The following is a 62,224-nucleotide window of genomic DNA, read 5'->3' as shown; positions in this document are numbered from 1 at the left end:
ACTGGCAATGCCATACACCCACATCCAATCCACCACCAAATCCTACCAACCCTATCTTCAAAATTTACCCTGAATCTGACCACATCTATTGCTACCATTCTAGTTCAAACTACCATCATCTCACCTAAGCTACTACAATGGCTTTCTGAATCACATCCCTGTTCTACTTTTGTTTTCCTACAATCTATTCTCTGCACAGCAGCCAGAGTGTTGTTTCTAGAAAAGTATATACCGAAGTTCTAGAACAGGTAAAAATTAATCAGTGGTATTTTTTAAATCAGAGCAGTGGCTGCCTATGTGGGAGAGGGATTAAACTGAGTATCTACTGGTTCGGGGCATGAGGGAAATTTTCTAAAGTTACATTTATGTTCTATGTCTTGATAGGAATTTGAGTGACAGGCATGCATATGTCAAAACTATGAATATCACATTAAGATTCATGATTTTAATGTACATAAATTTTAAATTAAAAGAGAACTGTAAACACAGATAGGTTTAAACTCTACCTAATGATACACGTGCTGAAGTATTTAGGAAAAAGGGTAATGATGTCTACAGTTTATTCTGAAATGCATCCAAAAATGACATTGATTTAATGGGGGAATAGAAAGATGAACAGACACTTAGATATAAATAAATTTAATATAATGTTGGTGATAAAATCTACTTAATAAATGTATGATGTTCAAAGTAAAATTGTTTCAGTTTTGCTTTATGTTTGAAATTTTTCATAATTCAATGGTGGGAAAAAATTATACAAATCCTGTTAGAATACAGCTCTTGAATACATGTATCAATGAATGAGGCAAGGGTAGAAACTGGATAAAAAACAGTACCATTATAAATTCTCTTAAAATTAACTTAGGAAAAAGTTCCACTATTTTAAAAAGGCAAAACTTTTTAATAAGTTATTTACAACTATTACAAGAGAGAAATTAAAAATAAATTTTAATGGTCCCTATGAAATTTAATTTCCTATACTGAACTCTTGTCAGGGTTTCAGTTGCTATTCCTTGGGGATGGATACAAGGAGAGGAAAAAGAAGAGGAAGAAAAGAAATATATCAGAAGAATTACCAGAATCAGGCCCTAAGGCAATAAGGAAAAAGGAAACAGCAAACATTTCTGGTATGATGTGTTATTGTCACATTCCTTCATGTGTTTTGGCTATTTCTGAGAGAACTACTAGTTCCTCAAGAAAGTCAGATTGCACAGACCTTAGCAAAAGAAATTTAGTTCTTTCTACCATTTATTCTGCAATTACACCTTTTCAATATGATTAGGGCCATAAAGTTTTAAATGCCATTCCTGTATATTCACATAATAATCACCTATATATCTTGTAACATTACTATTCTTAAAATGACCAAGGTACATAATCACTCACATTTTCCAGGACATTTTTTTTAAATGGAACTTTACTAAAAATTAAGTTGAAGTTCATTCAAACAATGACGAGCTATTTCTCTTCTATGCTGCTCATATTCATACCAGATGTGAGACAAACATTGATTATAAATGTGAGGCACTGTATGTTAAAGACAACATACATTAATAGTGGTTGCATTATAATAATGATTCTGGTGATTACTGAATATGTTAATGTGCATGCGGTAATGTATAAGATTATTTAAAAATGGAAAATGAGACATTACTTGATGTAATACACACTACTGGTATTAGTGACAAAAGGACTATTGAAAATAAATGTTACACTTCTCAACAAAAGGTTTAAATTTCATAGCATTTTGAAAGATAGTGTAAGTGCACAAGTCAGTGACTGAACAAATGAAAGAAACTATTGAAACAAACCAGTCAAAACAATTATAAGAACTATTTATCATACTGATCTTGATTCAGAACGAAATTGTGTTTTCATAAAGAAATAAATGCCTGTAAATTTAGATATCTCTGTGTTTAATGTCCTTAATTTTTCATACAGTAGATTAAAATTCAGGAACATAAGCCAAAAAAATTTGACATCTTAGAAAATGAATTTAAGGCAAATACTAATGTCATACCTACTGAAACATAATGCGGTTTTGCACACAACGTATACATCTGCACATTCTAATGATCTAACCATTATAGTAAGACAAGTAGTTTTAAAATGTAAAATTTCCTAGGCTAGTATAAACCTAAGAAATACAGAGCACGAGTACTCCCTTAAAATCTATTTTGCCTTGTCCTTTATATAATTATTTTGGTATTTGTCTCTTTTTCACTGGGTTTTTAATTTTCTAAGATGTCAAATTAGGAAATCCAAAATGTACGTTTTTTACAGTACAAAAAGGAAAACGATAATCCCAGAATAAGGTTCTCTGTATAGATGATGCAAAAGATATCTTCTTCTCTGTTCTTTTGTGTGTATAATACAGTTTAGATTTTTATAGTATGACTCACCAGGTGCACTTAAATTTCAAAATCTAACTTATGAAAAGTCATTTTGAATTAGTATTTTTAAAATGTGTGATATTTACAAGGAAAACACTTTTTAAAATTAATATACAATAAATATATAAGCATGTTTATAATTAAGCATAAAATGAGTAAAATGAGTGTCAGAAAGGAACTATGGAAATTTGTCTAAGAATGTCATGATGCTTTCCACATAGAATATTTATTGAAGTTTTTCAAGATGAAACAGACTCTGTTTTTAATGATGATCTTACTATATCTTAATGTCATAAGACATTTATTTTTCTCAAATGCTTCAAAATTAAGAGTAGACTAAAACTGACATCAGTGAGAATAGAGGCCCAAAGTCAATGAAATATATCTTCAAATTGTTCAAGCAAAATAACTGAAAACCCAGAATTCTGTATTAAATTAAACTACCTTTTGAGAATAAAGACAGTTTTGGAAAAAATGAAGAGATTTTTCCACAGAAAAGAAAGGAATTGTCCCTAGATAAAAGGAATGGAATTAAAAAAAAAAATAGGAAATAAAGAAAGTGGCAAATCCACTTTGTGAGTGAATCCAAACTGTCACTGTAAAAGAGAGTGAAAGCGAAAGAGCAAGAGATAGCAATTGCAATTGGGGGACTTAAAAACAAGGTAAAAATGAAACAAATAATACGGAAGATAATAGGAGGGGTTAGAAATAAAAGATCAACATTTTAAGGCCCTTGGTATTATCAGGAGGATTGTAGAGATATTAAGTAGAGATTATGTTAAGTTAAACAAACACCTTAAAAATTATAGTAATCATACAAATGTGTCTGTGTCACTCCACCCTCAAACAGTAGAGAATATTTTTAAATACAATATGTTTATAAAACTTATGATGCATTAGAAAAAGAAGCAGTCTCAACAAATACCAGACAATTAATATCATTCAAACAACAACCCATGGCCATAATGCAACATTAGAAATCAGTATCGAAAAAAGAAAAACTAGCTGGAGGTATCACAATTCCAGACTTGAAGTTCTACTACAAAGCTGTAGTAATCAAAATAGTATGGTACTGGCACAAAAACAGACATACAGATCAATGGGACAGAACAGAAGAGCCAGAAATAAACCCACAATTATATGGTCAATTAATTTTCAACAAAGGAGGAAAGAATATACAGTAGGAAGACAGTCTCTTCAACAAATGATGTGGGGAAAACTGGACAGCTACATGTAAAAGAATGAAACTGATCCACTTTCTTACACCATACACAAAAATAAACTCAAAATGGATTAAAAACCTAAATGTGAGACTTGAAACCATAAAAATTCTAGAAGAGAGCACAGGCAAGCATTTCTCTGATGTTGGCTATAACAACATTTTTCTAGATAGGTCTCCTGAGGTAAAGGAAATAAAAGCAAAAATAAACTATTGGAACTACATCAAAATAAAAATCACAGGCACAGCAAGGTAAACAATCAGCAAAACTAAATGACAACCTACCAAATGGGAGAAGATATTTGCAAATGACGTATCCAATAAAGGGTTAGTATCCAAATATATAAAGAACCTACACAACACCCAAAAAAATCCAAATAATCCAATTTAAAAATGAGCAGAAGAAATGAACAAACATTTCTCCAAAGAAGACATACAGATGGTCAACAGACACATGAAAAGGTGCTCATCATCAGGGCATGCAAATCAAAACCATAATGAGGTACTACCTCACACTAGTTAGAATGGCTAAAATAAAAAACACAAGAAACAAGTATTGGCAAGAATGTGGAGGAAAAGGAATCACTGTCCACTCTTGGTGGGAATGCAAACTGGTGCGGCCAATGTAGAAAATACTATGGAGGTTCCTCAGAAAGTTAAAAATAGAACTACCCTACCATCTCTTATTCGCACTACTGGGTATTTACCCCCCAAAAATACAAAAACATGAATTCAAAGGGATACATGCACCGTGTTTATGGCAGCATCGTTTACAATAGCCAAACAATGGAAGCAGCCCAAGTGTCTACTGATAGATGAATGGATAAAGAAGATGTGGTATGTGTGTATACACACACACAAACAAACACAAACACACACACACACACACACACACACCAGAATATTATTCATCCATAAAAAAGAATGAAATCTTGCCATTTGCAATGACATGGATGGAATATATAAGAGTATAATACTAAGTGAAATAAGTCAGTCAATGAAAGACAAATACCATATGATTTCACTCATATGTAAATTTAAGAAGAAAAAAAAACAAGCAAAGGGGAAAAAAAGAGACAGACAAATCAAGAACCAGATTCAAATACAGAGAACAAACTGATGGTTACCAGAGGAGAGGAGAGGAGAGGAGAGGAGAGGAGAGGAGAGAGGAGAGAGGAGAGGGGAGGAGAGGAGAGAGGAGACGGGAGAGGGGAGAGAGGAGACGGGAGGGGAGGGGATGGGTGAAATAGTTGATGGGGATTAAGGAGTGCACTTGTGATGAGCACCAGCTGATGTACGGAATTGTCGAATCACTATATTGTACACATGAAACTCTCTGTATGTTTACTAAGCATAAATGAGAGAAGAGGAGATGAAATAAAAATTAAATAAAATAAAATAATAAAAAAATAAAATATTGAAAAGAGAAAGTCCAAAAAATGTCTTTTAAATGTGGAAACATTGAAACTTTTAATAACTGATAGGTCAAACTTTTAATACTTTTAATAACTGATAGGTCAAAAAGAATCATGACAGAAACTTCAACATATTTATAACTTATGATAATAATATGATTATCAAAATTGGTGGAATGAATGGATTTACCATCTTGAATACATGTACTGGAAAATAAGAAAGATTGAAAATTAATACACTAAGAATCCAATTCAAAGAGTTATATAAAGGGAAAATGGAACAATCTAAAGATAGGTGAAGACTGAATCAGTAGTTTAAAATTTTACCAGGCCCAAACAATTTCCCTGCTTAGTTCTAATACATTTTTCAAGAACAGGTAACCCCTACCATAAAGAAATTGTTTCATAAAATATAAAAAGGTGGTTGGAAGGTCTTCTCTTTTTATAAGCTTGATAAAACACTGAAACAAAAACCGAACAAGGACAGTATAAGAAAGAAAAAAATTATGAGCCAATCTTACTTATAAACATAAACAGAAAAATTACAAATAAAATAGTAGCAAACAGAATCTAACAATGTACAAAATAATGATGCTGAACATCCAAGTAGGGTTTATCTCAGGAATGCAAGAATGTCTTAACATTAGAAAATATTTTAATGTAATTCATCACAATAGCAATTAAAGGATAAAAACAAACGATTATTTTAGTAAATGTAGGAAAAGCTTTTCATCAAATTCAAAAGGCATTCATACATTTTTTAGAAAACTTGACAAACTAAAACAGAAGAAAACTTCTTTAACTTGATAAAGGGTATTTCTCAAAAACTTATAACTAGCAAATTCCCTTTTCCCTTTGAAGTTCCAAATTCAACATCATACAAAAATCCTATGCAGCACAAGACAGAGAGAGGGAAAGAGAAGAGGAATTGGGTAAGGGAGAAGGAGGGAGGAAGGGGGGGAAGAAAGGAGAGGAGAGAGAAAGGAAAGAAGGAGAGAAAAATAAGAAGGAAGGAAAGAAGAAAGGAAAATAGGAAAGAAAGAAATAAGAAAGGGAAAGAGGAAGAGGAATGCGGGAGGAAAAATTTTCCTCAACCCTTCAAAGATTCTTCCAGCTGGTCTGAGAATTAAACTGACATGAAACAGGTTAATAAAAGAAAATAAAATTTAATTTCATACATACAGGAACTCCACATATATGAGAGGTTCAAAGGCGGAAAAATAAAATTACGTATATATGCCATTCTGAGCCAAGGAATGGGATAGGGGCCTAGGACTTCAAAGGGGAAGTGGGCAATAAAAAGGGCAGATGTTTGGTAATTAGATGTTTGCCCTGCCACACAGATAAGTCACTCAGATAAAATTCATCTCTGATAATAATTCTTGTTCTGGGAAAGACTCATAATTTAGATTCTTCTACATAGTTAAGAGAGGGGCAAAAATTTCTCTTGAGCCCTCAGGATCTCAAATGCCTTCAATTAAAAATTGTCCACATGACAAAGTGGCACATTTTGGGGAGACTTGTTCTGAACCCCTTCAGGAGGAAGAAAAGGAGAAGAGGTTAGATTAGAAAAGGAGAAACGAAATTGTCATTATTGTCCAAAAATAAGGTTGTTTACATAGGAAGTGAGGGAAAAAATTATTTTAAAAAAACCTTAAAATTTAAACTAAGGCTATAGCAAGGCTGCTAAATACATGATCAACATATAAAATTCAAAAGCATTTTTTAGAGCAGTTACAACTGTTTAGAAAATGCACTTTAAAAAGCATCTCACAGTAACCAACAAAAGTATAAAGTGTCCATGAATAAATCTATAAAAGCTGTATAAGGCATTTGTAAAGAAAAGTATAAATCTTCACTAAAGCACCTAGAACACTTCCCACAAACTGGGGAGCTATATTTTGTTCATGTTATGAAATTCAAAAATAAATATATTAATTCATCCCAAATTTTTCCATAAATTTAGTGTAAATTTCTCCAAAATGAAATGGGAATTTTTTAAAAATTTCTGGTTTACCCCCAAATTCAAATTGAACAGTGAAAGCTAAGAGTAGCCAAAATGATGTTAAAATAAGAATGACATATTTACTTACCAAATGTCAAATGGATGATAAAGCTACAGTAATTCAGATAGCATAGTACTGGTTCAGAAAAAGATAAATATATCAATGAAGTAGGGTAGAGAATTCAGAAATAGCCCAGGCATGTGTGAAAGTTTATATACTAAATAAATGATACTTGATATAAGTTGGTATTACAAATCGGTAGGGAACAAAGGAAGCATTTAATAAATTATACTTTGGTAATGGACTACTAATATTGAAAAAATAATTAAACCTTCACCTCACAGTGTTACCAAAATAATTTGAGACTGATCAAATATCAAAAGTAAAACTGTACATCGAGAGGAAAATATAAGATACAGGATATCTTTAGGATGTCTTTATGTACTGTGATAGGACAAGTAGATCCTAAATGATCAAAAAAAAAGAGGCAGAAAACAAAGGACTAATAATTCAAGATTATAATCTATATGGCAAAAATGCATCATTAAAAGGTTTAAATAAAAGCACTAATGGAAGACTGTATCAGTAACAAATGCACCAAAAAAGGATTAGCATCCAGAGTATTAAAAAAAAAAAGCTATCACATTAATAAGAAAAAAATGAGCAATGTAACAGATAATTGGGCAAAGGGTATAAACAAGGACCTCAAAGAAAAGGAAAGCAGTATAACCTATAAAATTACGAAAAAGATGCTCAATTCAGAGATGGCTGGGTGGCTCAGTCTGTTAAGTGGTTGACTCTTGATTTCGGCTCAGGTCATGATCTCAGGGTTGTGAGATTGAGCCCCACGTGGGCTCTGAGCTCAGCACAGAGTCCAGTTGAGATTCTCTCTCCCTCTACCTCTACTTCTCCCTGACTCACACTCACTCACTCTGTCTCTAAAATAAATAAAATCTTTAAAAAAAAAAGAAGAAGAAGAAAAGAAAAGATGCTCAATTCACATGAAATCAGAAAAATATAAATTAAATCAATGAGACATTTCTCTGCCAAAAGATAAGCGAACATTAAACTTCTACAAAAATTATCAAGAATACAAAGAGGAAATCCCAATCACTGACATGGGAGTATAAATCCATACTATAAGAAGTGTGAAGTTGACTCATTAATTCCACTTACAGGTATATTCCCAAGGAGATATTTACAGTTACTCACTGAAGCATAACTTATAAAATAAACATACTGAAACATCTAAATATCAACATGGGAAAGAATAACTACATTATGGTATCGATACTTCTAACGCAGGATTATAGGAGAGCAAGTAAAATGAACCAGCTCTAAACTAATCATTTTGTTGACCTTCAGCAGCTTCTTTGAGCTTCTTTTTGCTGCTTTTGTTTTACTCTGTACAATGGAAATATCAATGTCACAAAATAAAATGAAAGAGAGTAATAAAGAATTCAGTAGAAAGCATAACATACATGACAGCTCCTATGTGATATCAGACTCATCAGAACCTGATGTTCTTATCTGGGAAACAGGTATCACTCACATTCTCTGAAAGAGAGGTAGGAATGGGATATATGACTAGAAAATTTTAAGTAAATATTTACTAAAACCTCTTAAAAAATGAGAAAAGCAGCTAAATAGGAATGAGGATTAAACAATCAAATGAGGCCCTAGTTCCCATTAGGGGCTCATAAAGAAGACTCTAGTAACATGAATCTACCATGTCTCACTCCAAAACAGTTATAGGCTCAAGACCATTATTTAATTTAAAAAAAAAAAAACTATGAATAAAACTTATACTGAGGCAGCATGTAAAGTTCTAACTTTTCACTATTTTCAGTTTTTATTTTGTGCTGAGGGGGAGTTTCAGATGACTCCAAGGGAGTAGGAAAACTGGGAACTGTATTTTTTTTTTTAATATTCAGTGTCTTTATATAAAAAGAAAATCATCTTGAATAATAAGCCTGTTTCTAGGAGTACTATTAAGCTACCTTGAGAAGTCAACTTAGGATGTTTTTCAGAGGGAATTTCAATCTGAATAGAGCTGATTTCCCATAAACTACGTGTCTGCCAACCTTCTTAAGAGATAGAGGGACATTTGAACTTAGATCATGAACTGACTTTGGGAAAATCCTAAACCATATCCTGAAGGACTTAACAAGGGACAGAAGAGAAAACATGCCCCCAGTGTTTGGACACAGCCTGCAAGACCCTTGCATTAATGCTCTGGCCCTTAACACAATATTGAGGATAAATGAAACATAAAAAAATTATAAAGATTCTACAAAAACAATCAATGATAGTCAAGCAAAGCCAAAACAGATCAAAAAGTAAATTAATATTCAGCTAGTAAGAAACTATGACAACTTGTGGAGGTGAAGAGAAATACATCGGAGAGCACTAGATAATGGGTGTTCACTTGGAAGAGGAACTTCATGAAAAAAAGACGTGTCACAAACTAAGTGCCACAAATGCCTAAAGCTAAAAGGGGGTTCAACTTACACCAAGGAAAGAAACCAGCCATATTCAGTAATAAAAATCTAAAACATACAGCAAAAGATCCATAAATACTTCCTTCATAACATTTCTCCCCAACTACATTTGGCACAAGGATTATTCAAAGCAATAGACTTGCAAAGCCTATTTTAGAAAATAATTGCATTTATTAATAAGAGGTTTTAAAATATCATTGGTACTAGAATTCACTTTCAAATGCAAAACACTAAGTCCATTAATATATTTAAAAAGGAATATATAATGGGTATATAGTAAACTCACATTTTTATGTTTCAGTAATAAAAACAATTCACTTTATCAATAGAAACATTAAATAAATTCATACTATATTTAATATTGAGCTGCTTGCAAATCTTTCCTCCTTCTTATTCTAAGAAGACTAGCAGCAAAGAGGCTGATACAGAAATATCAAGACATGTTCATAAACTTAAGAAGAGGCATCCAGTCTTTCTTCTTCCCCACAGCATCTAATCCAATGCTCAACACACAAGAGGTGCTTAATAATATTCACTGATATGAGTAGAATACTTCTTAAGGAACATTTTGAAAATTTAATTGACACATTATTACCACTTATTTATATTAATAATAAAGCAATTAACAAAAGTTATGATGGTAATTCATCTGCACTAAAGTTTTTCTCTCCAATACATAATCCCATATGGAAAAAAAGAAGAATTGTAAATTAACTCCACTCTATATTTTGTTACGGAACTCAAAAATTACAACAAAAATTGCACAATTTGAGCTTTTAATGAAGTAAAAAGTAGTCTATACCACCATCTAGTGGCCTCAGAATATAATAGTACAAAGAAAAGTACTTACCAGGAATGTCACCAAATACAAGCATCTGGAGTTTACATGTAGAGCTCCTGCCTTCCTCCCTACTCAGTTGGGACAGCATTGGTTCCACCTCTGTTGCTTCCTTCTGCAGATCTGCATGAGCTGGACCTTTGGACAAAACCATGCAGGAATACGATCAAGTGGACTGTTGCCTTTGCCACCTCATATAATTTCTTCCACCCTTAAACTGATACCTATTTATTACGTGAGATGCAAAACTGCATCTTAATACCCATTAAACCAAATGAGCAATAATTAAAAACTGGTCAGAAAGGGGCTCCTGGGTGGCACAGCGGTTAAGCGTCTGCCTTCGGCTCAGGGCGTGATCCCGGCAATCTGGGATCGAGCCCCACATCAGGCTCTTCTGCTATGAGCCTGCTTCTTCCTCTCCCACTCCCCCTGCTTGTGTTCCCTCTCTCGCTGGCTGTCTCTATCTCTGTCGAATAAATAAATAAAAAAATCTTAAAAAAAAAAAAAAACTGGTCAGAAAAACCTCATACACTGTGGTTAAGGGTATAAATTTATAAGACAGTTTGGCACTGTTTGGTAAAGCTAAATATGTGCATATCTTATGATCCAGCAATTTTATTCCTAGATCATATAAACTAGAGCAATGGTTCATAACCTCCAGTACACAGATCCCCAAAGGGTCTAGGTATAGAATTCAGAGGGCCTGATAACTTGGATGAAAAAAAAGTTACATCTTTAATGTCACCAACTTCTAACTGAAAATAAGCATTTCCTTTGAATATGAATGTAAGCAACAAATCACAGTATTTTTTGTACAAGTCACGTTAGCAAGATAGACTTTGTAACCAATAAAAATCAGATATTGTCAAATTCCATTAACAGATCAAAATTTCTTATATGCTTATCACTAATTCAAAATTATATTTCATATCTACTGATAGATCTTACTATTTAGTACCCTAATAAAGAACTATGTCTACTTCTTTTTGAAGATTTGCTTTTTGTTTTCCAGTTTTTTTGAGATATAATTGACATATAACACTGTGTAAGTTTGTTTTCTTTGTATCTTTTTTTTGTAATTTATACTTTATTTTCTTTGTAACCCTATTCATTTGTTATACATTTAAAAACATTTGGAGGGTGCTCCTGGGTGGTTCAGTCAATTAAGTGTTTGCCTTTGGCTCAGGTCATGGTCCTGGGGTCCTGGGATCAAGCCCAGCATCTGAGCGACCTGCTCTGTAGGGGGCCTGCTTCTCCATCTCCCTCTGCCTGTCGCTCTTCCTGCTTGTTCTCTCTCTCTCTCTCTCCTTCTCTCTCTCTCTGTGTCAAATAAACAAATAAAATCTTTAAAAAATAAAAAAATTAATAAAAACATCTGGAGACTATAGACACAAGATTTCCAAAGGGTTTTAAGACACAAAAAAGGTTTAGAATGCCTGCCCTGAAAAAATACTTCCATTGGAACCAGGAAACATCTACAAAGAAAAAACAGCTTTGTTCATATAGTCAGATGGACACATAAATTAAGGAATGGAAGAGCACAGAAATTAATTACTACAACTATATTAACATGGGTGATTTTCAAAAGCCTAAAGTTAAAGCTAAGAATTATGTAACAAAATTTTTTAAAAATCTGATTCCATTTAAAGAAATGTTTAAAATAGACAAAGCAAAACAATATCTTCTATAGTATTATTTACAAATGTAAATTTTAAAGACATCAATATAATGATTAACACACAATTTGAGATCATGGTTAATTCAAGGAGATCTGGGAGGGTGTTATAGAGAAAATGGTACCAGGAAAGAACATGTATTGAGCTTCTAAGTTGCTGGAAATATTTTATTCCCTAAGCTTGGTGGCAGGGGCACAGATGCTCATTTTATTATTTTCTTTAAAATGTAGATACATTAAAGATATATTAAATATACTTTTGTACTGGGGTGCCTGGGTGGCTCAGTAGGTTCAGTGGCCAACTCGTGATTTCAGCTCAGGTCATGATCTCAGGGCTGTGAGATCAAGCCCCCTATCAGGCTCTGTGCTTAGTGGGGTGTCTGCTTGAGATTCTCTCTCCCTCTCTCTCTGCCCTTCCCCCAGATCACACACTCTCTCTCAAATGAATAAATACCTCTTTAAAAAAATAAAAATTTAAAAAATGGTAATCTCAACAAATTAAAAAAAATCAAAGTCACACCTTTAATTTTATCTGACCACAATGCTATGGAAGTTCAATAACATACTACTAAACAATGAATGGGTTAACCAAGAAATCAAAGAAGAAATAAAAAATTACATAGAAACAAATGAAAATGAAATCACAACAGTCCAAAACCTTTGGGATGCAGCAAAAGTCGTGCTAAGATAGAAGTTATAGCAATACAGGCCTGACTCAAGAAACAAGAAAAATCAAATAAACAACCTAACCTGACACCTAACGAAGCTAGGAAAAGAAAAACAAACCAGAAACCCAGCAAAAGGAAGCAAATAATAAAGATTAGAGCAGAAATAAATGATATAGAAGCAAAAAAAACCCAAAAACAAAAACCAAAAAACTATAGAACAGACTGAAGAAATCAAGAGCCGGTTCTTAAAAAGGTCAAAATTTACAAATCTCTAGCCAGACTCATAAAAAGAGAGAGAGAGAGAAAGAGAGAGAAAAAGGACCCAAATACATAAAATCACTAATGAAAGAGGAGAAATGACAACACCACAGAAATATGAACAATCCTAAGAGAATAGTATGAAAATCTATATGCCAACAAATTGGACAATGAAGATAAAATGAACAAATTCCTAGAAATATATAACCTACCAAAAATAAAGTAGAAAGAAACAGAAAATTTGAACAGACCAATTACCAGCAATGAAATTGAATCAGCAATCAAAAAACTCCCAAAAAACAAAAGTCCAGGACCAGACAGCTTCACAGGCGAATTCTACCAAATATTCAAAGAAGAGTTAATGCCTCTTCTTCTCAAACTACTCCAAAATATAGAAGAGGAAGGAAAACTTATGAATTCAATCTATGAGGCTAGTATCACCCTGACCAAATCTAGATAAAGACACCACAAAAAAAAAGGGTACTACAGGACAAAATTTGTCATGAATATAGGTGATAAAATCCTCAACAAATTATGAGCAAACTGAATCCAACAATACATTAAAACAATCATAAACCATCATCAAGTAGGATTTATCCCCAGGATGCAAAGGTGGTTCAATATTTGCAAAACAATCAATGTGATATGTCACATTAATAATAGAAAGAATAAAAATCACATGATCATTTCAACAGACACAAAAAAGCATTTGACAAATACAACAACCATTCATGATAAAAACCCTCAACAAATTAAGTTTAGAGGGAATATATCTCAACATAATAAAGGGCACTTACGAAAAACCCACAGCTAACATCATCCTTAATGAGGAAAAACTGAGAACTTTTCCTCTATGGTCAGGAACAAGATAAGAATGTCCACTCTCACCACTTGATTCAACATAAAACTAGAAGTCCTAGCCACAGCAATTGGACAACTAAAACAAATAAAAGTCATCCAAATTGGTAAGGAAGAATAAAACTCTCATAATTTCCAGATGACATGATACTATATATAGAAAACCCTAAAGACTCCGCCGAAACAAACAAAAACCTACTAGAACTGATAAATGAATACAGTAAAGTGGCAGGACACAAAACCAATGTACAGAAATCTGTTGCACTCCTATACATTAATAATGAAGCAGCAGAAAGTGGAATTAAGAAAATATTCCCATTTATATTTGTACCAAGAATAATAAAATATCTAGGAATAAACATAATTAAAGAGGTGAAAGACTTGTACTCTGAAAACTATAAAACACTGATGAAAGAAATTCAAGACAATAAAAAGAAATGGAAAGACATTCCATGCTCAAGGGTTGGAAGAACAAATATTGTTAAAATGTATATGTTACCCAAAACAATCTACAGATTTAAGGCAATCCCTATCAAAATACCAACAGCATTTTTTATAGAACTAGAACAAACAATCCTAAAATTTGTATGGAATTACAAAGGACCTGGATAGCCAAAGAAATCTTGAAAACCAAAAATAAAACTGGAGTTATCACAATTGAATATTTCAAGTTATATTACAAAACAGCAGTAATTAAAACAGAATGATATTGGCATAAAAATAGACACATAGATCAATGAAATAGAATACAAAATACAGAAATAAACCCACAATTATATGGTCAATTAATCTTCGACAAAGGAGGAAAGAATATACAATGGGAGAAAGAGTCTCTTCAACAAATGGTGTTGGGAAAATTGGACAGACACGTGAGAAGAATGAAGCTGAACCACTTTCTTTCACTATACGCAAAAATAAACTCAACGGATTAAAGATCTAAATATGAGAACCGAAACCATAAAAATCCTTGAAGAGAGCACAGGCAGTAATTCTCTGACATTGGCCATAGCAACATTTCTCTATATAGGTCCCGTAAGGCAAGGGACATAGAACCAAAAATAAACTGTTGGGACTATATCAAAACAAAAAGCTCTCAGTGAAAGAAACTATCAACAAAACCAAAAGACAACCTACTGAATGGGAGAAGATATTTGGAAATGGCATATCCAATAAAGGGTTAGTATCCAAAATATATAAAGAACTTCTACAACTCAACACCCAGAAGATAAATTCTCCAATTAAAAAATGGGCAGAAGACTTGAACAGACATTTCTCCAAAGAAGACATCCAGATAGCCAACAGACACATGAAAAGATGATCAACATCACTCATCAGGAGGAAAATGCAAATCTAAACCCCAATGATATATCACCCCACACCTGTTAGAATGGCTAAAATAAAAAACAGAAGGAACAACAAGTGTTGGCAAGAGTGTGGGGAAAAAGGAACCCTTTGCACTGCTGGTAGGATTGCAAACTGGTGCAGCCAACATAGAAAACAGTATGGAGGTTCCTCAAAAAATTAAAAATAGGACTATCCTACAATCCAGTAAGCACACTACTGGGTATTTACCCCCCCAAAATACAAAAACACTAATTCAAGGGGATATATACACCATATGTTTATGGCACCATTATTTACAATAGCCAAATTGTGGAAGCAGTGAAGTGTCCATTGATAGATGAATGGATAAAGATGTGGTATATATACATAATGGAATATAATTTAGCCATAGAAAGAATGAAACCTTGCTATTTGCAATGACATGGATGGAGCTAGAGAGGATAATGCTAAGTGAAATAAGTTAGTCAGAGAAAGACAAATACCATATGATCTCACTCATATGAGGAATTTAAGCAAAACAAATAAGCAAAGGAAAAGAGAGAAAGAGACAAAACAAGAAACAGAGTCTTAACTATAAAGAAAAAACTGATGCTTACCAGAAGAGAGGTGGATGGGGGGATGAGTGAAATAAGTGGTGGGGATTAAAGAGTACACTTATCATGAGGCAATAACATAAAATAAATATATATAAAAAAAATAAAAAATAAATAAAAATGAATGGTAGACTGGATTTGTTTTACAATCTGCCTTTAAACCCTGGCTGAGCCACTTAGCAGCAGTGAATCTCGGGAAATTATTTAATCTGAGTCTTACCTTTCTCACTTATAAAGGTAGATAACGTTTAACTTACAGCACTTTGAGGATAATTAAAGCCTGTGAGAAACTGAATAGGAGATTATCTTAGGCACGTGATACCACTTAACAATGTTCATCTATCTCTAAGTTATAGCTGTGAATTTTACTCCTGTGTTGTAAGCATTTCCTTTTAGATCTTCTTGGGGGTTCTATCTTTTTGCTGACTAGAAGCAATTAATGATGAGGTTCTAGTGAATGGCAAAACCACAAATTGAAGGAAATCTGTGTCCTTAATTCAACATGTATAGAAGAACTGCCCATATACTAGGAAAACTCACTTTGGATTCTTACAAAAAATAAGTTTGAGTCATAATACACTTTTGATATTAATTTGTAAAAGCAAATTTGCCTATGCTAATTAATATATTCCTGAAAGATACTACCAATATTGAGATCTCTGGCCGCCTTCTCTCCTCAACTTCAGGAACCTGGCAATAAAGATTATATCGCACAGATGGGACGCTGAAAGTTTCTTTTCAGGGGAAATCTTACTAGACAAGAGAAATAACTCACAGAAAATAACAGTTGAGGTGAGGGAAGTCCACTGAAGGTCCAGGCAGGTCACATTACAGTAAAGCCCATTACTTAACAAGACCTACCCATACTCATATAGCTTTCAAAATTTTTTTGTCTCACTCCAAATATAAGCTGATAGACAAAGGTCATGAAACAAAAAATTTTTCATAACTTAAGAGTATCCAGATTGGAGAGGGTCTACTGAAATAATAAATTAAAAAAACAAAAACAAAAAAACCATCTATTGCAAGGCACATTACTGTGAAATTTCAGAAAATCAGGAAGAACGAGAAAAACATAAAAACTTCCAGAGAGAATCAAGTCACATACCAAAAAATCAGAAATCAGAGTAGCATAAATTTTTCACTAGAAGCTATAATGCAATGATGCATTACTTTAAAAATATGAGGAAAAAATTATTGCCAATGTAGAATTTCATACCCAACCAAACTATAAATTAAGAGGGTTGATAAAATAAAAACAGTTTTAGAGATGAAGTTCTCAAAAGTTTAACTCCCATGTACCCTCTCCTAAAATTAGGAGGGGAAAAAAAAAGACAATATCCTGAAAACAGGAGATCCAAAACGAGGCAAATGATATTTCCCAGGATGTAAGTGAAAGGGGATCTCAGAAGTACTACCATGCCACCTTAGAGAACAACTAGTCCACAGTGGAGCAAGAGAACAAAGAATTTCCAAAAGATAACTCCATTAGATGAAACTGACAAGCTGATTAATAGCTTTAATCACATTGAAGGAAAAAAATGTATACTTTAGGCAAAGACTTTGGTGATTAGTAAGTGATAGGTATAAAGAAAATAATAGAAACAAATGAGAGAAAAATAAAAGTCACCCTCCTATTGATGACAGTTATAGGTTTAAGCCATATAACAGTAGCTTAAACTAGAAGATGATTTCTCTTGTAAAATAAGTCCAGAGATAGGCAGTCCACAGATCCTAGCATGGTGTTCCCTGGTGACAGAACCTAGGCTTCTTCTCTCTTGTTCTACCATCTCCAGCATGTGGCTTCTACCACACAATCCAAGAGCTTTTCCCATTATATCCACATTTCAGCATGCAGAAATAAGAAAGGGCCAAAAAGGAGAACCACCCCTCCTACACTGCTTAAGATCACTTACAGTAAAGTCATAAATGCACTAAATAAAGGCACTGGCCAGGACTCAGTCACATGCCTGCACCAAGCTGCACAGTTTCTACTGCAAATTTTTTAAAAAGGGGGACAGAAGGAGAATGGATAATGATAAACAGCTAACAGTCTCTGCTACCTCCCTCCAACACTTTCTATTCTTCAGAACTTACTTTGTTCTTCCTCATAGTATTGATTAATCTCTGACATATTTTCTCTTCATTTCTTTGTTTCCCCTAACCTTCAAGTTCTAAGAGGACAAGAACTCTCGCTTTTGTTCAACTCTGTACCCCAGTTACTGCAAATGTGCTTGAAACATAAAAGAAATTTAACAAATATGGGTCGAACAAGTGAAAGAGTTGTTAATTCCAGAGGGGATAAAGGCTAAGAAAATAAATTTAAACATTAAAGATCCAGTCTGGGTACAGATGATGCTTTGTTTTGTCTACATGAGTTAGAAATTGATGCCCATCATCCAGAAAAACTGACTCATCCCCTCTGGAATTATAATTTTTAAAAATCTACTTTCTGCTGAATAGATCATTGAAAAGTCTTTGCACAAGGTACAACTAATTCCTTAGTCCTAATAATGTAATATGACATTGTTTGCAATAATGTAATTATTAACAAGAATGTTAACATAATGTAGATAATGTAAATTAATGAAATCAATTAACTATTTTTAATGTAAGCATTAGACGCTGGAAGGAAAATTATTTTGATGGACTGGTACATAGAGACTTAAATCCTCTTGCATAAAAGTCAATAGATACTATCTATAACTGAAAAAAAAAATCAAGAAATAGCAGAAAATGCCTACAAACAGGCATTAGAAGAAACAGCATGAAATGCTGAAGGTGTTACTTTGGTGACCAATAACCAGAGACAGGGACTACTGACTGACTAGATCATAACGTCAGATGTTCTGCTTTTCAGGTTTACAGAATTATCTAGTTTTAAACAGTGTATGTTGAACTTTCACTTTTTCACGTCTGGTTCAGCACCCTCATTCTTCTGAGCTCCTGGGAAGTACAACGTAAATTATTAGAAGCCTTATGAGGTTATGCTGGGGTGGCGATTAGGGAAAGAGGACGTACTTCATGAGGAAAAGTGAAGGCTCCCTGGTCTTTACGTAAATCACCCCGACTAAAGATTAACCACGGCAAAAACCTCCACGATTTTAAATGCACAGCATTACGCGTGTTCGCATCTTACTCCCTTAAAAGGACAAACACACGCATTCTGCACACGAACTCTTCAGAACTGTGCGCAACAGCGCGTGGAGACAAGGTGATGGGCTCAGAAAAGTGCAAAAGGAACGATCTCCGGCTTCAGCCAATTCCAGTGTCCCCTCTGACTTTTGGTTAGGAATGTCTGAGGAAACAACCGAGGACCAAAAAGCACGTGCCGCCGAACGCGCCCGGGGCTGGGCCACGGAGCACGCGAGCGGTCGGGGCGGTGCCACCGCACTTCTCGGCACCAGAGGCGGAGCTGACGCAGCTGAGTCCCGCCCCAGACTGCGTCCGCCAGGAGTCCGGTCGCTGCTCTTTTCCAGGAGGGTAAGCCCTAACGGGAGGAATCTAAGAAAGAGTACCGGCTGGCTGTCCTTCCCAGCGCTCGAAGCTGCGCCATGCTCGTCTTCCGAAGCGGCCTGACTAGGGCTTTGGCTGCGCGGACGCTCGCGCCTCAGGTACCGGCCGCGGAGAAGCGCCCAAGCCGTGCCCTGGGGGAGGGGAGCGGGCGTCAGCGTGGAGCTCGCGGCCCCGCGCATGCGCTACCGTACTTGCTCGCAGAGACGCGAGTGCCGCGAGTGCCGCGCATGCGCCCAGCCGGTTCGCCTGTGCAGATTGCGGGCGTGGAGCCACCGGGGAGGTTGTAGTGGCTGTCCCAGGCCCCGGAGGCGGGGCATCCCACGACGCGCGGGAGGAAGCGGGGCGCAGCTCGGAGGAGGTCCGGTGGCCAGTGTCGCCTCCCGGACAATTCGGGAGCAACTGCGAACACGGTTTTTCTGGCCTAGGTGCCAGGCGGCCCTTAGGACACCCCTGAAGCTCCAGCCCCTGCGTTTGCCACGTTGGGGCCAGTGCCTGGTCCTTGCTAGTCGAACCTTTCCTATTGATTTTGTCGTTTGACAAGCACCGCCCCCTCCAGACAAAAGGTACAGGAGAAATAGGTCAGCCAAAGGCTGGCGAAAAAAACGGCCTCCACCGTTTAAACAAAATGTACACAACTTCCGAGCATTTTGCAGAGAACCTTGAAGAGGAGGGCAGGGCTCTGGTGGTGGAGCGTCCTGCGGGCGGTGTCTCAGCCAGGCAGGGCCACGAACCTCCTGGCAAGCAGGATGTTAACAAACACGTTTAACCTGAGATGAGAAAAACACACAATAGATTTTTGTGATTCACTGTCGGGACTTGGCCTATTCTGTGAATCTACAGATTTTTTTCCTTTGCTATTTAGCTTGTACTTTTCTGGAAGGTCACAAGTGGAAGGGGATGAAACTACTCTAGAGACTGACTTTCTGCTGAAGACTGAGGAACCAGCAATGGCCTGTTACTCAAGATTAGCGATCCAGTCTTTTAACTGATTCTCACTCTAGTGGGGCAGGGCCAAGAGTTATTCCTTACAACTTTATTCTGAACTTTGATTATTAAATGTCAGCCAGTTCTCATAAGTGAATTGGAAGTCAGTGCTGCGCAAAATGAGCCTTTTTTTGGAGATCAGGGAGCCTGAAGCACTCATGTTTCCTTCCCTAGCATACTGGTCCTGTACTGTGGTTGCATAGTTCTAGTGTCCCTCAACAAAAATCACCTCACCCCTTCCCACACACACACATACACATCTCATTGCTTCATTGCTGTTAACCTCTCCCTGAGCTTTCCTCTTGTACGTTTCTGCAAAAAACAATGAAACTGTGTGCCTGTGATCACTTACTTTGTTCTCCAAATACAAATTCCTTGAAAAACAAAAGCAATTGTCGCAAGTACCCCATTGGCCTATTTTTTATACATTTATATTTTATTTATAATATTTTTAAGCTATAAATATTAGGCAGTTTTCATTTGCATAGCATTTTGTTATTAGAGTAGTAAAAGGCACAAAAAAGAATGTCTGCCAAACGTAGGGGCAGCTGCAATTGTTTTTAATGGCAAATGTCAGTCAGACAATAAGAATATAACTCATCATAGACATGAACGGGATGAGCTCAAGATAGATGATTATAATTCAGCCTTACACACAAGTAAAATACATATACTATGGTGCTTTGTAAAAAAAAAAAAATATATATATATATATATACATATATATATATATATATATGTATATATATATATGTCAGAGCAAGAAGTCTACTGCTTTTGATTTGTTGTATCAGGTAGTCAGCATAAGCCCAAAATTCATCTATAGCTTTACAGGTATGAAAACTGTTATAATAGATTATGCTGGTGTAATCAGCTTTAGGAAATGTGCACATGCTAACCAAACTTATGTAAGATGGATTTGTAAACTAGAATACCATATGACTGTGTCTGTGTTTATGTACATGTATTTGTGTGGATATATACACATATAAACACACAGAGGATAATCTCTGGCAAAGCATTTCCCACTGAAAGTTCAGTTCACTCAGAGAACCAAATTAAAAATTTACATAGTGAATATATGACTATTACAAAAGGAACTAATGGTTCTTAAAAAGCATTTCCATTAACATGGTATAACTGGGTGGGTTAAATGCCCTTCTTCAGACTGCATCTATAATTAAAAACATAATGACTCAAGAGTACCTGGGTGGCTCAGGCAGCTAAAGTGTCCAACTCTTGGTTTCAACTCAGGTCATGATCTCAGGGTCCTGGGATCTAACCCCACCTCTGGCTCCCACCCTTAGCATGGAGTCTTCTTTTCTCCCTCTGCTCCTCCGCACTACCACCCCCACTCTCACCCCCCACCTCTGGCTCATGTGCACTCTTCTCTCAAATAAGTGAATAAATAAAATCTTAAAAAAAAAACCAAAAAACAATGACTCAGACAATTGTGACTCATTGACTTTTTTTCCTTTTTCTAGCTTTACACCTTCTATATTACAATGCAATTGGATAGGTTATAGTTTCCTATTAATTAAATTCCTATCCTTTTTTTTTTTTTTTTTTTAAGAGCGAGAGTACAGTGAGCAGGGGCAGAGAGAGGGAGAGTGAGAATCTTAAGCAAGCTCCATGCTCAGCACAGAGCTAGAGGCAGGGATCTTATAACCCTTAGATCATGACCTCAGTGGCAGTCAAGAATTCAGTGCTTAACCAACTGAGCCACCCCAGTGCCCCTCTATCCTATTTTTTGACCAGTGGTCTACTTCATTGGATTTAGGAAATACTTTCACCTGACCAGCAATTTCCATTGTTTCAAGAACCCAGAAAGAGAGAGAGAGAGAGAAAAGAGAGAGAGAAAGGAAAGAAAAAAAAGAATTTTCTGCTAGTAAACACATTTTCATTGTGCCAGCCAAAATACTGTATATTTTATAAAATTGTTTTAAATGTTTAATTATAACATAATATTGACTAAAGATGGAATATTGACTAAATAAGGGATAATTAAACTATTTGCAAAACTTATTAGGATCCTAATTGTAGTTTTTGGGTAAAGAAATTGCCCCAATGGCTTCTTAGAAGAACGTTCTCATGGAAAAGCAACTAGAGGTAGACAACCTACAAGGACATAGTATCTATATATTTGTAATACTTAAAAGTAGTTCACTTTACTGATCTCTCTAAACAAATTATCTATGGAGAAAGGACCACAGAAGTACAGATTGTTAGTCTACTGACTGTCCCTTGTTTCCAGATTCAGATTTGGTTGTAACATAATATTATAAACCCTACCTTCCCAAAATATTTAAATTTGCCTTATCTTTCTTCAGGTGTGCTCATCCTTTGCTACAGGCCCCAGACAATACGATGGAACACTCTATGAATTTCGTACCTATTATCTTAAGCCCTCAAAGATGAATGAGTTCCTGGAAAATACTAAGAAAAACATTCATCTTCGGACAGCTCACTCTGAATTGGTTGGATACTGGAGTGTAGAATTTGGAGGCAGAATGAATAAAGTGTTTCATATTTGGAAGTATGGTATGAGTCATCAGCTTAAGTATGAGTCATCAGCTTAAGTATTCAGTACAGATTTTCATTCTGATAGATGTTACCCACGACTTAGTGACTTAGTTCTTGGATCTATAGTACTATAAATACATACATATTATTATAAATACATACAGGTGAAGTAAAACTTTTAAATAGCAATACTAAAAAATAAATTAAGGGATTGTGCCTCCCAGTGGTATACCTATAGTAACTCATTGCTGGAACCTTTTATTAGCATACGAGAATGTGACAGTGAGAAAATGGCATCTCAGATTTCAAGTCATAAAATTATGAACCACACTCTAATTCTTAGGGAAAGTTAAGAATAGCTTTTTGTAAAGATGGTTTATAAAAAATTTAAAGCAGTGATTGCAAGAACCCGAGTGGCTTAAGATCATAAAAGCAAAGTAGAATTTTTTTTTGAAGCTATAGGGGATATCAGTGTTTCAACAGAAATTATTCAAATGTCTAGGGACTTTAGTGAAATAGAAGGTAATAGGAGATGATAGTAAACTTTGAAGGCTTCACCCTTCTGTAGGATATAATAAATCTGTTAGGTTTTGGACCACTTTTATTTTATTTCTATACCCCAGAGTTTCAAGGAATTCACTGTCATTATACTAGTTTAGGGAAGTAAAGGAAAAGGAATTAGAGTTCTTCCCATATTGAAACTGATCCACCCCTGGTTTAGTAGAGGAAGGAGTATGGTTACTGGAATCCCAAGAATGTTTGTTACTCCATTGTCTAATTATCCTGAAGTCCACAGTAGTACATCATGATATCCAAAAGCTTTTAATAATTTCATTTAGTATTTGGTCATCTGTTTCCAAAGTTAATAGTCATAAAATACTTTAATGTGAAAAGTGCTCATTCTATACTTAGCATGTCCACAGTTTAGGGGTCTTCCCAACTGTAGTAGAACAAACCCCATTAAGACACAATTTATGCTTTAATGCACCACCAATTGAATTGTATCTCAGTAAAAAAAACAAAAACAAAAAACTGCTTGTACAGTCCTGATAAAACTTACTTAAGCTCTAGGATAGATATTATTCCTTATCCTCAGCATAAACCATAGAAAACTATTTTACCATTAGTCTTATGAGGCCTTAATAGTTAAATGTAGTACTAGGCCCATATGTTAACAAATATATGTACTTGTTTGGGAAACAGAGAAGAGAAATAGTACTGAGTAAAAAAGAAGGGATGACAATAAGAGAATCAGCACTATTTCTTTGGAAGCTCTTGGTTCAAAGCAATAGCTGTCAAAGTGCATCTTAATTTCATTTACGTTAAATGTAATTCAAGGTGTATCTTGACCTGATCACCCATCACCACGACCACCATAGAAAAATACCCTAAACTGCCACTATAATTTAAATGCCTCGATTAAATTAATAAGACTAGTTAATGTGTTTTGAGTTCTAAGGAGGTGCCAAACACTGTTGTAAGCTCCTCTTGTTTACTAATTCATTTAATCTTAACAACACTAGAGGGAGATACTATATCATTATCCCCATTTTACAGATTAAGAAATAGGCACAGAAAGATTTAATACCTTAACATGAGTTAACCTAACTGCCTACTAAGTGGTAGAGTCTGTAAAGCCCACTACATGACATTAGCATTAGTTGTTTACATTTCTACTGCCCTTTCAGGCCACGAGAAACTTGGGAGACAGATGTCACATCTGTATGTTATCTCTAGTGATATAATACAGTGTCCTTCTGTGCCCTTGATGAACACATGGTGAACTGAATGAAACAGAAGAAACACAGGTGATCTTAAATCAGTAATTTTTGGTTTTCTTACTCCTTTTCCCATAGATAATTTTGCTCATCGAACTGAAGTTCGGAAAGCATTGGCCAAAGATAAGGAATGGCAAGAACAATACCTCATTCCAAATTTGGCTCTTATTGATAAACAAGAGAGTGAGATTACTTATTTGGTGCCATGGTGCAAACCAGAAAAGCCTCCAAAAGAAGGTAAGTCCTCCCCCTTAGTCACTTTTGATTCCGATAGAGAAAACATTAAAGATTTTAAGCTATAAAAACTCAAATTCTAATGGAAAAGAAGTTAATCTTTGTTTAATATAGGAACATATGTTAATTGTTCAGATAAAAATAGATTGTGCTCTTAGCTTGTCTTTTTGAGAAATGACCATTAAATAATGAAGTGTTTTTCCATATTGGTATCTTATTGATTCTTAAAGCTTAGCTATATTATAGAAAACATTAACATGGTCAGTAAAGGTTGAGAAGTTGGGCCTTGGGAGCAGAGAACACATCTGTGGGTAGGTGAGGGATGCTATGTGATACTTTGTCATAATTTTAAAATAACATAAACTTTTAAATATAAAAGTATTTTTCCATAAACTACAACTAATCTTAAATCTTAAGTATATATTTGCTTATAAAACTGACTAGGAATGAGTTAACTGCACTGCAAAGCTGTATTACTATAGTCTTAACTTTCATGTCTTCCTCTTTCTTATTTCTCAGTTTGAAAGTAATTCCTAAAGATTTGTCTTCTTGCTGATTTCACTTCTTGCTGACTTAAAGAAATTATTACCTCAGTCCAGTTTTAAACAAAGGTCAGATTAGCAAAAGCAAACTAATTTAAATGTTGTCTTATTTCCCCCATTATTCCCAACTTTGTAGTGTGTTTTAGATTATAAGAGATTTGAAAAGTCTTTAGAAACTTACCCTCTTAGCTCCCCCTCAGCTTTCAGCACTAACTAAATGAACTAGTTGGCTTCTCAGAAAGTATCAAATCTTAGTTCTTTTCCTCTGTGTTATTCATGATTCTTCAGTAACTTTGCACGTTTTTCTTTTACTTTCTAAATCTACTTGTCCCCTGGTTTCCTTCTCTTCACCTGGTCTATACTTCCATCCAGAAGGTAAAATGCTTTCCAAATATTTACCTGGATATTTAGGAGTAATAAAACCATCTCTTTTAGAATTATTTTTTTCCTCAGAACTCGGAGACAATCACTTCAGGTTCATTATTTGCTTGCTGTTCCTGTTGGAAATGGAATCTTACAGGGGAAATTATAGAGAGAGATAAATTGGTAGAAATTGGTAAGAAGAATAGAACTGTAAGAGACTGGAAATACGTCCTTTATTCATTTCTTTTATAAAAATATGACTCAGGCAACTAAAAAGTACTATTGCATCATAAATTCTCACTAACTTTTACTGACAAATTTTATATTCTAAAAATAGCTTAGATAATACCTTAACTATAGATTCCATCCATTTTTGTTTGTTCTGTATGATAAATTTAACAACTGACCCTTAAACTGGGACAAGGACTTTTTAAACATAAAAGCAAAGAAAAACAATGCAAATTATTAGTAAATATGTCTACATAAACATGTATGTGGGTATGATCCTCAAAATCTATATATATAGTTAGCCTTCCACTGGAAGCAAACTGAACTTGATTAGAAATTGCTTGAATGTGTTCTATAAAATAATTATTTTTCTCCCTATTCTAGGAATCTATGAACTTGCTACTTTTCAGATGAAACCTGGTGGGCCAGCTCTGTGGGGTGACCCATTTAAAAGGGCAGTTCATGCTCATATCAATCGAGGCTACACAAAACTAGTTGGAGTGTTCCATGCAGAATATGGAGTGCTCAACAGAGGTACAGTTGTCTATTTCTTCTTATGAAATTGCAAAATATATGGGTGATCCACATTAAGTTCCTTTGATCAGTTTGTCTCTGTTCTTATTATGGAGTATATTTTATTTTTTATTGTCCAAGTTTTAGCTTTATAATTTTAAGGGTTGAGCAAACCTGTTTTACATCTTATTTAGAACTTTATTCACCTGGGAGGCCTGGGTGGCTCAGTCGGTTAAGTGTCTGTCTTCAGCTCGGGTCATGATCCTGGGCTCCTGTGATCGAGCCCCGCATAGGGCTCCTTGCTCAACTGGGAGCCTGCTTCTCCCGCTCCTCCCTGCTCGTGCTCTCTCTCGCTATCTCTGTCACTATCTCTGTCTCTCAAATAAATAAAAATATTTTTTTAAAAAAGAATGTTATTCACCTCATAAAGTTTTTTTAAATACTAAACTGTTCTTTTCCCTGATACATCAAAATGATAAAATTTTAAATACTGGAAGGAACCTGAAAAAGTCACCTATTTCTTTCATCACCTTATTTTCCTCCTAATGTACTTTTAATGATTTTTTTTTCCTTTTTTCCCAGTTTTATTGAGATATAATCGACATAGAAGTTTAGGGTATACAACATAATGATTTGATATATTTATATGTTGTGAAATGATCACCACAATAAGTTTAGTTAACATCCATCACCTCACAGTTACAAATTATTTCTCCTTATGATAAGAACTTTTAAGATCTACTCTCTTTTAGCTTTCAAGTATACAATATAGAATTGTTAACTGTAGTCATCATGTTGTATATTACAGCCCCAAAACTTATTTATCTTGCAACTAGAAGTTTGTGCTTCTTGAATTTTTTAAAAAAATTTATTTATTTTTAGAGAGAGAGAGAAAGCACACATGCACGAGAGAGAATGATGGAGAGGGGTGGAGGGAGAGCGGGTCTTAAGCAGACTCCACACTGAGTGTGGAGTCCAATGAAGGGCTCAGTCTCAAGACCCTGAGATGACCTGAACAGAAACCAAGAGTCAGACACTTAACTGCACCATTCAGATGTCTCTGTGATTTTTTTTTTTTTAAATAACATTACTTGGGCTAGAAAGATTGTTTAGGGGTGAAAAAGTAATATGTAGTTATTATAAATATTAAAAACATGGACAAGCCCAAAGAAAAAAAATTACCCATTTTCCACTACTCAAGTATATGTAATATATATATGATATAAGCATGTGGTTTATTAATTTAATAAAATACCTATTTGGGATCTTTAATTTTTAAAGTTGAAAGATACTCCAGTCAGAATTTCAGAGAGTTTTCTTGTGGCAAACTCTGAAAAATGTTTGTAATGTTTACCTGAAAGGATAAATGACTAAGAACAGCTCATAAATATTTGAAGGACTTGTACTATCCGGTTGCCTCTTCATCTTCTCCACTGTATGTCCAATGGACATCTCAGACCTGACATATCCAAAACTGAGCTAATCATGGCTCAGGAAGCCAACCTCTACTAATATATATGTAATAGATGTATATTCAATTTGGAAAATATATGAAGAGGAGAAAAAATATTAGATGCGTATCTTATACAATATGCTAAAATAAAATCAAGATGGATTATGGATTTCAGTTAAAAAATTGAATTCATACAATTACTAAAACAAAGTACAGATGAATTTAATTAATAATGTGTTTGGAAACAATATTTCTAAGCCAAAAAGCAAATGAAGAAACTATGAAGGGAAAAGAGAATAAACTGATGATTTTATTAAACAAAGGTCAAACCTCGTGCCTCCCAAAATACCTAAAATGAAATCAAAAAGCAAAAAATAAATAAATAATAAATACTTCTACAAAGGTAGACACAGATGACTACTAAAAATGTATTAAAGAAGATTCAGATTAAAACAATGAGATGCCAGTTTTTACCTGATAAGGATACATTATATAGATATGGTATTAGATAGGTCAGAGAAAAATGAGTTAAACTTTTGGGTTCATATCTGCTTCATTTTCCCTCAAAAAATTGGCAATATAAATAAAAAGGCTTACCTGTTATATTTGACATTTTTTTAATTTTTCATTTTTTTAAATTTCAGTATAAGTAACATACAGTGTTAAATTAGTTTCAGGAATACAATATAGTGCGTCAGCAGTTCTATAGATTACTCAGTACTCACCATGATAAGTGTACTCTTAATTCCCCTCACCTATTTTACCCACCTTTCCACTTACCTCCCCCCTGGCAACCAACAGTTTTCTATATTTAAGAGTCAGGGCTCTTTGTCTCTTTTTTTCTTTGTTCTGTTTCTTAAATTCCATTATGAGTGCAATCATGTGGTATTTGCCTTTCTCCGATTGACTTATTTTGCTTAGCATTATATCCATTAGTATTATATCCATCCATATGTTGCAAATGGCAAGATTTCATTCTTTTTTATGGCTGAGTAATATTCCGTTATATATATATACCACAAATTCTTTATGCATTCATCTATCAATGGAACTTGGGTTGCTTCCATAGCTTGACTACTATAATTAATGCTGCAGTAAACATAGGGGTGCATATCTTTTCAAATTCATGTTTTCATATTCTTTGGGTAAATATCCAGTAGTGGAATTACTGGATCCTATGGTAATTCTATTTTTAATTTTTTGAGGAACCTCCATACTGTTTTCCAGAGTGGCTGCACCAGTGTGCATTCACACCAACAGCACATGAGGGTTTCTTTTTCTCCACATCCTTGCCAACACTTGCTGTTTCTTGTGTTTTTTTAATTTTAGCCATCCTGACAGATTTGAAGTGATATCTCATTGTGGTTTAGATTTGTTTTGATGATGATGAGTGATGTTGAGCATCTTTTCATGTGTCTGTTGGCCATCTGTATGCCTTGTTTGGAGAAATGTCTATTCATGTCTTCTGCCCATTTTTTAATTGGATTATTTGTTTTTTGGGTGTTCAGTTATATAGGTTCTTTATATATTTTATCAGATATATCATTTACAAATATCTTCTCCTATTCAGTAGATTGTCCTTTAGTATTAATGATGGTTTCCTCTGCTGTGCAGAAGTTTTTTATTTTTTTTCATTTTCTTAAAGATTTTATTTATTTGAGAGCAAGAGTGAGAGAGGGAAAGAGAGAGCACAAGCCAGAGAAGAGGCAGAGGGAGAGGGAGCAGCAGACTCCCTGCTGAGCAGGAAGCCTGACATGGGGCTCGATCTCAGGACTCTGGGATCATGACCTGAACAGAAGGCAGACACTTAACCAACTGAACCACCCACACACCCCAGAAACTTTTTATTTTGATGTAGTCCCAATAGTTTATTTCTGCTGTTTCCCTTGCCTTAGGAGACATATCAAAGATGTTGCTACGGCTAATGTCAGAGAAATTACTGCTAGTGTTTTCTTCTAGGAGTTATGGTTTCAGGTCCCACAATTAGGTCTTTAATCCATTTTTTAAAAGATTTTATTTATTTAAGACAGAGAGTGGGAAAGAGCGAGAGAGAGCGAGAGAGAGAGAGAGAGCACGCACATGAGCAAAGGGGAGGGGCAAAAGCAGGCTCCCTACTGAGCAGGGAGCCCGATGCTTGGCTCAATCCCAGGACCCTGGGATCATGACCTGAGCCAGAGGCAGCCACTTAACTGACTGAGCCACCCAGGTACCTCTGGTCTTTAATCCATTTTGAGTTTATTTTTGTGTATGGTGAAAGAAAGTGGTGCAGTTTCATTCTTTTGCATGTAGCTGGCCATTTTTCCTAGCACCATTTATTGAAGAGTGTCTTTTTCTTTTGCCTCCTTTGTTGAAGATTAATTGACCATATAAATACGAGTTTATTTCTGGGCTCTCTGTTCTGTTCCATTGATCTATGATGGATCTATGCATCTGTTTTTGTGCTGGTACCATACTGTTTTTATTACTACAGATTTGTAGTATATCGTGAAATTTGGGATTATGATGCCTCCAGTCTTGTTCTTCTTTTTCAAGATTACTTTGGCTATTCAGGGTCTTTTGTGCTTCCATACAAATTTTAGGATTATTTGTTCTAGTCCTGTGAAAAATGCTGTTGGTATTTTGATAGGCTTGCATTAAATCTGTAGATTGCTTTGGGTAGGTAGTATGGACATTTTAAAAATATTGGTTCTCCCAATCCATGAGCATGGAATATCTTTCCATTTGTTTGTGTCATCATCAACTTCTTTCATCAGTGTTTTATAGTTTTCAGCATTCAGGTCTTTCACCTCCTTGGTTAAGTTTATTCCTAGGTATTTTATTATTTTTTATATAATTGAAAATGGGATTGTTTTCTTAATTTCTCTTTCTGCTACTTCATTATTTGTGTATAGAAATGCAACAGATTTCTTTATGTTGATTTTGTATCCTGCAGCTTTACTGAATTCATTTACCAGTTCTAGTAGTATTTGGTGGGAGTCTTTAGAATTTTCTATATATAGTATCATGCCATCTGCAAATAGTGAGTTTTGCTTCTTCTTTACCAATTTAGATGCCTTTAATTTCTTTTCGTTGTCTGATTGCTGTGGCTAGGACTTCCAGTACTATGTTGAATAAAATTGGTGAGAGTGGACCTCTTTTTCCTTACCTTGTTCCTGAATGTAGAGAAAAAGCTGTTTTTCACCATTTAGTATGATGTTAGCATTGGGTTTTTCACATATGGCATTTATTATGTTAAGATATGTTCCCTCTAAACCTGCTTTGTTGAGGGTTTTTATCGTGAATGGATGTCGTACTTTGTCAAATGCTTTTTCTACATCTGTTGATATGATCATATGGTTTTTATCCTTTCTTTTATTGATGTGATGTATCATTTGATTGCTTTGCAAATATTGAACTACCCTTGCATTTCAGGAATAAATCCCACTTGGTTATGGTGAATGATTTTTTTAATGTATTGTTGGATTTGATTTGCTCATATTTTGTTATAGATTTTTGCATCTAAGTTTATCAGGCCTGTGGTTCTCTTTTTTGTAGTGTCTTTATCTAGTTTTGGTGTCAGGGTAATGCTGGCTTCATAGAATGAATTTGGAAGCTTTCCTTCCTCTTCTATTTTTTTGAATAGTTTGAGAAGAATAGTCATTAACTCTTCTTCAAATGTTTGGTAGAATTCACCTGTGAAGCCATATGGTCCTGGACGTTTGTGTTTTGGGAGTTTTTTGATCAGTGATTCAATTACATCACTTTTATAGTCTGCTTAAATTTTCTGTTTCTTTCTTTTTTTTTTTTTTTTAAGATTTTATTTATTTATCTGACGGAGATAGAGACTGCCAGCGAGAGAAGGAACACAAGCAGGGGGAGTGGGAGAGGAAGAAGCAGGCTCATAGCGGAGGAGCCTGATGTGGGGCTCGATCCCACAACGCCGGGATCACACCCTGAGCCGAAGGCAGACGCTTAACCGCTGTGCCACCCAGGCGCCCCTCTGTTTCTTTCTGATTCATTTTCAGGAGGTCTTTTGTTTCTAGGAATTTATCCATTTCTTCTAGGTTGTCCAGTTTGTTGGCATATAATTTTTCATAATATTCTCTAATCCTCTGTATTTCTGTGGTGTTGGTTGTTATTTCTCCTCTTTCATTCCTGATTTTATTTAATCCTCTCTATTTTTGAACAGTCTGATTAAAGGTTTATCAATTTTCTTGCTCTTTTCAAAGAACTAGTCCTGGTTTCATTGATATGTTCTATTTTTTGTTTGTTTGTTTCTATTTAATTTATTTCTGATCTTTTATTATTCCCTTCTACTGGTTTTTGGTTTTGTTTGTTCCTTTTCTTCTAGCTCCTTTCAGTGTAAGTTTCAGGTGTTTATTTGAGATTTTTCTTGCTTCTTGAGGTGGATCTATATTACTATAAACTTCCCTCCAAGAACAGCGTTTACTCCATCCCAAAGATTTTGGACCCTTGTGTTTTCATTTTCATTTGTCTCCCTATATTTTTTGATTTCCACTTTGATTTCTTGGTTGACCCATTCATTGTTTAGTAGCATGTTATTTAACCTCCATGTATTTGTGGTCTTTCCAGACTTTTTCTTGTGATTGCTAATTTCATAGCATTGTGGTTGGGAAAGATGTATGGTATGACTTCAGTCTTTTTAAATTTGTTGAGACTTGTTTTGTGGCCTAACATGTGATCTGTCCTGGAGAATGTTTCATGTGCACTTAAAAGAATGTGTATTCCACTGTTTTAGGATGGGATATTCTAAATATACCTGCTAGATCCATCTGGTCCAGTGTGTCATTCAAAGCCATTGTTTCCTTGTTGATTTTCTGTTTGGATGATCTAGACATTGATTTAAGTGGGGTGTTAAAGTCCTCTATTATTATTGTATTACTATTAATTACTTCCTTTATGTTTGTTAATAGCTGCTTCATGTATTTGGATGCTCCCATGTTCGGTGCATAAGTATTTATGATTGTTACATTTTCCTGTTGGATTGTTCCCTTTATGAGTATGTAGTGTCCTTTATGTCTCATTACAGTGTTGTTTCCATTTCTATTTTGTCTGCTATAAGCATTGCTATCCCAGCTTTCTTTTCATTTGCATGATAAATGTTTTCCCATCCCTTCACTTTCAGTCTGCATGTGTCTTTAGGTCTGAACTGAGTCTCTTTTAGGCAGCATATAGATGTCTTGCTTTCTTATCCAGTCACCTGGATTGGAGCATTTAGTCCATTTACATTCAAAGTAATTATTGATAGGTATGTACTTATTGCCATTTTGTAACTTACTCTTTTTTTTATTTATTATTATTCTTTGTTCCTTCTCTGGCTCTCTTCACTTGTGGTTAGATGGCTTTCTTTAGTGATATACTTGGATTCCTTTCTCTATACTTTTTGTATATCTACTACCGTTTTTTTTATTTGTGGTCACCATTAGGTTTATATACACATCTTATGCATATAGCAGTCTATGTTAGGTTGATGGTCACTTAAGTTTGAACCCATTATAAAAGCACTAAATCTTAACTCCCCTCCCTTCTACATTTTAGGTATATGTGTCATACTTTACATCTCCTTGTGAATCCTTTGGCTGATTTTTATAGATATACTTGATTTTACTGCTTTGTCTTTAACCTCCATACTGGTTTTATAAGTGATCAATCTACTACTTTTATCAAGTTTATATGTACCTCTGAAATGTTTTCCCCTCCTCCTTTTCTTACTCCTGCTTACAGTCTTCCCTTTCCACTCAAAGAATCCCCTTTGACATTTCTTGTAAGGCTGGTTTACTGGTGATGAACTCCTTTAACTTTTATTCATCTGAGAAACTCTTTTTCTCTCCTTCTGTTCTGAATGATAGCTTTGCTGCATAGAGTATTCTCAGTTGCAGGTTTTTTCCTTTCAGCACTTTGAGTATGTCATGCCACTCTCTTCTGGTCTGCAAAGTTTCTGCTGAAAAATCAGTTGATAGCCTCATGGAGTTTCCCTCATATATAACTGTTTTGTTTTCTTTTGCTGCTTTTAAATTTTTCTCTTTATCAGTACTTTTTGCCATTTAATTACTGTATATTTTGGTGTGGACCTCCTTGGGATGATTTTGTTGGGAACTCTCTGTGCCTCCTGAACCTGGATTTGTTTCCTTGAGTTTTCAGCTATTATTTCTTCAGATAAATTTGCTGCCCCTTTTCTCTCTTTTCTCTGGAATCCCTATAATGCAAATGTTATTACACTTGATGGTGTCACTGAGTTCCCTTAACCTATTCTCATTTTTTTAAATTAATCTTTTTTCTTTCTCCTGTTCAGCTTTATTGTTTTCCATTACAGTCTTCCAGCTCACTGGTCCATTCTTCTGCTCCCTTTAATCTACTATATATTCCCTCTAGTGTATTTTTTAATTTCATTTACAGAGTTCTTCATCTCTCACTGGTTCTTTTTATATTTTCTATCTCTTTTTGAGATCCTCCACTCCTTTCTCAAGCACAGTGAGTATATTTATGATCATTACTTTAAATTCTCTATCAGGTATATTGCTTATTTCTATTTCATTTTGTTCTCTTGCTGAATTATGTCCTGTCGTTTCATTTGGTACATATTCTTCTGTGTCTTCATTTTGTCTCTCTGTGTCTCTTTCTATGTGTTAGGCAAGTAATGGCCTTATGAAGAAGAGGTCATGTAGTGCTCTGCAGTGCAGTGTCACCTGTTCACCAGAACCTGCCCCTTCCAGAGTGTTTCCTATGTGTGTTGCATATACCTTACTATTGTGGCTGAGCCATATTTGCCTGGAGTCCAGTTGTCTGCAATAGCACTTTTTGCCAGTTGTGGGCAGGGCTTAGTTCCTGTGTTGTAAGAGGCCACTCTGGGGCTGCCCTGGGCAAAAAGCCTTAATTTTTTGAATTGTTTTTGCCAATATTAAGGAAATATGCATGGATATGTAGGTGTGTTTAGTTATACAAGAAGGAAACTTGAAATGACACAAAATATATAGCCATATTTAAATAATGAGATTAAAGATTTTTTAAGTTTCTAATTTACTATAATGGACATGTATAACTTTTGCAAGAAAAAATTATGCAAATGTGTGTGCATACATATTGTAATCTTGGGGCGCCTGTGTGGCTCAGTCAGTTAGGTGTCCAAATTGTGATTTCAGCTCAGGTAATGATCTCATGGGTCATGAGATTAAGCCCTGCACTGGGCCCCGCACTCAGTGGGGAATCTGCTTGAGATTCTCTCTCTCCCTCACCCTCTGCCCTTCCCCCCATTCATGCACACATGTGCTCTCTCTCTAAAATAAATCAATCTTTAAAAAAAAAAAAAAAGAAGAAGGGGCACCTGGGTGGCTCAGTTGGTTAAGTGACTGCCTTCAGCTGAGGTCATGATCCCAGGGTCCTGGAATCGAGCCCCACATCAGGCTCCCTGCTCAGCAGGGTGCCTGTTTCTCCCTCTGCCACTTCCACTGCTTGTGCTCTCCTGCTCTCTTGTTCTGTCAAATAAATAAATAAAATCTTTTAAAAAAAGAAAAGAAAATGTGTGTGCGCACACATTTTTTAATCTTAATTCATTGTTAGTGTACTAGGAGAATGGTAATATGCTGAGTACTTCATTTCTGGAGGACAGTGTATAACATATACACTGTATATTTGTAAGTGTATATATATATATATATATATATATATATATATACACACACACAAGATATACTCTGGTTCTCTGAATTTAAATTTTAGGAGTTTATATTAAGAGAATATTCAGATCCAGACTTCCTGGGTTTGAATCCCAGCTTCACCACTTAGAACTTTGTGAGCCTGGGTAAGTTATTTAACCTCACTGTGCCTTAGTTTCCTCATCCATAAAATGATGATACTAATAATCTACCACCTAAAATTATTATGAAGACTAAATGAGTTAATATATGCAAAATGCTTAAAACCAGGTCTGACATAATCAACACCCAATAAATATTAGTAGTAGTTGTCATCAACTTTGTTATTATAGATATATATATAGATGCTGCTCTAACGAAGTTTATGTCAGTATTATTTACAATAAAGGAACATTTTTATGTAGTATGCATATAATCCAGAAAAAAATATGTATCATCTACATCATGTATTTATATAACTGTAAATTTACATGTTTATGTGTGTATAAATACATATTCATAAAAGTACCTATATGTATATACATAAATATGGAAAGAGATACAACAAATATAAAAGTTTTTTTTTTCTATGTGGTATAGAAATGACTCCTCTTTTCTCTTTTTATCCGCATTTTCCTATACAGCTAACATACTTACATTGTAGTTATTAAAAATTTGTAAAATATTATGCACAAAAACATTTATTCCATATTTCAAAAATAAAATAATAATCTAATAGGTCAGGGGTTTGGATAAAAAGTTCTTATATCTATAGGGAGGAATTCACATAGCTGTTAAAAATTAAGGTTACTACCATGGGAAATACGCATTATTGGTTTTTTAAAATCTATTGGTAAGTGTAATATATAGCTTGCCCCAATTTGATTTTACTCATTTGTTTAAAAGAAATGCTCTAAATGTCAATAGAGGTTCTCTTGAGGTGGTTAAAATTACGCTACTTTTGCTTCTTCGTATCATCAAAATTTTCAGTAGTAAACACAATTATTTTATAATCTTCCTTTTTTAAATAAACTAAAAGGTATTAGAAAGTCACGAGGCCTCATTCTAGACTTAATTGTGTGTTTAGTGTGTTATTTACTTTCCCTTTAGAGCCTTCTGTTTCTTCATCTATAAAACCAGTTTGATTAATTTATAAATTTCTCTGCCAAATCTCTGAGCCCTTCTGAAATCTTACTACTAACATACTTAATTTTACCTTTTGGATATTCACTATTTTGATTTAAACAACAAGACTTAATGTTTCTGATTAATTTTTCTGTATTTCTTACTTGTAGTAACACCATAGTCTTTAGAAACTATTTTTGGTTTATTTCTGCAGTTCATGTTCTTTGGTGGAATGAGAGTGCAGACAGTCGTGCAGCTGGGAGACATCAGTCTCATGAGGATCCCAGGGTTGTGGCAGCTGGTAAGCTATTTCACTAGGCATGAATTATTCTCATAACAAATTTGATTTGGTTTTTAACTTTATATGCCTTCTTATGAAATGTTTTTTTCCAGTTCGGGAGAGTGTTAACTTCCTTGAGTCTCAGCAGAATATGCTTCTGATTCCTATGTCATTTTCACCATTGAAATAGTTTTCCATTGAAATACGAAGCATTTCATTAACTGCTATAAGATGCGTCTGCTAATGGTGCTTAAATTCTCCCAAGAGATTCTTATTTTTATTTGAAGGAGGTGGTAAGTTAATTTGCTATGTCCTTTGCATTTTTAAAAGCTACCTCTGTCCATTGTCTCCACCATGACGAAATAGTTCTGTTCATTTTCCCTTTGGCATTTCAGTATCTGTCATACATTAAAAATTGTTGTCATTCCTACAAGATCTTGATTTTTTTCATTTGTTTCAGAATGTCTTTTGTACTCTATTTTGACAACTCCCTGCTTTTATAGCATTTCCTTATGTTGAAATGATTATGTCACATTTCCATGCCTATGATAATATTTTTAAATTATTTATATACATTGTCAACCTTTTCATGTCTATTTTTCTGAAATTTTAAAAGTTTTTGTCCAGTAAAGTTTATTTTGTAATACTAAATGAGAGTCATAAAAATATTAAACATGTTTATTATGGAAAAGTACAATATCATCTGTATCATCTCTACTAATTTTGGTTTTTATATTAATAACTATTTATGTGAAAAATAATGTTATTAGATCCTCATATTAAAAACTGTTGAAGACTCATTGGTTTATATGCTGAAATGTCTTCATTTACAATTTATTTTGCTAACTTTTAGTTCACCTTGGATTACTATTTAACAAAGATACTTGGGACAATGTATCTGTGATAATGAGATATTTGTGGTTATGGAAATGTTTGCCCTAATAAAAGCCTCCAGATACATTCTGATTCTTTTTATTGTGTTTTATATTTGTATCCTCTTACCTGGAACTATTGTGTTGCTATAAGGTAATGAGCCAGTAATAAATGTACTGTCTTTATTGTAAGTATTAAGTTACTTCAAGTAAATAGCATGCTAATAACCCCACAAGGAGAATTTCATTGGTACTGTCACAGATGTATTAGGATTTTCCTACAAAAAAAAAAACTTTAATTTTTATTTTAGTTGAGTACCTTAGCCTTCTTAAACTAGATTTGGTACTTGCAAGCTCTCATGGTAGTCTATATTTACAGCTATATGATTTTATGTTTCTAATATATATTGCAAATACAACATAGTAAATTATTAGCTATCTGAGGGAAAACTGAAAAACAGGAAGCATACTCACCTCTCACTTATCTGGTCCTCAAGAATTCAAAGGACAGATAAATTCCTAGTAAGGCAAAGAACATCCTAACTCTGGAGGTAAAAACCTATCAGAGAGGTTTTGAGTTTTGACTAAGAGTCTTCTACCTTAGTGTTTCTTTGAAAAGTTGTCACTTAGCAAATTAGGTGACAGTGGTATTACTTGCAGTCAGTGTAGACTGACTTTTTTTCTCTCTGGCATAAGATCAGTTCTGTGTCATGAAAATATACAGCTGCTTCTGCCTTTCCCTTTTTCATTCATCTTTAGATTAGCTAGAACCCTTTTAGAAGAGACAGGGGCTCTTTCTTCCAATCCATAGCCCCAACAGAGATTTAGAAAGCAGCAGCAGATGGGTGTTCTTACCGTATCCCACACAAAACTGGAGAGCCAGTAGAGGACAATCTACACTGCTCATGAACTGCAGTCATGAGCTTCACTGACCCACTCCTGGATCAGGAACACAACACTGGCTGAGACGAAGAACATTTCAGAGATAACACAGATGGACACAGGATGTCCACTGACATGCTCTTCCTGGAGAGAGAAAGTCAGTGAGGATCTGAGGAGTCACTGATGCAGTTGAAAACACAATCAAGGAGGACACACACACACAAACACACACAAATATCTGATGAATAGCCCAGGGAAAAACATCTGTTCAATAAATAAATACATTTCTTTTACTCAGAGTTTAAACATGATTATTTTCAAGTCAAAAATCTGAAAAACAAATCCATAACATCTCACTGAGTTCTAGTCTAGTACCAGGGCACCTGGGTGGCTCAGTAGTCGGTTAAGTGTCTGCCTTCCGCTCAGGTCATGATCCTGTAGCCTGGGATTGAGCCCTGCATCAGGCTCCCTGCTCAGTGGGGAGCCTGCTTCTCCCCCTCCTGCTGCTGCTCCCCGTGCTTGTGCTCTCTCCTCCTCTTTCTCTCTCAAGTAAATAAATAAAGCCTAAAAAAAAAAAAAAAAAATGTCCTGTACCATAATGAAACTATTGAAAGAAGTCTGAGAATGGCCTATTGGCATTCACTTTGGTCCACTGTTCCTGACCTTATAAGAATAGCAGGTTGTAAATTCTCACACACACACACACTGTGGCTTGAAAACTTAGTAAGTACAGAAATATTAATGTGAAACTACTTAAATAAGTTAAATTCTTCCAGCTGTAAATAAATTTAAAACAACAGTATATAGCATAGCAATCTAATAGAGAAATTCTAAAAAAAAAAAAAAAAAGAAAAAAGAAAAGAAATTCTAAGATTCTGGTTATAAGAATGGTTCTATAAGCCCATTACAAAGGGTCTTGTATAAAATTCCTAATGACCTATATTGATACCGTGTAGGAAATAAGAGAAAGAATAACTGCCATGCTCCATATACAGGATGTACACTTTCAAATACTAAATATACAGAGTAGCTCAGTCTTGGCTGACACAAGCTCACTAAATACCAGTGATGGCTTTGTATGCAAAAGTCCTAAACAATAAGCTGCTACATGATCTGACTGACCTACTGTGACTCCCACATACCAGCAACTCTGGGCCCACTTTCCTGACAAGTCTTGGAATAGATAAAGTACCTTGGCCAACTTCAAGTGTTTCTTGAATCCTTTGACTCAGAGGAGGTGACTGAGAATTACTGTCACCAGGGAAAACCCACCGTACCTAAATAACAGCCTGACATGAAACACAGACAGTGTGGAACACAATACCACTCAGCAGCAGATACCACAGGAGTATGTACGTGTTTCATTTAGATATTTCCTCTTCAAAGGAAATTCAAAGTTAGACTTTGTGGAAGTTACATCACAGCCACCTCTAATGGATTCTGGCAAACTTTTGACTCTTATAGAAAGGGTCTATAGGGGCTTATAGAAACTCCAGTGAGATAGCGAAGGGACCTGGGCCTGATTATTGACTCTGGCATCTGACACATTGAGGAAGGAGTGGTTATTCGTCTCAGATGCTCCTCTAGACTTGGTAGCTCAGGCCTGAACATGGGTCTCAAGCAAGCAGATGGGGAGCCATAGCAAACAGATGGGCACTGACCACAGTAGGCTAGAGAGGACTGGATAGACAAGCCATGGATCCTTCCTAGCATGAGGGCACTTTAGGGGTCCCACTCTGCACTGCTCAGAGTACTGTGGGTACTGGCTCTTGGGGAAAAGGCAAGGGAGGAAAAATTGGAAGTAGTGACAGAGCTAAGTTTTGAGGCAGCCATAAGGCATCTCATTTTCCAAGAGGTATGAATGGACTTCAAGGACTCCTTTTCTTCTCAAGTCCCACTTATTCCTTCAAAGCGCCAAGAAACAAATGGGTTGAAAAACAAGGAAAATAGGTAGTTTTAATACTATTTCTTCAAGTCCTTGTCAGGTCCATATAAAAAGTGAAAACTAAAAAACTGTCCTGGAATCCATACAACCCTCTGGGAATGTGATTTGGGAAAAAGTATAACTGGAATAGGAGACTCATACTTTGAATTAAACCAGTTTAAAAACCACCATATTTAATAACATGACTGAACTAGAAGCTCTGTAAATTTAAAGTAAAGAAAGCACATGTGCCTTTATGAACCACAGTTGGGGCAGAAAACAAAATGGGTAGCAATGACACATGTCCCTCAAACATGGACCACAGTGTGACCAGACCCTGCCCACAGGGCTCAGGCACTGCCATCAGCCAAACACAGACGCTGGTCCATTCAGCTGTCAGCATTGGCCATTCACTTATGCCAAGCCAAGATGTCCCCAAGGAAATTATTCTGAACTACTGAACAATAGACAGTGGGATATGAGTCTTCATAGTCACAAAGGTTTTTAGGGAGCAGTATCACTGACCATGCCCAGTGACTTCTTTTCTTCATTGGAGTTATACTGATGAATAGATTCACGGTTATTTTAAGGAGAAGTAACCAGGACTTCATTAAGTTCTCGCACCCATTTACAGTTGCTGGTCCTCACCCTGCAACCAGATGCTGATGAAGCAACAGAGGGAGATCACAAGCAAGCCTCTTCCTGAAACTGTTCTCAGAAAAAAGGCTCAGAACTGCTCCCCAGACTCACAGTCTCACAAACTGTCAGAGTTTTAAGACCCACAGAGGTTTTATGGGCAATTCAGAGGTGAGGAAAAAGGCCCAAGAACTGAGTGGCCTGTCTGAGGTCACCAGCTCATCTGTGGCAGAAGCAGGGATGAAGCCGGGCCTGTCAGAGTATGTTCTGTCACATTAACTCAGTGGGAGAAGCCAGACTGGGTCTTCCACAGCCCACGGATCCTCAGTGTTGTGATCTGGTTTTAACTAAAAAGTAAGTAACGTAGGCTGACTTTTCAAAATAGAGAAACAACCTTAAGATATAGAAACTTGTGAACCAGCGTCTTCCCTTCAAAATGCTTTTTTTTCACATGCTTTTCCCTAAGATGAGAATGAAGATCAAGACTGAAAGACAACCCCCTGACATGCCAGGTCAGCCATTCCTTCTTCCCAAGCAGCAGCTCCCAGCCTACCCTGCACCGCCATCTGCTCAGTCACATGGAGAGTGACTCACTTGTGGAGGAGGCAGCCCCCTGCCCCCAGGGGACGCACGGGCAGCATCTTCTTGATTTTGTCACTGCTACACTGGCAGGTGGGTGAGGGGTTCTCCATCATCCAGTTTCCTTTTTGGAAGAGGTCCGTGATGGTCTGGGGAACTGGGGCGGTGGTCCACTCCTCCTCCCCCACTGAGCAGGGCATGTCTCTGCAAAGGGAGGACATCAAAGGTAGCATCACCCGAGAGGACCTGGCCTTTCCTGGTGCCTCAGGAGCACACGCCCACCAATAAGCACCGCAAACACGCAACCACCCCCTCACCATTTGTTTGATCTCCCCAGACCACGTAAGTGAAACTCACTTTACAGTTAAGGATGAAAGAACACAAAGAGGCCCTAAATGCTCAGATACCAAACTCCAGTCAATCCAGTCTGCCGGCATTTGGTCTCTTGTTCCCGTGTTCACTCAACGAATATTCACTGAGCATCTACTATGTGCCAGACACTGTTCTGCATATTTGAGAGTCTGGGGTGAACAAGACAAAGTCCCTGCCTTCACGGAGCTTGCGTTCTTGTAGAGGAATGCGGCAGTAAGCAAACGTCACTCAGCCAAAAATAAAGCAAAATAAGAGGACAGTGAATCAGGAGAAGAGGGACTACTGCCTTCTCCCAAGGCATAAAAGCTTAGAAAGGAGTCAGGAAAAGATTTGGGGAGAAACAACACTACAAGCAAAGGTGATAGAAAGTGCAGGTACAAAGCCCCCCCCAAAAAAAGGCTCTCCATGTTTGAGGAACAGCAGGAAGGCAGCGTGGCTGGGACAGGATGAGGTAGGAGGGAGAGTGATGGGAGATGAGTGGTGGAGGGAGGGAGATGCCAGATGACACGGGCCTGGGAAGGAGTCTCTGTGTGATGCTCAGTGTGCCCAGAGTCTGGTGCAGAATGGCAAGATTCCCTTTATGTTCTAAAATGAGCTCGGAATTGGGGTTTGGAGGGGATGGGGTGAGAGTGCTCAGTACATGAAGAGCTAGGTTGTCTGCAAGCATCACGAGGCCTTGATGCCTGACCTGAGCGCTGAATCACTGTGGACCATCAACACGACGCTCACCCTCTTGGGTCTTATCTTCTCCACCAGTAAAATAAAAGTTCAAAATGACATGTGGAAATAGTCATTTCTAGCAACCCTTCCAGTTTCAAGATTCTACAAAGCAGAGCCACACTCTTTATGTTGTTCTTGCACGTACTAAAAATATCAAAGGATCACATTTGTGGACTGCTCTCTCGTTCTCTCTAAAGCACCATGACTTGATGGAAAAGTCAAAGTAAGACATGGGGTTCACACTCTAAAACCTTCACAAGATGACTGACCGAGACAAAGCTCAATGCCAGTGTCAACATCCCAGTCAAACCTCCCTCAGTTCAACTCCTTTTGGTAAAACCTAGAATGTGAATTCAGGAACAGTTGCCAGAGTGCGGCCCCTCCGTCACCCCGCCCCTCACACGCACACGCAGCAGTGCTCTGCCCAGGTGCTGTGAATCCTCGCACAGCAGGGGCCGGACCTCTTTTGTCTCTGTAGGCTAGCCCAGAGCCCAGACCAGCTCCTTCCGTGCTGGCACTTATCTGAGTCCACACTGCTCAGCGGGCATATAACGAACCCACCTCATCTAATTCTTCTACCTCACCTACGAAACATGCAGATTTGTCAAAAGTCTTGTGACTCCAGAGAGGATGTCTCCATGTCCTTTTCCATCACGGTCATCTTGTTCTTTAGGAACGAACACTGGCTGCTAGGGCTTACCACCCATGAAGCAGTAAGTACCAGCAAATGTTCAGTAAATATCCAATAGTAAGAGCTGGCAAGGACATGGTAGCATTCCGTCTAGAAATCTGCTCTGAAACCTTGCACACCCAGGTACCAGGCACACTGGTCTGTCACTTGCAAACTCAGTAACTTCCCTTTAAAACCTGGAATTCAAGTTAGTCCTTCTCCAATCCTCCTATACCTTCCCACCTCTCCATAATTCCTCCATGTCTGTGCTACAACTGAGCCAGAAAATCATTGTATCTGAGCCTAGAACCTTTAACCTGCATGGGCCGCGGTTTGGGTAGCTTGGAAACGCACCTCTCTTCACGGTCTTTATGCACAAAGACCTCCGCACACACCTCCCCCCATACCCACTTAGAGACACATGGGTACTTCACTGCGTTTATCCATACACTGCCTACTTCCTTAAAAAGGATTTGGAAGAAAAATACAAAAATATGCAACTCCAAAAGAAGAAAATGTCCATTTTTACACACAATAATACAGAACATCTTTCAGGTTGGTAAAGTGAAGAAACTGATAAGCCAAACTGCAAATGATATATAATGGCAGCCTATCTCTGCGTCTAGGTACAGGAGCTGGTAGAAAGGAAGAAGGGGAAAGCAACTGATCAGTGCAAAGTGCTATTTGAATTAAATATTAACCTCTAAAGCAGTAAATAAACGTCTGTAGTGATTTTATATTGCAGATGTTAAAATACTCTCCTGGTCGGCTCAGTTTGTTTCTAGATGGTCTGGTTAGATTACTGTATCAGCTTTTTAAAGATAAAAAATGTTTTGAGGGGCGCCTGGGTAGCGCAGTCGTTAAGCGTCTGTCTTCAGCTCAGGGTGTGATCCTGGCATTCCGGGATCGAGTCCCGCATCAGGCTCCTCTGCTGGGAGACTGCTTCTTTCTCTCCCACTCCCCTGCTGTGTTCCCTCTCTCACTGGCTGTCTCTCTGTCACATAAATAAATAAAATCTTTAAAAAAAAAGGTTTTGAAGGACAAATGATACTAGTCACAATGTGGCATCTATCACAGCTGATAAAGGTAATATAGCAGACATCACGCCAGGTGACAAGCTGTCAAGGGTCTCATAGCTCAAGGGACACTTACGGGATTGGATTTCCTTCCATACATCGGGTCCCGAAGCCAGGGTGTCTGGTGAGGGCATTCAAGAGTTCCTGGGTGCCCAAGTCCTCAGGAGCATCATTACTGTGGGTACATGAGAGGCAGCCAGCTCAGCAATTCATTTAAACCAGGAACTGGGAGGTGGAATTGTTCTTTGAAACTGAACATTTTGGTAGGCACTTCCTGTGTGCCAAGCGCTCATAACAGAAAAGAATAAAACACAAAACCTACCCAAAAGGAGCTGACGCTCACTGCTTACTTGGGATCAAGGTAAGGGACAGCCCTCTGAGCTTGTGTAAGTTGTAATGAATGGAAAGTTGTGCATATGGGTGTGTGCACACGTATAAATGCACATGCACATTGATACACGTATTTTTGATGTGAAGAATTTCATTAAGGATCAGTTTTTCAAACATACTTTCACAGTTATCCATGAACCTGAACCAAACAGGAAAAAAACATGGGGCTAGAGAAAGAAGAACGAATTTGCATATTTATGTATATTTTGTTTTCGTTGTTTGTTTTAAGGCTTCCCTTTTACATTAGTCAGATGCTTCCCCATCTAACGGTGTAGAAAAAGCCCAAGATGAAGAAAACTGTGGAAGGAAGTAGGGAAATTCCTTTGTCCTTTTGTTTGAAGCACTGGATTGTTAGAGTAGCTGGCATTCGTGTCTGAAGAACAAACACTCGTTAATATCTGCAACGCAATGATACCATGAAATGTACTGTGCAGACAAGAAGCTGGAGGTGTAAAGCTGGGACCGTGTGCTGAAGCCCTGGGATGAACCGGCAGAATTAAAACATAGCTGTGAGAAGTCCAACCTATAGCTTCCTCACAGGTGTTTTGCAAGGGCAGATTATTTACGTAAAACACAGATGACAGCAGGGTAAAAAGAAAGGAGCTCAAGAGCGGGAACAGAGGACGGGTCTATTTTTGGAGGTTCAATTTGTTGCTGTTCTTTGCAGACGATATGAGTTTGTGTTGCGGCTTTAGAATAGCTGATAAAATCCATTCCACTGTGTGATTCTTGAGTCCACCTCCCCTTGGCCCTCAGCAGCGTCAACACCCTCCATCTGCGTAAGCTCTCTTCTCTCCTGGGGCACGGAAAGCAAACACGTACCTGACAAACGTGTACTGTTCCTTGTACATCCAGGGCTGAAGTTCCAGGCTGGGGTACTTGCCAAAGGGGGGCACAATCAAGCTGAACACCAGGGCAATGCAAACAAACACAGCTGGCAGGATGATCTATAACCAGGGGACAAAGGGGGAAAGGAAATGGCAAAACAAGGGCAAATGTCACAACAAGGAGACTGGGACAAGCCCCTAAGAGTCCAGTCAGCCTCCCAGACCAGCCAGCATGCAAGTGAGCACCGCAGGACCCACAGCAAATCTCCACCAAGGCATTCACGGCAGGTGGGAAGCAGCAGATCCTGCCACCGAAACCTCTTCCCTCCAGGCCATTTCTGGAGCCTGGCAGCACAAGGCCGGGGCTGTGGCCACCTCGCAGAGGCACGAAGCTCAAAGCTTTACAGAGTAAATGGTGGTCACATGTGAGAGTGACTCACAACACTGGGTCCTGGCCTCTTCCCTCTGAAGACCTGAGAAAGACCACGATGGGCCATGAGCCCAGCTCAGCTCAAAGAAAGGCCGAGAGAACAAGCCATGCACCAGGAGCCAGAAGACCTGAAGCCTGGTAATTTAGTCTCTACTACAAGTGTATCCATGTGAAGTCACTCCCGCTGCAGCCTCAGTATTCTCACTTGTAATCTACAGGCCAAGACTAAATGACCCAGTCAGATCCCACACTCTGAAAGGAAACAGCAGCTGCTGTCACTATGGAATGGCCTCAAAAAGTATCATTACCTAAATCCTTCTTTATGAGAAAATACTATATGACCATTATCTCATTGCATTATCGTTACAACCCTATCACCAATCAACAAACAAGGTAACTGAGCTCAGAGAGACTAAGTAACTTGCCCAAGGTCACAGAGCCAGTAAGTGGCAGAACCGGAAGTCAGACCCAGGTCTGCATGCTCCAAACTCATACTCTCTGCATTACCCACATAGTCTTCAGGGAAGAATCTCTGCAGACGCTTTCTCTATGCTTCTCGATTTTAAACAGTGGAATAATTTTATCCCTTCTGACCAAGCGACTTAGCATGTAAACACTGACTGACATGCAGGCAACAGTGTGATGAGTCCTCTCTGTTTGTCCATTTTTTTTTTTCTGACCCCTCTGGCTACCTTTCCATCAACTTGCAGTTAAAAATCAATTTAGAGAAAAGTCATGTTTCCAAGAAGTTTATATGTCAACTGCATTTCAGGTTACAAAAACTAAATTGACCCAGTCAGTTTTTCTAAACTCTGTCTTTTTTACGCTGTCCTCTACCATAAAACACACATGTGCGTGCACACACACATACACACACACACAAACACACACAGCACTACTTAATGCCAGGCCCCATTCTAAGCACTTACTCACTTTAATCCTCATAATAACCCTTGTCATAGGCACATTTTTTTTTTTTAAGATTTTATTTATTTATGTGACAGAGAGACAGCCAGCGAGAGAGGGAACACAGCAGGGGAGTTGGAGAGGAAGAAGCAGGCTCCCAGCGGAGGAGCCCGATGTGGGACTCGATCCCAGAACGCCAGGATCACGCCCTGAGCCGAAGGCAGATGCTTAACGACTGTGCTACCCAGGCGCCCCAGGCACATATTCTAAAGATGACGACATGGAGGCACAGAGAAGTAACTTGCTCGCAGATGTGTGAGCGACAGGAAGCAGGACTGGGATTGAAATACAGAAAGTCCGGCTCCAGCATCCACCTCATAACCATGACCCTCTCCTGCTTTTCACTGGTCAGGGAGCCTGCAGCCCACCTGTGAAGCCAGAGTCACTGCCTGGAGCAGCACTGTCACCTGAGCAAAGAATCCCTTCCGACTCCGTCTGGCAATCAGCAGCCTCTTCCACAGAAGGGCCACAAACTGCTGCTGTGTGAGCTTCCAGCCCTTCACCTGGTAGGAGCCTTTGCCGTCCATCCCGCTGAGCAGGTCTGTTTCTCTGGATTCCGCAAGAAGCCGACACTGAAGGTCACCTACTATCTAGGCAGTTTTGACATCACCTTGCTCTTTCAGGCTTCTCCAGCAAGACTTCAAGTCAGTAAGATAAAGATGAATGATACAACCGAAAATTGGGCAACGGTATTAAAGTGAGATCTCAAAAAAATGAAAGCGATATGGCCTAGAAAATTATGAAAAGATGCTGAATTCACAAGAAATCAGAGAAATGTAAATTACTGCTCACATATAAATGAAAAAATTATAAAGATGCTGCCAAAACGATGATGGTCAAGTAAAACTAAAACACATTAAAAAGTGAATTAATTACTCAGCTCACAGGTATCTATTTCAGCCTGTGGAGGTGAAAAGAAATACACTGGAGAACACTGGATAATGGGTCATTTGAAAGAGGAACTTCATGAAAAAATATGTCACAAACTAAGTGCACAAGTGTGTTAAGCTAGAAAGTATCTCAATTTATATGTAGGAAAAAAGCCAGCATATTTAGTAACAATCTAAAACAAATAGCAAAAGTTCCAGAAATACTTCTCCCTTAACATCTCTCTCCAACTCCAGTTGGGAGGCACAAAGATTACTCAAAGCAAGAGACTTGCAAAGCCTATTTCAAGAAATAATTACATTTATTAATGAGAAGTTTAAAATGTTACTGGCACTAGAATTCACTTTTAAATGCAAAACATAAAGAAAGCCAATTAATATAGGATATCTAAAAAGGGCTATAATAATAAATATTAAATACATATGTTCATGTGTTTTAGTAATAAAAACAATTTAAATAGAAACAACTTCAAAGAAATTCATGCTATATTTCTATATTTAATACTGAGCTGCTCACAAATCTTTCCTACTAATTCCAAGAAGACTACCAACAAGGAGGCTGGTACAGAAATATCAAGACATGTTGACAAACTAAAGAAGTAGTGTACAGTTTATTTTCCTTCCCACGGCATTTAACTCAACGCATAACACACAACAGGTGCATAACAAAAATATTCACTGATATGAGAAGACTTTTTAAGAAACACTGAATGAAAACTGAAATTATTTTTTATTTCTGAAATAAATACTTACAAAAGTAAAAATAAAGAAACCCATAAACATTGACAGTAATTCACCTTGTTGGAAAAGAAACAATAGACCCAAAATGGAGTCATTTTCACCCATAACAGCAAACCAGGACTTAACTGCAGTTTCCACCTCTCCCAGAAATGGGACCTTGAACAATCTGTTTTTGAAATCTGAAATTTCCTGATTAGCACTAGCAAGGTAATCTGCATAAAACCCCTGCCATTCCCTTTCCCCCAAAAGATGACCAGGCCAGAAACAATCTTTTTTTTTTTTTTGGCTAATAACTTCCTTGCCCCACCCTCCTTCTGTCTATAAAACTTCCATTTTACACAACTCTTCCAAGTACCTATTACTCAAAGAGATGCTACCCAATTCATCAATTGTTGAATAAAGCCAAATACATCTTCACATCTTCAAATTTCAAACTTGAATTTTTGTTTTTTAAAGGCCTTTACTGAAAATTTTCTCTTCCAATACATAATCCTGTATCATGCACACAAAAAAGGGAACTGTGAGGTAACTCCACGCTAAATAACTATAGCTTAAACCACCGGAACTCAAAAATTACAACAAAAATAGCACATGTTAGCTCACACTTTAATGGAGGGAAACTAGTCTATACCGCCATCTAGTGGCCTTAGAATACAGCACTGAGGTACTTAGCCAGGGAAGTCACCAAAATACAGACATCTAAAGTTTACCTGTAGAGCTACCACCCTCCTTCCTACTCATTTGGAACAGCATTGGATCGACCTCTTCTCCTTCCTTCTGCAAATCTGCATGAGCTGGACCTTTGGATAAAACCATGCAGGAACACCATCAAGTGGATTATTGCCTTTGCACACGTCATACAATTTCCTCCACTCTTTACTTGATACCTATTTCTTATGTAAGGCATAAAAATGCATCTTCATACTCATCAGACCAAATGGACAGTATAAAAAATTGGTCAGAAAAACCCCACACACTGTGAGTAAGGACATAAATTTATAAGATGGTTTGGCATTGCTCAGTAAAGATGAATATGGTACATATCTTATGATCCAGCCATTCCATTCCTAGGTGGTATATACTCTAATGCAGTGGTTCCTAACCTCTGGTACACAGATTCCCAAGGTTTCTATGGAAGAATTCAGAGGGTCTGGTAACCTAGATGGGAAAAAAATTACATCTTTATTGTGTTAAAACACACACACACACACACACACACACACACACACACAACCAAAAACAGTGCACCAAAATGGCATCAGTTCAGTTAAGGTCCCAAGTCAATAAACCAGGGCTTAATACCTAATCTAACTGCAGTATCAATCTTACCCCAAAATGTAATCTTAAGTGGTCAGTCAGGAATTTCCTGAATGGTGCCACTGAGTCTGTCACGTGTCCCTCTCCAACCCCCCAAAGGAAGATGAGGTAATCTGCATAAGAACCCCTGCTCTTCAATCTACACTTTCAATGCCATCCCGATCAAAATACCAATGACGTTTTTCAAAGTGCTGGAACAAACAATCCTAAAATTTGTGTGGAACCAGAAAAGACCCTGAATCGACAAGGAAATGTTGAAAAAGAAAAACAAAGCTGGGGGCATCACGTTGCCGGACTTCAAGCTATACTACAAAGCTGAGATCACAAAGACAGCATGGTACTGGCACAAAAACAGACACATAGGCCAATGGAACAGAATAGAGAACCCAGAAATGGACCCTCCATTCTTTGGGCAACTAATATTTGATAAAGCAGGAAAAAACATCCGGTGGAAAAAAGACAGTCTCTTCAATAAATGGTGCTGGGACAACTGGACAGCTATATACAGAAAAATGAAACTTGATCACTCTCTCACACCATATGCAAAGATAAATTCCAAATGGATGAAAGACCTCGATGTGAGACAGGAATCCATCAAAATCATAGAGGAGAACATAGGCTGCAACCTCTTTGACATCAGCCACAGCAACTTCTTTCATGACACATCGCCAAAGGCAAGGGAAACAAAAGCAAAAATGAACTTTTGGGACTTCATCAAGATCAAAAGCTTCTGCACAGCAAAGAAACAGTCAACAAAACTAAGAGGCAGCCCACGGAATGGGAGAAGATATCTACAAATGACACTACAGATAAAAGGCTGGTATCCAAGATCTATAAGGAACTTCTCAAACTCAATACATGAGAAACAAATAATCAAATCAAAAAATGGGCAGAAGATATGAACAGACACTTTTCCAATGAAGACATACAAATGGCTAACAGACACATGAAAAAATGTTCAACATCATTAGCCATCAGGGAAATCCAAATCAAAGCCACATTGAGATACCACCTGACACCAGTTAGAATGGCAAAAATGGACAAGGCAAGAAACAACAAACGTTGGAGAGGATGTGGAGAAAGGGGAACCCTCTTACACTGTTGGTGGGAATGCAAGTTGGTACAGCCACTTTGGAAAACAGTGTGACGGTCCCTCAAAAAGTTAAAAATAGAGCTACCCTATGATCCAGCAATTGCACTACTGGGTATTTAACCCAAAGATACGGACGTAGTGAAGAGAAGGGCCATATGCGCCCCAATGTTCATAGCAGCATTGTCCACAATAGCCAAACTGTGGAAGGAGCCGAGATGCCCTTCAAAAGACGAATGGATAAAGAAGATGTAGTCCTGGGGCGCCTGGGTGGCACAGTGGTTAAGCGACTGCCTTCGGCTCAGGGCACGATCCCAGCGTTCTGGGATCGAGCCCCACATCAGGCTCTTCTGCTATGAACCTGCTTCTTCCTCTCCCACTCCCCCTGCTTGTGTTCCCTCTCTCGCTGGCTGTCTCTATCTCTGTCAAATAAATAAATAAAATCTTTAAAAAAAAAAAAAAAGAAGATGTAGTCCTATATACAATGGAATATTACTCAGCCATCAAAATGAATGATTACCCAACATTTGCATCAACATGGATGGGACTGGAGGAGATTATGCTAAGTGAAATAAGTCAAGCAGAGAAAAACAATTATCATATGGTTTCACTCATATGTGGAACATAAGGAATAGCAGGGAGATCGGTAGGAGAAGTAAGGGAAAAATGAAGGGGGGTAAACAGAAGGGGAAATGAACCACGAGAGACTATGGACTCTGGGAAACAAACTGAGGGTTTTAGAGGGGAGGCGGGTGGGGGGATGGGCTAGCCTGGTGATGGGTATTAAAGAGGGCACATATTGCATGGAACACTGGGTGTTATATGCAAACAATGAATCATGGAACACTACATCAAAAACTAATAAATAAATAAATAAATAAATAAATAAATAAATAAATAGAACCCCTTCTTCCACCACCCCCGCCAAGAGAAAGTGACCTTGCCTGGAACAACCCTTTCTTTTCTTTGGTTTATAACTTTCTTGCCCCACCCTCCTTCCTATAAAACCTTCCATTTTGTATAAGTCCTCAGAGCATCCCTTACTTGCCTCATGATGTTACCCAATTCATGAATCTTTTTAAAAATTTATTTATTCGAGAGAGAGAGAGAGAATGTAGGCAACAAATCACAATATTATAAACGGGACCTGTGACTTTGTGACTAATAAATATCACAGATATTGTCAAATCCATTCAGAGGTGTTACAAATATATAAAAATTTCTTTTATGCTCATCACTACTTAAATTATGATAGTTGTTAAATCCAATGATAGATCCTGTTATTTAGTACCCTAATAAAGAAGCATGTTGGGGTGCCCGGGTGGCACAGCGGTTAAGCGTCTGCCTTCAGCTCAGGGCGTGATCCCGGCATTATGGGATCGAGCCCCACATCAGGCTCCTCCGCTAGGAGCCTGCTTCTTCTTCTCCCACTCCCCCTGCTTGTGTTCCCTCTCTCGCTGGCTGTCTCTATCTCTGTCACATAAATAAATAAAATTAAAAAAAAAAAGAAGCATGTTTATTTTTTTTTATCAAGAATTTACTTTCAGGGGCACCTGGCTGGCTCAGTTGGAAGAGCATGTGACTCTAGATCTCAGGGTTGTGAGTTTGAGCCCCATGTTGGGTGTGGTGATTAGTTAAATAAATAAACCCAAGAGAAAGAATTTACTTTTATATTTTGATCATTCTAGCTTAATCTATTTGCTTTGTAAACCTGTGTATTGGCTAAGCATGTATAACAGTAGGGTTGTGTAGAAGAGTGAGAATTCCTGTCCTCTCCAGGGGGTTCTTCTAGCTGGACTAAGAATCATATTGATGAGAGACAGATTAACAGGAGAAAATCAAATTTAATAGCATATATATGGGGAATCCAAATAGATATGGAAATTCCAAAGACAGGCAAAATGAGGTATATATGTCATCCTGAACTAAGAAGTGTGTAGGTTTCCAGAACTTCACAGGAAAAAAATGTAATTCACAGGGCAATAAGAAGAGCAGATGTTTGGTAATCAGATGTTTGTCCTGCCATACAGATGGGTCACTCATATAAAATTTATCTCTGGCAATAACCCTTATGCTGGCAAAGATGCCCAGTTTAGGTTCTTTTATGTACTTAAGAGAAGGGAAAAAGTTTCTCTTGAGCCTGCAGGGTCTTGATTGCCTTCAGCTCAAAATAATCTTCATTCCAAAGTGGCCCATCTTGGAGTGACCTGCCCTCAACCCCTACATTTCCATAGGACTACAAGATTCCCAAAGGTTTGGAGGGACTGAGTGGCTCAGTTGGTTAAGCATCTGCCTTTAGCTCAGGTCATGATCCCAAGGTCCTGGGATCAAGCCCCATGTCAGGCTCCCTGCTTAGTGGGGAGACTGCTTCTCCCTCTCCCTCTGCCCCTTCCCCACTCCCCCACTTGTGTGCACGCGCTCTCTCTCTCTCTAGATCTTTCTCTCTCTCAAATAAATAAATAAAATCTTTAAAAAAGATTTCCAAAGCGTGCAATGCATAAAAAAGGTTAAAAACCCCTGCCCTAGAAAAAATTTTCACATAGAAACAGGAGCTATATATTTAAAAATTCAAAACATCTTTGTTCATAATATCAAATGGAAAAATATATATCCAGACAATGGAACAGCATATAGTAGAGAAATGTATTAATTACTGTGACTGCATCAAAATACATTATTTTCAAAAATCTTATGTCAAAGCTAAGAATCAACTAACAGCATGACAAAAATAGTCTGATTCCATTTATAGAAAGTTCTAAAATAGGGAAACCAATGCAATATATTATTTAGAGTTATACACACATGTAGTTGAATTTCAAAGAAAATGAATGCAATGATTAACACAAAATTCTGTGTCATGGTTGCTTGAAGCAAGGAGGTCACGAAAGGTGTTGTAGGGAGGCAAATGTGACCTGAAAGGAACATATATTGGGCTTCTAAATTACTGACAATATTTTATTTCTTTCTTGGTGGCAGGGTAACAGGCATTCCATGTATTATTTTTTAAAGTATACTGACACATTACATCTACTTTTGGGTATGTACGATACATGTTTCATGTTACCTTCTTAGACAGGCAACCTTAGTCCACCCAATCTAAAATAACTATCCAGTTGGTCTATATCACATTAGCCTACTTTAATATTACAGATTTATCTAGTTTTGGACTACTTGCCAGAAGTGTAGGATAGACAATGATAATTTTCAACATACTTTGTATATCTTCTAGGCAGTTCAGGGGTTTGTTTCAAAACACAATGTCACATAAAAACATTTTCTGTTTTTAAATGGTTTTTAGAGGCTATATTCTACCACACATATTTTTAAAATAAATGGTGAAATGAACTGGTTTTATAATCTGGCTTTAGACCCTGAATGTGCCACTTAGCAGCAGTGAACCTAAGAAATTTAATTCTCTCAGAACTTCACCTTCCTCACTTGGAAGTGAAGTTGAACTCACAGGGTTTTGAGGATGATTAAAACCTGTGAGTGAAGAGGAGACTGTCTTAGGCACCTAGCTGCACTTACCAATATTTCCCCTAAGTTATAGCCATTAATTTTACAGTGATAATAAATAACAGACAGTGATTCACGGATAGTGATCTGTTAAGTATTTTCATCTTGGAAATTCTGTCTACCTTTCTGCTGGCTAGATGAAGCTGATGATGGGGTGTCCATGGATGGCAAAACCACTAGGTAGACATCTGGATCTTTAATTCACTATGTATAGAGAACTGCCTGCCAAAGAGGAAAACCCATTTTAGATTCTTAAGGAACAAGAAATAAAATCCTATTGTCTCTGAGACATTAAACATTTGGTGTCTATTTGTTACAGCAATTTAGCCTGTCCTCTTTAATATATTCTTAAAAAGGTGAACCACATTCAGAAGTACCAGATACAGTTGAAGGGGTGGTACCAGTCATAAACAAATTAAGTGAATGGCTACCTACCAAATAGTGAGATATCCAGCCTTCTTCCCTCCTTAGTCACAGAAAACTGGCAGTAAGGCTTGTAACTCACAGATGGGAATCTGGAAGTTTCCTTGCTTGGTAACTGACTAAACTTAAAAATATTCCTTACGGATGAAAACAAATGGGAGTTTTCCCCCTCAATGAAATAAAAGATAACCTATAGAAAAACCTAAAGTGAAGCCCACTATTTGACAGGCCACACCCATACTCAAAAAGCTTTCAAAAAATTTTTGTCTCACTGCAAAATATGAGTTGAAAACCAAGGATTACAAATACAAAACTATTTTAGGAAAAACACTAATATTATGGAAGAAAACAAATCAAATGATAAGAAATATGAAACAGAACAAAACTTGAAACAATTCAGGAAGAAGACCCACAACAACTAAAAAATAAACACCTACAATTAATGTCCTGAGATAATTTCTGATTAAAAAGGGACAGAGAGAGAAATAAAGAAATATTCTGGGGAAGGGATAAAAAAAAAAGGAGCTTTTAGAAATAAATACCATGAAAGTATGTTTAAAATAAATGAGTTAGAAGATAAAATTGTGGTACTTTATCCCCAAAACCACAGACCAAAAAAGCAGAGATGTAAAACAGTAGAAAGAATAAAATTAGAAGATCGAGTGGAGGTACAATGTTTGATTAACGGAAGTTCCAAAGATTGAGAGGAAAATTTAAAGATCCAAGAAACGAAAAATTTTCAGGATTGATGAGTGTCCACATTATGAGGGTTACACTGAGTGAGGAACACTGTATGAAAAAAATATCTACTCCATGGCACATTACTGTGAAATTTCAGAACGAACAAAGAGAAAAACATAAAAGTTTCCAGAGGCTGCAGAAACAAGCAAGTCACATACAAAGAATTAGGAATCAAAATGGCATGAATTTCTTAACTAGAAGGTATAATACAATGGAGTACTGCCTTTAAAAATATGAGGAAAAGTTGTTTCCAATGTAGAATTTTATACCCACCCAAAATATGAATCAAGAGGGCTGGTAGAATAAAGCATGTTTTATAGATACAAATCTAAAAAGTTTAATTCCCATGTACCCTGTCCTAAAATTAGAAAAGAAAAAGAAACAAAATCTAGACAATAGGAAGTCCAACACAAAGCAAAGGCGATCCCAGAATTACTACCATGCCATCTTAGAGAATTAATCCACGCTGGAGCAAGAGAACAAAGAACTCTCCAAAGATAACTGTAGAAGATGAAACTGAAAAGCTGATTAATAGGTTTAATAATATTTGTTACCAAAAGATCCATCACAGCTGCTAACTCAGTAAACATATGGGTAAGTAAGCCCTGGTGCACTGCCATGGCCAATTAATTATTCCGTCCCAGAGAATTCGAAGGGGACTGGACAAATTGAAATTATAGCTCCTGGCTGGGTTTGCCAACACTGTTGCAGAACAGTCAGATAAACTCGTCACAGGAGTTTATCTGAGAAGTAACTCAAGAGATAAGGGTTTGGAAAAGAGAAGGGAGAAATTTATTTTGGGTACTGGCAGTCAGGGGAGGTGGCAAGCTCAAGACTTAACAACCAACCTCTCTGCCTCCAAGATGGACACTTAACAATTTTGTAAGGAGAGGTCGGCGGGGAGCAGACACCTTGTAATCATGGGTGAGGGTTGGTATGTGTTCAGCCCATGATCTCTGACAGAAAGAGGACCTGTGGGTGTGGTCTTTCTAGGCATTACATTGCTATCAGGGCTTCTCTGGTGTGGTGTTTGGAATGTTCCAGATCCTTGCAAAAGAACTTCATCATACTTCAAGAAAGTATGATAAGAAATAAGCACAATGGGTTTTAGTTAACAGCACGAGTTAAGCAGTCTTGTCTAATTTCTGGTTTTAACTGTTGGGGTCTACAGTTGAGCAAGAGGGCTCACTAACATATTGAATGGTAATTTATTCTTTTGGCAAATAGTTTGGTGATTAATAAATGATAGCTATAAAGAAAACAATAGAAACAAAGCAAAGAGCCAGAAAAAAATGTAGTCACTCTCCTATTGATTAAGATTACAGGTGTAACCCACTTAGCAGAAGCTTAAACTAGAGACGATTTCTCATGTAAAAGAACTCCAGAGATGGGAAGTCCAGGACTCCTAGCACGCTGTTCCACGGAGTCAGAACCTAGGCTTCTTCTCTCCTGTTGTCCCATCTCCAGCATGTGAGCTCTACCTCATAATCCAAGAATTCAAGCCATTACAACCATATTCCAGCATGCAGAAATAAGAAAGAAACAAAGAAGAGAACTGCCCCTCCTACACTGCTTTACGATCACTTATAGTAGGATATAAAAGCACTAACACATTACACTGGCCAGGACTTAGTCATACAGCTGCACGTAGCTGTATGGGTTCTATTACTAATTTTAAAAAAGAAGGCAGCAGGGAGAATGGATAATGGGAAATAGCTAATAGTCTCTGCTATCTCCCTCCAGTACTGTCCACTGTTCATATCCTACATTGTTTTTTCTCAGAGTATTTATTAATCCCTGTATATTTTTCTCTTTATTAATATTTCCCCCAACCTGTAAGTCCCAAGATGACAGGGACTATGCCTTTTGCTCACCTCTGTACCCCAGTTTCTGGGAAAGTACCTGAGGCATAGAAGGAATTTAATAAATATGGGTGAAATGAATGAATGAATTGTTAATTCCAGGGAGGGAGCAAAGTCTAAGAAAATAAACTTAAACATAAAGACCCCATCTAGGCACAGATGATGCTTTGTTTTGTCTCACTTGATTAAAAACGATGCCCATCACCCAGAAAAAATCACCCCCTCTGGAATGATAATTTTAAAAAGCCTCCCTCTGGGGGCACCTGAGTGGCTCAGTTGGTTAAGCATTAAATGGCTGCCCTCAGCTCAGGTCATGATCCCAGGGTCCTGGGATGGAGTCCCCATCAGGATCCTTGCTCAGCGGGTAGTCTGCTTCTCCCTTTGCCTGCTCTGCCTGCTGCTTCCCCCTGCTTGTGCTCTCTCTCTCTGACAAATAAATAAATAAAATCTTTAAAAGAAAAAGAAAAAGAAAAAGCGTCCCTCTGAACAGATAATTCAAGTCTTTGAAGAAGGTACAACCAATAAAACCACTGGTGATATCCCTGTAATAATTCCCTATTCTTGATAGTATAAGCAGTATCATTTCATAGTATGCAATAATGTAACTTGTGTAATTGTGAGTCTAATTAAGCACTGTGTAATTACGTGTTATATGTAATGTAATTGGTTATAAAATGTAAACATTAATATACTGTAAATTAATAATGTGACAATTTTTAATGTACCCATTATCAGATGAGGAAGGGAAGATTATTTTGAGGGAGTGGTATGTAAGAGACCTAAATCCTCATTTACCTAAATCCTCACTTTCCAAGCTACAGATACTATCTATAACTGAAAATACCAAGACACACCAGAAAAAGCCTATAATTTACAGAAAGAGAAGAAAGCATTAGAAGAAGTAAGTGGAAAATGCTGAAAACAGTTATTCTGGGGACCAATAATCAGGGATACGGAGGACAAAACCCGAGGTCTGCTGGTATGCTTCTTTAAGGCTTACAAAACTATCTGACTTTTTAATACTTAGTTCGATGTCCCCATTCCAATGAGCTCCTGAAAAATACAATTTCAATCATAATTAGATGCCTAATGAGGTCATCCTGGGGTGGCGATTAGAGAAAGAGGATGCACTTCATGAGGAAAAGTGAAGGCTCCCTAGTCTTTACGTAAATCACCCCGACTGAAGATTAACCACGGCAAAAACCTCCACGATTTTAAATGCACAGCAATTCGCGTGTACGCATCTTACTCCCTTAAAAGGACAAACACACGCATTCTGCACACGAACTCTTCAGGACTGTGCGCAACAGCGCGTAGAGACGAGGTGATGGGCTCAGAAAAGTGCAACAGGAACGATCTCTGCCTTCAGCCAATCCCAAAGTCCCCTCTGACGTTTGGGTAGGAATGTCTGAATAAACAACCTAGGACCAAAGAGCACGTGCCGCCGAACGCGCCCGGGGCTGGGCCACTGAGGACGCGAGCCGTCGGGGCGGTGCCGCCGCACTTCTCGGCACCAGAGGCGGAGCTGACGCCGCTGAGTCCCGCCCCAGTCTGCGCCGGCCAGTAGTCCAGTCGCTGCTTTCTTCCAGGCCGGTTAACCCGAACGGGAGGAATTTAAAAGTACCGAATGGCTGTCCTTCCCAGTACTCGAAGCCGCGCCATGCTCGCCCTCCGAAGCGGCCTGACTAGGGCTTTGGCTGCGCGGACGCTCGCACCTCAGGTACCGGCCACCGATAAGTGCCCAAGCAGTGCCCTGGGGGAGGGGCTCGCGGCCCCGCGCATGCGCTACCCGACGTGCTCGCCTAGACGCGAGTGCTGCGCATGCGCCCAGCCGGTTCACGCGCCGAGGTTATTCTAGTACCAGTGAGGGTCCCAGACCCGGTACTGAGCTGGGACTTTCTGGGATGCGTGGGTGGGAGGGTGTCACCAGTCGGGGAGGGTGCGCTGGCCAGTGTCGCCTCCCGGCCGGCTCGTAAACAACCGTCAACAGGACTTCTTTGGCCCAGGTGCCAGGCGGCCCTGAGGACAGTCCTGAAGCTCCGGCTGCTCGGTATTTGCTTCCCAGCCCCGCTGCGTTCGCCAGGTTGGGGCCAGTGCCAGCTGCTTGCTGGTCGAGCCTTTCCTATTGGTTTGTCCTTTGACAAGCCACCGCCCCCTCCAGCCCGAAGGTAGAGGAGAAACGAATAGGTCAACCAGCCGCTGGGGAAAGAACCGGCCTCCCCGCGTTTTAACGAAATGTACACAACTTGGGAGCGTTTTGCAGAGAACCTTAAAGAGGAGGGCAGGGCCCTGGTGGTGGAGCGTCCTGCCCAGCTGCCATCGTGCGGGCGGTGTCCAAGCCACGGGGGGCCAGGAACCTCGTAGCAAACATGATGATAACCTCATTTAATCTTAGATGAGAAATGTACATAATAGATTTTTGTGATTCAACCCTGTCGGGACCTGGCCTATTCTGTGAATCTACAGATTTCTTTGATATGTAGGTTTGCACTTCTTTTCTTGAAGGGTATAAACAGAAGGGGATGAACCAACTCTAGAGACTGACTTTCTGCTGAAGACTGAGGAACCAATGATGGCCCATTCACCCAAGATTAGCAATAGAGTCTTTAATCTTTCCTGATTCTCACTCTACTGGGGCAGGACCAAAAGTTATTCCTTACAACTTTATTCTGAACTTTGATTATTGAACGTCAGCCAGTTCTCATAAGTGAATTGGAAGTCGGTGCTGTGGAAAATTAGCCCTTATTTGGAGGTAAGGGAGCCTAGAACACTCATGAATTCTACTCCGGAATAGTTGTAGTTTCTGCTCTTAAGAAAAATCACCTCCCCCTAAGCATACTCGCTTATCTCACTGCTGTTATCCCTTCTGTGGGCTTCTCCCTCTTACTGTTTATTCTTTGTTTCCAAATACAAATTCCCGTGGGGCGCCTGGGTGGCTCAGTCGTTAAGCGTTAAGCGTCTGCCTTTGGCTCAGGGCGTGATCCCAGTGTTCTGGGATCGAGCCCCGCATTAGGGCCCTTCGCTGGGAGCCTGCTTCTTCCTCTCCCACTCCCCCTGCTTGTGTTCCCTCTCTCGCTGGCTCTCTCTCTCTCTCTGTCTAATAAATAAATAAATAAATAAATAAATAAATAAATAAAATCTTAAAAAAAAATACAAATTCCCTGAAAAACGACTTAAAAGTAATTGTTATAAATACTACACTGTTCCGTTTTCTGATATATTTTATTTATGCTACTTTTTTTTTAAAGATTTTATTTATTTATTCGACAGAGATAGAGACAGCCAGCGAGAGAAGAAACACAAGCAAGGGGGAGTGGGAGAGGAAGAAGCAGGCTCATGCGGAGGAGCCTGATGTGGGGCTCGATCCCAGAACACTGGGATCATGCCCTGAGCCGAAGGCAGACACTTAACGACTGCGCTACCCAGGCACCCCTATGCTACTTTTTAAACTATAATACTAGGCAGTTGTTTATTTAGATAACATTCTCTTATTAAAATTTGGTTAAAATGACACAAAAAGCATGTCCAGCAAAAATAGAACTATCTGCAATAGTTTTTGGAGGGACTGTTTGCTTCCCAAGTAAGCTTAGACACTTGGGCAGTAGGAACCTAACTGAGAGGACATGAATGGAATGAACTCAAATAGATAATTATAATTATATTATACACAAATGAAATACATAGACAGTTGTGTGTTTTAACCTAAATTATGTCAGATAAAGAAGACTACTGATTTCATTTGACGTACCAGGTAGTCAAATAAGTCCAAAATTTGTCGATAGCTTTGTACCAACTGTTGGTAATTCTGATTAATAAGCTTCATGAAACTAAAATAAAGAAATAAATAAATAAGCTTCATGAAACTGGCACGTGATAACCAAACCTACAGTAAGAAGAATTTGTAAGTGAAAATGCCATAGGACTGTGTGGGTGTGAATGTACACACATGCACACATATATACACAGAAGATAATCTCTGGCAGGGTATTTCCTATCTAAAGTTAAGTTCATTCAGATTTGGAAGACTAAATTAGAAGAAAACTTTATATAGGTAGCATATAACTAATACAGCAAGAACTAATGGTTCTTAAGGGATATTTTCATCAATCTGGTAAAATTGGATGGATTAAATGCCCTTCTTCACATTGCATCTGTAATTAAACCTAGTAATGATTAAGACAATTCTAACTCATTGACTTCTTTCCTTTATAGCGTTCATACAGTCCCCCACCATGTTCTAATGCAGTTGGATAGATTTTATAAGAGTCCATTCCTATCTTTTACCAGTGATCTACTTCTTTGGATTTGGGAAATACTTTGACCTAAATAGCAATTTTTATTTTTAAGAAAAACCTAAAAGGGAGT

At 37.5% G+C, this 62,224-nt stretch overlaps 3 protein-coding genes across 5 annotated transcripts in view; 2 read left to right on the top strand and 1 right to left on the bottom strand.

Annotated features, from left to right (window-relative positions):
• Nucleotides 1-19,163: 19,163 nt before the first annotated feature.
• On the top strand, nt 19,164-37,898 carry LOC130543287 (protein NipSnap homolog 3A). Its single transcript, XM_057309944.1, has 6 exons — nt 19,164-19,382; nt 22,599-22,809; nt 24,648-24,806; nt 26,321-26,470; nt 36,873-36,959; nt 37,052-37,898. The coding sequence occupies exons 1-6, from the start codon at nt 19,323-19,325 to the stop codon at nt 37,126-37,128; spliced, it is 744 nt and encodes a 247-aa protein (XP_057165927.1). The 5' UTR covers nt 19,164-19,322; the 3' UTR covers nt 37,129-37,898.
• On the bottom strand, nt 36,805-47,869 carry LOC130543288 (phospholipid-transporting ATPase ABCA1-like). The gene is made up of 5 exons (XM_057309945.1): nt 47,690-47,869; nt 45,882-46,006; nt 44,746-44,844; nt 41,847-42,035; nt 36,805-39,256 (listed from the first exon to the last, which is right to left on the bottom strand). The coding sequence occupies exons 1-5, from the start codon at nt 47,807-47,809 to the stop codon at nt 39,238-39,240; spliced, it is 552 nt and encodes a 183-aa protein (XP_057165928.1). The 5' UTR covers nt 47,810-47,869; the 3' UTR covers nt 36,805-39,237.
• An 11,499-nt stretch (nt 47,870-59,368) lies between these two features.
• The window catches only part of LOC130543286 (protein NipSnap homolog 3A-like), an 11,280-nt gene continuing 8,424 nt past the window's right edge, over nt 59,369-62,224 (top strand). For 2 of the 3 annotated variants that reach the window (XM_057309943.1, XM_057309942.1), the window contains exon 1: nt 59,369-59,579. In XM_057309943.1, coding sequence (XP_057165926.1) covers nt 59,487-59,579 — 93 coding nt within the window. In that variant the 5' untranslated portion in view covers nt 59,369-59,486. The remainder of the gene's footprint in view (nt 59,580-62,224) is intronic. The other variant, XM_057309941.1, reaches the window with a different exon arrangement.

This window comes from Ursus arctos, unplaced genomic scaffold (assembly GCF_023065955.2).
Source record: "Ursus arctos isolate Adak ecotype North America unplaced genomic scaffold, UrsArc2.0 scaffold_99, whole genome shotgun sequence".
Taxonomy (NCBI): Eukaryota; Metazoa; Chordata; class Mammalia; order Carnivora; family Ursidae; genus Ursus; species Ursus arctos.
The sequence above is the reverse complement of the archived record's forward strand: the minus strand, read 5'-3'. Positions and strand labels throughout refer to the sequence as shown.

What these genes read in the sequence shown, in the direction of transcription:
- LOC130543287 (XM_057309944.1), top strand. Translation starts at nt 19,323, where the DNA reads ATGCTCGTCTTCCGAAGCGGCCTGACTAGGGCTTTGGCTGCGCGGACG. An exon ending in ATATGGAGTGCTCAACAGAG is followed by an intron (nt 26,471 to 36,872) that starts GTACAGTTGTCT and finishes TTATTTCTGCAG; the next exon opens with TTCATGTTCTTTGGTGGAAT. An exon ending in TCCCAGGGTTGTGGCAGCTG is followed by an intron (nt 36,960 to 37,051) that starts GTAAGCTATTTC and finishes GTTTTTTTCCAG; the next exon opens with TTCGGGAGAGTGTTAACTTC.
- LOC130543288 (XM_057309945.1), bottom strand. Translation starts at nt 47,809, where the DNA reads ATGGACGGCAAAGGCTCCTACCAGGTGAAGGGCTGGAAGCTCACACAG. An exon ending in GGAAGGGATTCTTTGCTCAG is followed by an intron (nt 46,007 to 47,689) that starts GTGACAGTGCTG and finishes CCCTGGTTATAG; the next exon opens with ATCATCCTGCCAGCTGTGTT. An exon ending in ATGGAAGGAAATCCAATCCC is followed by an intron (nt 42,036 to 44,745) that starts GTAAGTGTCCCT and finishes CTCCCTTTGCAG; the next exon opens with AGACATGCCCTGCTCAGTGG.